Source organism: Herpailurus yagouaroundi, unplaced genomic scaffold (genome assembly GCF_014898765.1).
Source record: "Herpailurus yagouaroundi ecotype Mexico unplaced genomic scaffold, PumYag 162, whole genome shotgun sequence".
Classification (NCBI taxonomy): domain Eukaryota; kingdom Metazoa; phylum Chordata; class Mammalia; order Carnivora; family Felidae; genus Herpailurus; species Herpailurus yagouaroundi.
Genome location: NW_024412403.1, coordinates 47,147,860 through 47,204,098, shown reverse-complemented (window position 1 = coordinate 47,204,098; position 56,239 = coordinate 47,147,860). Strand labels below are relative to the sequence as shown.

The window sequence follows — 56,239 nt, the reverse complement described above, 5'->3', positions numbered from 1 at the left end:
AAAAGGAAAGCAGTCTTCTGTCAAATAGAGATCAAGATTCTTAAGTAGCTGCCTTTGAAACCTATTACAGTGGAACATTCACTGTCGCCTTCAGATGTTAAGCCTCTTTACCTGATGCTTCACCAGGTTTTTCAGGTGTGACCTCCTTCTCAGTCAGCCTGTCTAATTCCTTCTGATAGCTACGTTGGTATTCCAGATAGTTTATGTTCCTTTTCTGTTTAGCCAGGAACTTTTTCAGGAAGTTTAGGAGCTACAAAAATAAAACCGGGAAGGACTAATTGAAGACCTTTGTCTGCAATGGGAGATGATCTAAGATCTTGCTACCCAACTTATAGTGCGTGGACCAACAGTCCTGGGAGTTTGCCAGAAATGCAGAATCTCAAGCCTCACCCAGACCTAAGAGATCAGATTTTAAGAAGGAACTAGGCTATTCATATGCATATTGAAATCTAAAGAGCACTGGTTGAAGACATTCAAGACCGCTAGGGGAGTACAAATATCCACTTTTAATGAATATGAGTGTTAGAGCATCTCCTCAGAAGTACAGATTAATTTAAGTAATGAGCTCCTACTGCAATGGTTTTCTACCCTGTTTATCTGAATCACATGGAGGTTTTGAGTAGGCACCCAGGCCCCATTCCTAAAGTTTTAGATTTAAGTGGTCTAGCATAACACCCAGTCATTTGTAGCTTTTCAGAACTTGTCAGTGAGTCCAGTATCTTCTAAGGTTGATAACTTTTGTATTAGGACTTTTTTTTTTCCCACTGACTCTGAGAACCTAGGGAGTTGGCAACAAAGTTACCACTACAAGGTAGAGTGTTCACCATCAACCAAGAAGACTTCAGAAAAGTCTATAGGATAAGGGGTCATCATTAATATTCAGTTTTTCAGGGACACTCAAGGATAGTGGTTCTCAAAGTGTAGCCCCTGACCAGCAACATCACCTGGAAACTTGTTAGAAATGCAAATTCTTGGATACTACATAAAACAAATTGAATTAAAAACTCTGGGGGGGGGGGGGGGGAACAGGGCCCAGCAGTTTGTTTTAGTAAATCCTCCAGGTGATTCTGTTATGCATTAAAACGTAAGCACTTTTGGTCTAAGACATTTACAAGCCAGCAACATTATCTAGAGTGGATCATTCCCAGAAAGTCTTCTCCATCTTGTGTTGAGTTGCACTCCTCCTTGCCGGTACACCTACTCTTCCCACACCAACCTACTCCCAGAAATGAGTTCATGTATGTGCTTGAGGAAAATAAGCACATATGGGACGATCTATTTTTTTGGACCCATTTCTTAGAAGTCTTCACAGAAGTGAAAGATAACCTTGCTTTCAGAGTTAACTACTTACATCAGTTTCACTATTTTGAGAAGCCAAGTTCATCAGGTCTTGTAGGAGCTTGTTTAATGTGTTTTCCAACTGCAGAGCAGACTCTATAGCTTGAATGCCAGTTCCCCAGTTATCAATGTCAGGCCTCTGTTGAAGAGGAACAAGGAAGTCACTTTTCTACCTCAGAAACTTTATTACACTCTACACCCTGGGTTCCATTATGACTAGGTTTACATAGGCTAGTAGTTTCCAAACTTTGTGGCACAATGGAATCAGCAGCGAATCTTAAATACTCATGTCTGGCTCTCAAATGCAGAAATTCTGGCTTAATTGGTATGGGGTGTAACTGGGTATCGAGATTTTTAAAAGCCCCCCATGTAACTTTAATTTATTACAAAGCTTGACTACTACCAGTACAGTTACATGGGCTTTGGGATTCCATGATGGCGGTTCAGTTCTATTACTACTAGACATTTAGTTCTCTTTATAAAGCTGGAGTTAAAAGAACCTGTCAGATTAGTAGGACTGTTTCTACACATAATACCCCCAGTTAAGGTTTAGATGATCCTTTTGGAGTGTATGTCCCAGTGAAAAAGAATTTGTTTTACTACATTGAATATAGCCATATTAGATACCTGAGCGTGCATCTGAATTAGACTAAAGATCTAACATAAGATACTAACACATTTAGGAAGAAGTCATTAGAGGAGTGCTTCTCAAACTATGCAGAGCATTAGAATCACCTGGAAAGCTTGTTAAGATACCATTCCTTGGGCCCCACCCCTAGAGAATCTGAATCAGTTTGTCCCGTTTGGGTCCATAAATTTTCAGTTTTATTAAGTTCCTATGTGCTGCTGATGCTGTTGGTCCATTAAAACAAACAAACAAACAAGCAAACAAACAAACAAAGGGGCCCCTGCCTGGCTCAGTGGGAAGAACATGAGACTCTTGTTCTCAGGGTCATGAGTTTGAGCCCCACGTTGGCTGTAGAGATTACTTAAATAAATAAAAACCGAAAGAAAAAAAAAGAAAGAAAAACCAAACAAGCTTTTGGTGGCTAAGATTTACTCACAAAATATGAAGAGATTACAAATAAGACACATGCTTGCCCTCAAAGTCCATTGCTATGATCCCATCTAAGAACATGAGTAACCTTACAAGTTAGGTAGCAACTAATCATTTAGCTCTCTGGACCCGTGGAGTTGATCCTAACAAAGTAACAAAGTCACACAGTCACCTTAATCACCGGAAGGCAGATTTTACTCCGATGCTCTCTGAGATAGGTTATGAACTGCTTTGCATGTTCTTTCTTCACCTCAATTTGGTCTTCAAAGAAGGGGAGATAAAGAGGTGCTTCCGTCTCTTCATCGTAGTAATAGGACTGGAACAGGGGTGAGAATGGGGGCAGAATGGTGGTGAGAGAAACTGAATTTCAAGACTGAAAAATCCTACATAAGCTCACTTCATTATTTCCGTGTGGTTCAAAGGAGGCCTTCTTTGTTCTTTCCGTAGTTTGTCTTTTGATTTTCAGAAGGCCCAGGCTGTCTTTCTGAACCCAGGCTACCTCAAGGAGAAGCCACCCAGATTCTAATGTGCTGGTGCCTAATCTTTGGCCACTATGGCCTTTTTAGGGGTCAGATTGGTGAACCTGACATGCTGCCATTTATTTCCAGTTAAACATGTAGAAATGCTGGCAGAAGTCCAGCATAAGTTGACATTTTAAATGCCAATCTAGTTCATCAATCCTAATATATCTACATTAACTCTCTAAGACTATATGGGTGAAAAATTGCTTATTTCGTTTTTCCACATAGTTGATGCTCATATAGCATTGGGAAGCCACAAGAAAGCACTGTGATTCTCCCTATCACCTCCCATAGTTTGTAATCGCAGCTCTGAATCATTGGGCCTCAGTGCGGCAAAACCCTAGCCTCTAAGTTACTGTCTCATCTAGTATCAACCCACAAACATGCAATAGCTAGCATTACTAAAGATATAGACGATATGTCATCACCCCAACCAGAGCTAAAACCTCCCTCCCAGAGCCTCAAAAACTCATACTAACCATAGTTAAATAAGCATCACTGACATTCAGCTCATAAGATGCTAGATAATTAACAGCAACCCTACAGGCCTCAGAGAGGAGTTTTTGAGCCTGGGATCCCATCTCAGCTTTAGAGGAAACCAGGCATAAAAAGGGCTACCCGTTAAGGTAGGAGACTTCTTAAATACCAACAGGCATATAGCCAGCCCACTTCCATCCAGCTGAAAACTAGATGAAATTCCATCCAGCTGAGATTAACAGCTACTAATCTACCAATGAGGATGTTGTTTCTGCATGAAAACACCAGTCTGACCTAAGAAAAATGGGGGTGGGGGGCAGGAACCCTAATCCTCCTAACCCAGCAGCGTTCAGTTTTCTCCCTCACATTCACTCTGAATATGAGAAAGTTAATACATTTCCTGAACAGGGAAACATTAACAGAGTAGCTGCATTACATTTCATTTTCTTCTTTCTTCAAAAACTATTTATGGCACATCATGCTAGGTCCTGTGGGGAATCTAGGAAGACTGACTAAAATACATTCCTTGCCTAATAGATGACATATCCCCCACCCCGTAAGGTCTCAACACACACAACTGATCTAATGGCAGGATATGATGGGAGTTCTAAAGTGTCAAAAGCACATTTAGCTGAGAGGATTGGGGCAGATTTTATTCATAAACTGACATTTGAAATTGGCCTTGGAGGGTGGGTAAAATGTAGAGAAACGGAAATGGAAGCAGGGCGTCCACCTGGAGAACAGACACACAGAGGCTATAGGGACAAGATATACAGTGGTTTCTCCAAACTTCAGAAGACTGCTTGGTTGAGCAACCTTTTGGCTCCTTCCTCAAACTGTCCTCAAAAGTCCCTACCTGTCTCATCACACACCTTCTTTATTTGCCTCCTTGGAGGGCAGAGACTGTTTTACTTATTTTGGTATTCCCACAGCCCATAATGAAGTATTTTGTAAATAATAGGTACTAAGTCAACATTTACTAAATAAAAATATATTTTATATGTGCAGCCCTGTAAAATTTCTCATGGTCTGGTGGATTCTTAGTTTGAGCCTAAGCCATGTTTAGTTGAGCTGAAATAGACGTGACAGGTCATCAAAACTCTATGAGGCAGTAAGGAGTGAGAGCATCTCCCAAGGGAGAGGTCTTCCTAAGAGAAGGACCCAAGCATTCCAAGTTTGGCCCAATCACAAAGATAAGGTCATCAAAGGGAAGGAATCATTATAAAAAGTCCTATCATTTGTCACTTTTGTTCCCTGACCCAACATTGCCTTTGTCGCCACTTGAATTCATGCCTTTAATCCCAGAGAAGTACTTTAGGTGCTTCTCAAACTGTTATTTGAATATGAATCACCTGGGGTTCTTGTTAAAATGCGCATTCTGATTTTGGAGCCTGAGATTCTGCATTTCTTTTCTCCATTCCTTCCTTCCTTCCTTTCCTTCCTTCTTCCTTCCTTCCTTCCTTTTTCTTTCTTTCTACTTTTCTTTCTTTCTCTCTTTCTTTCTTTCTTTCTTTCTTTCTTTCTTTCTTTCTTTCTTTCTGTCTGTCTGTCTGTCTGTCTTTCAGGGAGAGAGTATACACCAGGAGGGGAGAAAGCAGAGGGAGAGAGAATCTTAGGAGCCCGACATGGAGCTCAATCCCACGACTCTGGGATCATGACCTGAGCAGAAAATGAGAGTTGGATGCTCAACTATCTGAGCCACCCAGACACCCTGAGATTCTGCATTTCTAAAAAGACTGCCAAATGCTACTGAGTAGCAAAGTCTGCCACATTTTGAATAGCTAAGGTGCCAAGACATGGAACACTTATGGCACTGCTGAGGAGCCCTCTACTAGGAGAGGAGAAGGGGGCCTTCCACGCTGCTTCTCCACACCCCTGCACTGCTCTGGCCTGTCAGGGCTTCCAGACCCTCCATGGCAGCAGACTGGGAATGTAGCAGTGCCAGGGCGCTCAGCAACATCTGGCCTGCAAAGGTTAGAGCTGGGGAAGAGGAAAGAAAATGACAGCTAACCACATGGTCAACTGGTGGTGCTCATAGTATGTGTAACATATTGCCAGAAATCCCAAAAGAATTTGGGGAAACTTCAGGAGATTAGGGTCCTGTGTGAACAGATGGGGAAAAGTGACAATAAAATCTGGGCTATTACTTTAATATGACCCCATTTCCAAAACAGTAAATTTGGAAGATAAAGATCTTATTTACACGGACATAATATGAGAGTTGGATAATTTCTAGGTTATCTATAACATCTTTTCATGTAAATATTCCATAATGCTGCCATTCCAAAACACAGAACTGGTATGTATGAACAAAATGTTCCTGCTCTTGTGGGTTAAACATTATTAAAAAACATTACCATCTGATCACTTAAAAACAAACTTGCCAATATATAGAAAAAAAAGGGAGGAAAGAAATACAACATCAACATCAGTAACAGTTGTGTGAATATGGGAGCTTTACAGGTGATTTTTTTCTTTTTTTTATTTTTCATATTTTCTCAAGCTTCTATAATCTCTCTCTATATTTTCATTTTTAAAAGTAACCTAATAAAACCTTTCTAGAGAATTAACACAATGCTTTTCCCTAATGGAAGCTCCACATACATATTTATGAACATATCATTTGTTTTCTAATTATAAATGTAGTGTATGATCATTATAAAGTATTCCAAAATTATAATATATAATGTAGAAGTGAAAGTCCATGGGTAACACTGTAGTTCCTATATGTATTTTTAAATATAATTTGATTATACCATCATTAAATTTGGGTAACCTAATGAATTGACTTTTGAATTATAGAAAGTGATCAGACTGGTCTATGTGCCCTTTCCCCTGGAATGTGCTGGAAATACAAAGACACTTTTTTTTTTAATTAGATAACTCCTCTTAAAGTTTTTTTAAACCTAATTCACACTTTCTGTCCTGTTAGTTCACCTTATCATCTTCCTGATGATTAAGAAAGAAGCAAGGCTAATCAAGAAATTTTTATCTTAAAAATAAAATATCTTTAGTGGAGCATTTATTGTGTTCTTTGTGCACATGTTGTCCCTATTCGTTTTCAGTCTCATGAGGAGAGAGCCTACATTTCAGTCATCTTTGTATCTCCCAGAGCATATAATAAAGTGCCGTGGCCCATAGAAAGCACTCAGTGAATTATAGTGACTGAACAATTTGAAAGTAAAAAGGAACCTAAAAGTTTAAAGTTGTTGCTTGTCAAGAAAGGAACAATGGACAGAACCGAATGAGTACTTTGCACTTTGGAAAAGCAGATTTCAAAAGTTCCCAAAAATCACGTGGGAGGGAGAAAGCAGGGAATTCCGTCATAGGTCTTTGAAAGAAAAGACAATATTTAACAATCCCAGACACTGAGTGGGTCTTTAAAAAGTGTTCATGGGTGAAAGAGTAAATGAGTGAGGTAATTTCTTGAAATAGCTCAATAGTAAGCCTTGACGCTAAGATTCACACATGAGTCTGGTGAGAAAGAAAGGGATGGTATCTACAGAAATCCTTGTGCCTGCACATATATCCTGCAGCCTCTACTTCCAGACTTAGCATGGCTGTCATATCCTCCAAAACATGTTTTCTGGCTTTTACAGTTTGGGTTTAGCATCCCCCGCTTTGCATACCTTGGTTATAGTAATTCTTTCCACACCTTTGCAACTGCTTGCTTACTTGTATGTCTTCTCTATTAGTGTATGAGCTCCTTGAAAGTAGTCGCTTGGGTCATGACTTGGCCATCATCTAGGAAAGACCAGGACATCGCAGGTTGCCAATAGCTATTCATTCACTATGAAACAGTAAGTAAATGGTCAAATGTTTAAAGGGCAAATACAAAAAGATGGAAGACAAATACATGACAGGAGTGAAAATGTAAAAAAGTATCAGGAAATATAAATTTTCGTGTGTGTTGAGGGTTAGGAATATATATATATATACATATATATATACACACACACACATATATATATACACACACACACACACATATATATATATATACACACACACATATATATATATATATTTAAAGCTAACACCAACAAATCTCAAATGTTAATAGAGAAATACAAGCAGCATAGTAGGGACATAAGAAGTAGGAGGGAAGTCTAAATAGTGTAGGAGGGAATAAAAGAGTACCTAAATAATTTAAGTCAGGGCACATGTCCAAGTCTAAGTGAACTTTACTCTTTGGGTGAAATAATGATTTCTGGAAGTAACTTAAGAAAAGCACTATTGGTAATATTTAAAGAATAATGGAGAGAAGTGCCAAAATACAACCAAAGGCGTTTATGTCTTGGTGGAAGGATGCAAGAATTTGCACTAGATGATGATATAATTACCCCCATCAGCATCTGAAAATCAGAGATGCTGTTTATTGGATTGGGAACCGCTTAGCATAAGGCTCTGGTGACAAATTACAAGGCATTATACTCCATCCTATCTTCTTTTCCTTTTATTTTTCTTAAGTCAACATTTTGGGTGAATAGAGTTGGACACTTTAATCACTTAGCATACATAATGACAGATTAGGGGCCAATAGAACTCAACAGGTAAAATCAAATTGGCTAAAGTTAATATGATAAACTGTAACTAAAGATGAATGTGAAATCCTATGTTTCAGTTCAGTAATTTAATAATCCATAAACAGAAAGAGGGAGAGCTTATTGAAAGACTCAGATTTTTTAATTGGTTGAATTAAAGAGTTGGCAGAAAAACAAATGCAGTTCACTTTTGACCCCTCAGACAGATAATGGCTTATTTTATTGGATAATGATGGAGCTACAGAATTGCTGAGGCCACATGTACAGACAAAACAGGGGGAGCTTCAGTTCTTGGTTTCAGTCTTGATCTCTTTACCTGGAGCTGTTCCTCACAGCACTGAGGTGCTTCCTATGAGCCTCAGCCTGGTCAGCCTTCAGCTTGTGGATGTGTCCCTTAAGAATCAGCTTGTTTTGGGGCACCTGGATGGCTTAGTCGGTTAAGCGTCTGACTCTTGATTTTGACTTGGGTCATGATCTCACAGTTTATGGCTTCAAGTCACGCACTGGGCTCTGCACTGACAGAGTGGAACCTGCTTGGGATTCTGTCACCTTCTCTCTCTGCCCCTCCTCTGCTCACTCTCTATCTCTTTCTCCAAATAAATAAATAAACATTAAAAAGAAAAAGAAAAAAAAAAAGAAAGCTTGTTTTTAAACACATTCCCCTTCTCTTTCAGGTACAGGCTGCGATACCTGTGGTGGGGAGTCTTATATTCACCATATCTTCTAAGCAGCCAGCTCTGAATTCTCACCCAGGCTGCATTCTCAGGCATTTGAGAGTGCCCTTTGCATACTCATGCCCGTTATACTTGCCTTTACAGCAGGGCAAGGTGTTTCTTCAGCACTGAGCATGGGAATGGGCAGTTACAGGCTTCTGAGTGATCAGCCCATCTTTGATTAGCTTCCAGATCCACTGATAGGAGTTGGCATTGGCAATTTCATTTGTCCCACTGGGTTCCAACCAAGACCTTCTTTTTGCCACAGTGAAGGATACTAGAAATGAGCATTTTCTGAATCCTCATGGCTGCTGTTCAGTTTTCAATAAGCAATTCTAGTAACCAGATCACTGAAGATAACCAGTCCTGCTCTTACTATGTACTGACTCATGTTCACAGAGTCTAGCCATCCAACACACACTTACCTAGCACCTCCCAGAAGTGCTAGCTGGCCAGTGCTGCATGGTAATAAAGACAATCGAGGACTTGAGGAGCTTATCGCCTAACATTTTATCATATTTTTGTTTAATTCTGGTGCCACACTTTTGAGATGTTGATGAACTATAGCATAACTAGATGCAAGAGAGTTTTATTTATTTCAATATTTGTTTTATAGGATAGTAGGATTTATAAATGCTTGAAACGTTGATGAAATTGATGGGTAAAAATTCTTCACAACAATCTTGCCAAGCAGGTGTTTTATTCCTTCTTATGAAAGTGAAAAACAGAGAGGTCAAGTCACCCACCTACAGTCGCACAGTTAACTAGTAGCAGAGTCTGGGTTTGACCTCATCTCTGTTTGACTCCAAAAACTCGGGCTTTTTCTAATGTGCTATTCATCTCATTGTATTCAAATAAATGCTTTCTTTTTCTGGTTTATTAATGTAAGAATATGAAAGACTCACAAACCCAGAACTAAAAATAAATATATGGTCAATTAATTTACAACAAAGGAGCCAAGAATATACAATGGAAAAAGGACAGTCTCTTCAACAAATAGTGTTGGGAAAACAGGACAGCCACATGAAAAAGAATAAAACTAGACCACTATCTGACACCATATACAACAAGGAACTCAAAATGGGTTAGACACTTGAATGTCAGATCTGAAACCATAAAACTCTTAGAAGAAAACAGGCAGTAAGTTCCTTGACATTGGTCTTAATGATGATTTTTTAATCTGACAGAGAAATTAATAGTAACAAAAGCAAAAAAAAGACAAGTGAACTACATTAACTAAAGACCTCCTGCACAGAAAAGGAAACTACAGCAAAATAAAAATGCAACCTACAAATGCAAGAAAATATTTGCAAATCATATATCTGACAAGGGGTTGATATGCAAAATATACAAAGGATGCATACAATTCAATAGAGAAAGAAAAATTGATTAAAAAATGAGCAGAGGATCTGAAACGAGCAGAGGATCTAAAGAAGACATACAGATTGTCAACAGGTACATGAAAAGATACTCAACATCACTAATTGTCAGGGAAATGCATCTGAAAACAACAATGAGATACCACTTCACACATGTCAGAATGGCTATTATCAGAGAGATAAGAAACAAGAAATGTTGGGAAGATGTGGAGAAAATGGAACTCTTGCGCACTGTTGGTGAGAATGTAAATTGGTGCAGCCACTGTGGAGAAGAGAATGGAGGTTCCTCAAAAACTTAAAAATAGAGCTTCCATATGACCCAGCGATTCCACTTCTGGGCATTTATTTGAAGAAAATGAAAACACTAATTTCAAAAGATACATGCAACCTTTATCTTCATTTCAACACCATTTACAATAGCCAAGATATGGAAACAACCTAAGCGTCCATCAAGAGACGATTGAATAAACAAGTTGTGATGTATACATACATTGAAATACTATTCAGCCATAAAAAAAAAAAGAAGGAAATTTTGCTATTTGTGACAACATGGATGAACCTTGAGGGAGTTAATGCTAAGTGAAAAAAGTCAGAGAAAGACAAATAGCATATGATCTCTCTTATACATGGAACCTTAAAAAAAAAAATCAAGCCCATAGATAAAGAGAACAGAGGGGTGGTTGCCAAAGGTAGGGGTTGGGGGATGGGAGAGATGGAGGAAAGGGTTAAAGGTGAAAAACAAACAAACAAAACATTTACATAGAAAGGTAAAGCAACTAGCATAGTCAAAATAGTTTTGCAGAGGAAAACAACCGATTTCAAGACCTGCTTTAAGGCTAAGGTAATCAGAACAGTGTGGTGTTGGCATAAAGATGGACATACAGATCAATAGAGCAGAATAGAGAGTTTCGAAATAAATCTATACATATGTGGTCAGTTTATTTTCAACAAGGTACCCAAGGTAGTTCATTACCAAGAAAACTTCTTAAAAGTACACCTCAAGAAGTTAGAAAAGTTTTCATATATGAAGTTCTGAGCATCATAATGAGAGATAAGAAACATGGAAAACTAAATAATGATGGAATTGTCTAAAGAATCCACCAAGTTTTTGGTAGCATTGGTTTCTAAAGTACTTACATATAATAAGGGTATAATTCCACACATTTGATTAAATCAAATATCGAGTCCTCTACTGTATGAATAATTTAAGTAATAACAGAAGAAGCTATATTTAAGAAAATTATTTTCTTTAATAATTTATTAATATATGACACTTCTGTTGCATATTTTTCATATTTATTTGTCCAAAAAATTGTGATCTCTCAGAAAAGACTTTAGTGTCTTTATTATATGAAATTGTACTGTAATCACTTTTCTTAAAATGAGAGCACACTATTGCATGAACTTTTCCACATAGATTTCATATTCATGCACGCACACACACACACACACACACACACACAATCACCAACACCAACATCCCACCATCACCACCAGCAATAAAAACTTCTAAACAGTGATCTGTAGTCTTGATCAACCTCCCTGAACTGCTAAGGCTCCTGGACTACTGGGGAAAAATGCTCAGTATTTACTGTGAAAGCCCCAGCTGTCTGCTTCTAGGAGGAACATGTGTTTGGTTTTGATGTCAGCTAACTATGACTTAGTGGCTGTAACACAACTGCTGAATCAACAGCCAACACTAATGTGTCTTTCAGCTGGGAGAGGGTCATGAAGGATTAGGCTGGGATGTTGAGACAAGGGTTATGAAGGTAAGTTTCTATAACCCGTGAAGTTCATTGGTAAGGACCAACATGGTGACTAGCAATGACAGGAACACGATCTTACACTGAGTGGTGTAAGAGAAGTGTTTTACAACATTGTTTAGGCCTTTGGTTTCTCTCATCTGCCTTTTCTCAAGACATCTAGATTAATGGATGAAATTTTTAAATTAATTTTCATTTTCCCATACTTTTATTATAATTCTCATAGCCTGGACCTGAATAGGGAATTGAAATTAATGAGAAATATCGTGAGTTGTATCATGACATGGTTAACAATACAATCGTCACCAGAGACAGGGTGGGTTTGAATCCTGTCTTTGCCACTTGAGTCAATTAAGAGACACTTTTCCAGGCACTGGGAATGTGGCAGTAAACAAGAGACAAAAATCCTCGCCTTCACAAGCAATATTTAGTAGCTTTAGGACATGAACTACTCTGTAACTCAACTTCCTCCTCAATGGGATCTATAAAGGAATCTACTTCTTGGGCGTGTTTTAAGCCTTAATTGAGTAATATACACAAAATGCTTAGACCAGAGTTTAGCACGTAGAAAGCATTTAATAAATGTTATCTATTACATCTAAGGCCTTTTTTGGGGGGATGTTGTTAACTTGTATTTTTGTAAAATGTCACACAAGCTTTTATACCCTGGTCCTCTTCTTAGGCTCTGCTTTCAGGAGAACCCAAACTTTGATACAACTCTTCATTGATGGTGTGTGTTCCCTGTATTTTCACCTACTCTGTCACTTGCAATTTACCTTTTTATAGAGTCTTTTAATGAAAAGTTCTTAATTTTAATATAAACCAATTTCTCAATCTTATGTTAAATGTTTTTTGTGTCCAGGTTATGAAATCATTTACCACCCTAATATCATAAAGATGTTCTATATTTTCCTCCAAAACTTTATTTTTAGAGTTACAGCTCATCGGGAATCAATTTTGTGTATGGTAAGAGGTAAAGGAAGTATTTCTTATTTTTTTACATAGGGATGCCTAGTTGACTGTTGTAGGCAGAGTGATGGCTTTACAAAGATGTTCATGTTCCAATCATGGACATTTTCATGGCAAAAGGGATTTTGTGGATGTGACTTTGAGATGGGGAGATTATCCTGGATTTTCTCAGTGGGCCCCATTTAACCAAATGAGTCCCTAAAACAAGATAACCTTTCCAGGCTATGGTCAGAAAGAGATGTGATTAGGGAAGAATTATCAGAGAAATGTAATATGACTGGGTTTGAAGATGGAGGAAAAGGGGCCATGAGTCAATGTGAAACAGTGAGTGGGGAACACAGGTGGCTTCTAGAAACTGGGCATGGAAAGGGAATGGATTTTCCTTTCGAGTCTCCAGAGAATAACATAGCCCTGCCAATACTTTGATTTATCTCAATGTGACTTGTGTTAGACATCTGACAGAAAGAGCCATAAAAAATAAATTTGTGCTGTTTTAAGATAAGTTTGTGGTTATCTGTTATGACAACTACAGAAGATTAATGCATTGACCCAGCACCATTTATTGAAAAGACCATCTTTTACCTACTTTTCCACAGCACTACTTTCGTCATAATTATGTAACCATCTAAGCATTATCTGTTTCTGCATTTTTTATTATGTTCCAGTTGTCTTTTTGTTCATTTTTGTGCCAGCACTCCTTTAACTTGTATAGCTTTTTAATATCTTGAAAATAATTTAAGGGGTGCCTGGGTAGCTCAGTTGGTTGGGAGACCAACTTGGGCTAAGGTCATGATCTCGCAGTTTGTGAGTTTGAGCCCCACGTCGGGCTCTGTGCTGACAGCTGGGAGCCTGGAGCTTGCTTCAGATTCTGTGTCTCCCTCTCTCTCTGTCCCTCCCCCACTTGTGCTCTCTCTCTCTCTCTCTCTGTCAAAAATAAATAAAACATGAAAAAAATATTTTTTTAAGAAGAATTTAATAATTCTCCTAACTAATTCTCAGTAGGGCAAAGTTTCCCTGGTGGGAAAACCTGGTGGTCTTTAGCAGTGTTTTGGCTCCCCTTACCTCTTTATATTTCAACATAAATTATATAATTGCCATGCCAATTTCAACAACAATAACAAAAACTTACTAGAATTTTGGTTGGTATTGCACTTGCTTCATAGATCAATTCAAGAAGTTGATGTCTCCAAAATACTGATTTTGAAAAATCCATTTATAGCACTTGCATTTATTTGATCTTCTTAATTTTTCTTAATGATGCTGTAGTGTTCTATGTAGAGGACTTGCACAATTTTGTTAGATTTATTCTTAAGCATTTAATCTTATTTTATTATAAACAAATAAATACAAATTTATTGTATTTTAGATTATTTCCATTTTTTGCTAATGCATATAATTTATTTTCGTATACGTATATATAGTTTTTATATATCGACTTTTCCAGTGTCTTTGCTAATAATATATTTATCAAAATTAATTATAAAAATTATATTATATTATATTATATAATTATATTATATAATTATAATTAATTATAAAAATTAATTATAGTCAGAGCAAACATCAGCGTTATGACACTCTAAGTCAGGATCATGCTACATACCAAGTGTGCTGTTACTTCTCCCACCTGTACTCATGGCTGACAATAAGGCAATTGTGATATTCTTCTTTGCTGAGTGTGATGTGGCCACACAACCCGTTAGTTGGAGTTGGCCCTAATCAACAAGAAGCCTCTTTACCATCTTGTTTAGAGGTAGTTTTTGTGACCTCTTGATCAGTTGGCACCATATAGAAATGATTAAGCCAATTGGCCAGTGGGGAAATAAGATCATTTGAATATGATAAGTGTGTGTGTAAAGATTGCTCAAACTTACCCTTTGCTACTCGTTTGGGTTTTCTTTTTTTGTATTCACATGGAAGCAAGTTAGTCACTTGGAAGATACTTCAACTGAATCTTTAGTGAACTTGAAGGTCTGCATAGTTTTTATTCTCTTCTTCCATTTGGCCATGGTTCTCATCCTCAAAGAGCTTGTTGCCTAGTAAGAGGGAACAAACTGTAAACAAATAACTATGGTGCAAGGTATATATGAAAAAATTCTATGAGAATGATTAGGATGTTCACAAAAAGGAGCACTTCTATTCAAGATGAACAGGTAAATCCCTCTTGCAATTCATTTTCTATTTCTCCAATTTGTTTTTGTTTCTCTATTCCTCCTTGTTTCCTTCTCTTGAATTAATAAAAAAATTTGGCATTCTATCTTAATTTTTCTACTGTATTTGTAGGTCTAACTCTTTTTTTTTAACTGGAATTCTAATAATCATATTATTCATCCTTCAATTATCACAATCAACTTGGAGTTAATATTGTAATACTTCAGGTAAAGTTAAGAACATTACAACAGCATAATCCAATATACTTCCTCCCTCATCCTTTGTGCTAATGTTGCCATACATTTTATATATACATATGTTAGAAACCAACAGTACAATGCTATTTTTGCTTTAAGCAATTAGTTCCTTTTTTAAATTAAGAAATAAAAGTAGTCTTTACGGGGCACCTGACTGGCTCAGGTCATGATCTCATGGTTCCTTAGTTCAAGCCCCACATCGGACTCTCTGCTGTCAACACAAAATCTGTTCTTCATTCCTCTGTCTCTTTCTCTGTCTCTCAGCCTTTCCCCCACCTCAACAATAAACATAAAAAAGTAGTCTTTGATCATCTAATAGTGATTAATTTTTTCAGTTTTTATTTATCTGAAAATTTATTTTCTCTTCATTTTTGAGGAAGATTTTCATTGGATATAGACCTTAGGTTTGATAGATATTTTTCTCTTGGAACTCTAGTATGTAATTTCATTGTTTGATGGTCTCCATTAGAAGTCAGCTATTTTTCATATTATTTTTCTTTTTGTATGAAATATGCCTTTTATCTTTGGTTTCTTTGGAGATATTCTCTTTATTTGGTGATCATTAGTTTGACTATAATTTCCAGGAGTGGTTTTCTTTGTATTTATCCTACTTAATGTTTGCTGAGCTTCTTGTATTTATGAACTGATATTTTTCATCAAATGTGGGGAAATTTGGGCCATTATCTCCTCAAATATTTTTTCTGCCCATTTCCTCCTTTCTCCCCCACCCATGCTTTCTCTCCCTTTGACTATAAAGATACATAGACTTCTTGATATTGTCTCACAAAATTGAGGCTCCCTGACGCTCTGTTCATCCTTATTTCAATCATTTTTTTCTGTTGTTCAGTTTCTATTGAATTTGAATTATAATTTCTATTGATTTGTCTTCAAGTTAACCAATTTCCTTTTTATAAAATCTGCAATCAGTTGTGAAGCCCATTCACTGAATTTTTCATTTCAAGTATTTAAATTTCCAGTTTTAGCATTTCCACTTCACTAACCTGGGTTAATTTCAGCTGGTCTGGATTGACCAAATGTTGATCTGCAGAGACACTTAACCTTAGTTAAGGCTATATAATTAATTATTTACAGATAAAAAATGTTCTCTAACCATCTAGAGTTGTAACAGTCATGAGAAACAAACACTTCTGCTGTGAATGTTTAAGGGAAAGCAATCTAAAAATTTTGTAACTAAAGGCAAATTACAGTACTGAATATTGGTGTTTGATTCATTCTCCACTTTGTTCTTAACAAATGAGTTAATTTCCACGTTAATGAAAATTTATCATAGTTATTCCAGAATAAAAAGGCAGAGGAGAAGGAAAGAAATAAAGACTAAGACAGCCCAGAATTAGAGTGGATTCTAAAAGAAAGGGGAAGATATCTATAGAAAAATTTAACCCCTTACAAATTTTTATTAAGTTGGTCTATCAGAGATCCATCCCAGGGAAGAAACTAATCGTTTTTAAATAACTGTTATCAGGCACTGTGCTAAACAGCTAGTATATCTTATTTCCTTTTATTCATATAACAACACTGAGAAATCTTTCTTATTATCTGCACTTTATAGGCAAAGAACAGAGGTTCAGTGAGGTAAGTTATGAATAGAAGTTGCTGGGGTGCCTGGGTGGCTCAGTCGGTTAAGCCTCCGACTCCGGCTCAGGTCATGATCTCGTGGTCGGTGAGTTGGAGCCCCGCGTCAGGCTCTGTGTTGACAGCTCAGAGCCTGGAGGCTGCTTCGGATTCTGTGTCTCCCTCTCTCTCTGCCCCTCCTTGGCTCATGCTCTGTCTCTCTCTCTCTCTCTCTCTCAAAATTAATAAAGATTTAAAAAATTTAAAAAAAAGAATAGAAGTTGCTCGGCAATAAAAAAAGAATGAAATCTTGCCATTTGCAGCAACATGGATGGAACTGGAGAGTATTTTGCTAAGCAAAATAAGTTAGTCAGAGAAAGACAGGTATCATACGATTTTACTCATATGTGGAATTTGAGAAACTTAACAGATAAACATAGGGGAAGGGAAGGAAGGATAAGATAAAAACAGAGAGGGAGGCAAACCATAAGAGACTCTTAAATACACAGAACAAACTGAGGGTTGATGGAGGGGGTAGGGTGTGGGAAATGGGTGATGGGCCTTAAGGAGGGCACTTGTTGGGATGAGTACTGGGTGTTATATGTATGTGGTGAATCACTGGATTCTACTCCTGAAGCCAAGATTACACTGTATGTTAATTAACTTGAGAAATAAATAAATAAATAAATAAATATAAGTAAATAAAACAGCACCTTGGAATTAAAAAAAAAAAAAAAAGAATAGAAGTTGCTAAAAACAATAATGAACTGAATCAGGTGGGTACACATTTCCTGGACCAGGTAAGTTTTGAGTTTGATTTTGAACATAGATAAAAAAGCGAGAAAGATTATGTGGTGTGCTTCACTTGGATGGGGGGGGGCACAAAATGTGGGGCATTCCAACTGGGTGTGGGCTAGTGGCATGAGCCAGTGAAAGAATTCGCCCAAGACAGAACAAAAGAGATAGAATTTTGTTGAATACACTTCAAGGGAATGGTGGGCAGGACAGCAAAGGAGAGACTGTCTGCCACAAGGCGGTGATGAGGGGCCATAGTTGAAGGATGGAGTGAAGGAGTATGAGGATGTATGGAATTCTCCTTTTTTTTGGTAATTTGAGGAACTGTGCCTCGTTGTCACTGGTCACTTAGGGCCTATGGCGATTTAGAGGTGTGTTGCTTAAGGAGCCTGTTTGCACTCAGCAGTGTGGTTGTCGTGGGCCCTTTTCCTTGCTCAAGTTTCCACTGCTCAAGCCTGTTGCCTAAAAGCAGCCTCTATAGGTTGGAACTAGGGAATGTTTCTCCCCTGAATTATCAGGAAATTGCCCTGTTGTTTTCTGTCTAAATTACTGACCTTCACAGTGTCGGGTGGGAAAAGCACCTTTGTATTTAACTGGTAAAGACCTTTAATGCATGTTTGATAATGCCAAGGACGATGCTGACTAATGGTTGGGAGAGCTGAAGGTCTCCACTTCAATGCAAGACTATAATTCATAGCTTGCTTTGATTCTCTCCAGACAGATAAGTAGCTTTGCTACATTAAACAAATTCTAGGCAGGAGACACCAAAGTTCCAAAGTTTATATCTCTTCCTATTGGAAATCCTCTTCTGGATCTAAGTCAAATCTTGCCCTCACTCCTCATACATTCCAATTTGTCTTGCTCTTCTTGACATACTGATCCAACTCCAAAGAAACCATTAAGAAAATCCTTTCCAAATTCTGTTCTCTACCATGAATTTGAATAGTAACTTCAGTTTTATTTCTATGCATGCCCCCAATTGCCTTTACACTCTACCCAAATAATCAGTATCTCTTTGGGCCCCTTTTTTGTCCTCTGTAAAATGGGAGAATTGGTTTAATCAGGACCTTTGCTTCTCTCCAGTTCCAAGGGATTTGAAGAATGAAGTCACATGATATGATGTGGGAAGTCTGACAACCAGGAGAGGCAACTGCCAGCCAGAAACCACCTTCAATAGAAACAGCTCTTTCTGTTCCCATCTTAATTGGACCTTTTCACACGATTTCATTTCAAGGAATCTGATACCAAAACAATTTGAAAGCCACTGGATTAGGTTCTAGCTCAGTCTAAGATAATGGCTTATGATTCTGCAATCTTCAGAACTGTAACAGAGGGAAGAGCTCTTTTAGCTAATTACATTTTGCATGTTTTCAGAGACTTAAAAACAGATACGTTTCTAAGAGACACGGAGACTGGATATGAAGCTTGGCTGAGTGCAGAAGCAGGAACTGATACAGCAGAGCAGCCCCCAGGGATAAATTCCTTCCTCATGAAGTCATACAGTCCCTCTTCAGGTAGCTATTTTCCCTGGCACTGTTGACCCAGCTAATTTGACGGTAGCAGAACCCTGCTGGGGAATTCCAGGCAGAGCCAAGGTGGAGACTGTGACCTTAGCTCTCCCATCCTCCCCTGTCCTCTCCTCCCCTGCGCAGCTCCTCCCACACTGGCTTGGGACGTGAGGGAGCAGAACTAAAGTTTATTCCTCTTAGGTCAGACGCTTCAAAGTTGCCATGGTTCCTGGAAATCTACCCCGCCATCTACAAGATCACCAAGCAGATGCAGAAGTACCATCTCCCTTCTGAGCTTCTGGTGCTGTGGTGAGCAGTCCGGTTTTTCCTTGGTGACTGCAGAGCTTCCATGAGTCCCATTTGCAGGATCTGCGGCTTCAAAACCTAGAGAGCATGCCTACTGGGTACTGTATACTATACAGTGCATGTAAGTCAGCGCGGGGGAGTGGAGAGAGAGTGTTTTATCACAAACTTGACTCTATTTTGAGCTCCTAAAAAGAAAGGACTTACGAGGTTCAAACTGTTATCATTAGAGTCACTTGTGTGAATAACCCCAATGCTTTCTAGAGACTCTCCCTTGGGAAGAAAAGGGAGCAGCCTTGCATTTTCCTGAGCTCTTCTATCCACCTGTCTCCAGCCTCCCCCTCACATTCCATCCTCCATTCTGCTTACAGAATGATCTAACCCAAATGTAAATCTGATCGTGCCACCCTCTGCCTCAGTGCCTTCACAGGATTTCCACTGACTCCTGAATACAGTACCAGTTCTTTGGCAGAACATGCGAATGAACGTCAGCCTTGTTTTGCCTCATGCATCCTGCTCCTTCGGTTCCTGCCGTTCCGTTATCGCTCAGCTGAGGGGCAGAACCTGAAGTCTTAGCCTGGCTGCACAGACTATCAAGAGTATATCTTTTTTCCTTTTAAAAGTGGTCATGTGTTTCTCAAATCTTTCCACAACAAAATCAGTGAATATCTTTACCAAAAATAACGCTTGTAAAATAGAGTGAATATTTATGGCCAGGCACTAGGTTGTATGTTTTAAGTTGGCTCATTTAATCATTACAACAACCCTAAGAGGTAAGTGCTATTTCTAACTTCATCTGATGGATGAGAAACTGAGCACAGAGGTTTGTTAAATAATGATTTACGCTCACAAGTAGCAAAACCAGGTTTCAAACCCTGGCAGTCAGGCTCCACAAGTCATGCTCTTTACCGTGCTGTCCTATAGCCTCTCATTAAAAATGCAGATTCTCAGGCCTCTCCACAGCCCAAAGGTATACATTTTAAACAAGATTCCAAGATGATTCTTCTACGCACTGATTTAAAAACCGTTACTGTAAATTTTGTTCAAACAGAAAATAGTAGATGAGTGCCCTCTAGTGTATACATATGAGCATTACACACTTGTTGGTGTTGGATCTGATCTTTTATCAATTTTGTACAAAAATAGCCAAATTTCATGATGTACAAATTTTAAGGACTGTATTAGGATAAATTATTTACATTTCAATTTCTTAACTTATTAATACTATCTTAAACTGATTTTTGTCACAGAAGTATTATATAAATATTGCCAGATAACTGTCTCTCTCATCATACCTCAGTAGCTCCTGGGAATTCAATTTAAATATTGGAAGGCTCCAATCCCACAAGTCTGGTTGTTAGGAATGGAGGCTCATATCCTTAGTGCACAGTAAGTGTTTATGGTAAACACCGAAACCTCTCTGTGCAAGAGGCAGATTTTGCTCATCTTATCTGTGGTGGTTTCATCACATCATTAATTGTCCATCAGTAGGTCCTACTCAATTTGTTATGTCAGAAGGGGATTGGACCAAGACCCATCTGTTTTTCTCTTGTCCCTTCTAACTACTTGCAGAAGTATCTCCCTTCTGAGTTTCTTAAAGTTAGAAGGGGGGAGAATCCATTAACTATTTAGTATGATGTGTACAAATCCCCTGTATTACTATGACAGACTATTACTTATTCCCAAAAAGGAAGCCATCCATGTGTTGCTTTTTTTTTTTTTTAGGTTAGAGTTAAATGTCTGTAACAAAAGACCCTACAATGTAATGGCTAAACAAAGTTGACATTTATTCTCTCTGATATAACTGTCCAGAAATAGTAGTCTATATAGGGGAGTTCTGACACCCCCACTCAACACACAGATTCAATTTCTGGGTTCAAAGTGTCTGTTCCACTTCCTGCTCTTGCCTCTGTATACCAGCCAGTGGAGAAAAGGCCAGGGAAGAGAACATCCATTCCTTTTAAGGACAAACCCAGAAGTGGCCTTCAACAGCTTTGCTCACAACCCACTGGCCAGAATCTGGTCAAAAGCTTTAAGAAGAGATGGGATTGTGGTCCTTAGTGAGGCAGCTACATCCCCACTAAACCTGGAGTACCATCATTAAAGGGAGAAAGGGAAAATACATTCTTAGTAGCTGTCTCTACCGCAAACCACTTCCTAGATTTGGACATTTCTTACGTGATTCTCTAAGCAGCCAGTTATTCACAGAAAATAGTAAAGAAAATAAGTATCAGGTATCTCAAGAATGCCAGTTAATAAAATGATAGAATTTTTATAGAGATGCTGCTGATTCAGTTGAGAACCTTGTTTTCTTTGCTTTACAGTCCTTAATGGTAAAGGTTGCTAAATTATAGATCTAGACAACTGGTTTAAAAGTAAATACAGGCAGTCCTTGCATTGCATGGTTTCAATATGCACAAATTACAGTCAGTTACTGTGGCTTAGTTAAATACCACCAGGTCTCCAACAACACAGTTCAAATTTCAGTTACCACATCATATAACTATGGGTACCTGCATGAAGTACACACTTTGTGCTACCTCTTCAGTCCACAAATAACAACATAAATAACAGGTGCACACAATGTTCACTGACCAATCACGTTATTTTTCTGCAAGTCTGTTAGTGATCGGTCACCAAATGTCTGTTATTCAGTTTATGCACAGAGAGCAAAGTGTGTAGCTATGTTGGTTCCTCGTTTCTTAGTGATAAGTCCACATGAGATTTTGCCAAAATGGATTAAGGAAAGTGGTAATTGGGCAACAAAGATGAAAGTGTAGTAAAGAAACAAAAAGTGGTAATGCTGGAAGTGAAATCCTAATTGAATGTACATGAAATTATAGAAGAAATAGCTGACCATGGAAATTTCATTCCTCCCACATTTTGAGACAGATATTCAGCCATAGGAACTGTATTAGTGAGGGTTCTCCAGAGAAACAGAGCCAATTAGGTGTGTGTGTGTGTGTGTGTGTGTGTGTGTGTGTGTGTGTGTGTAAAGAGACATTTACTTTAAGGAACTGGCTCATGATTATGAAGGCTGGCAAGTCAGAAATCTGCAGAGTGAGCCAGCATGCTGGACCCAGGGAAAAGCTGATGTTGACCAAATATCTGGCACCATGGCCCCAACCAAGTTGAGACATAAAGTTAAGTATCAGAGGAACTTGGTGAAGGAAAACATATTAATATAAAGGAATAAAGTGGTTATGGCAAGCCAGAAGTGATACTGATAAAATAACAACAATTTCACATTAAAGGAACTCTTGGGGGTGTGGGAGGGGCACCTGGCTGGCTCAATCAGGAGAGCCCGTGACTCTTGATCTCAAGGTTGTGAGCTCAAGCCCCGCATTGTCTATAGAGATTACTTAAATAAAAACTGAAAGGAACTCTTGGAATATTTCAAAACTTAAGGCGCAAGGGACAAAATGTTGGAAGGTAATTTAAACTTAGAAAGAGCATGACACTTCACTAAGGTATAGAAAAGATGCTCACTCTGGGTCAGAAATTACAGAATAAGAAGAGAAGCCCAGCACTTTTCAAACTATTCTTGATAAGTACAGAGAAATAAGACACTTGAATTCTGAATATTTCTAAGCCTTTAAATTGTAGTGTACCAAATAAATATGAATTTTGATATATTTTTTTCATTTCTGACCTACAGTAACTGAATTCTTAGTGTTTTGGCAGAAAGTTTTAAAGGTCACAGAACAATCATAATTGTTTCACACTGATTATTAAGATTGATTTGTTTGGCTTCTGTTTTCACAGTGATTTTTATGGTCCTGAAGTACCCGGCAAGGTGGGAACTGCCTGTATAGTATTTCACTGGAAGAGACTATCTGGTGGCTCAAATGAAATATCCATTTCTGGGAGGATAGGAAAAGGGAGGTAACTTTTTTGTGTACCCTGGTTACTGGTAAGGTGTAGGTGTAACAGTGGAATGATGTTAAAAGAGCATTAGAAACAAGGTCCACGTCAGAAACTTGGTCTATGCCTAAACATAAGCTTCAGTTTCCTGATCCAGCAGGTAAGGGCAATACCAGTGTTTCCATCCACTTGATGTGGTTGTTTTTAACATAGCACATGAAAGTGTTAAATAAATGTCTACAGGAAAAATGAATGATCCAGGACTTAGTTTGACCAAGAATAGTCACCCCTACAAAGTTCTCATAGCCCTTCTATTACAGTTGAGCCTAGAATAGTAAGGCTGCTGGTTAGGGTGAGAGTGAGGGTAGGGACAAACATTTGGAGTAAGAAGTCCAGATCCCTTGAAGGTACATATGTTAGGACCAGGAGCATTGAATCTTCTGGCCCAGCCCTCATTCCCATGCCCCCTAATCTTTGTGCTATCTGAATGGAGATTAAATGGTTCAGTTTGGGAAAAGTAGCAGAGAAAACAAAGCTTGGTTCTGGCCATAAGGTCTCCTAGTGGTGCATATTCTTGAATTTTTAGTCTTGCTCAGTTGCTTCACTCCTTTCAGCAAAAAACATGCTCAAGTTTTCCACCTCAAACCAAAGATCAATCTTATAACTACCCACTCTGAGTTACTATTGTTCTATATATCCTTTCAATTTAGCATCCACCTCATCCAGTTCTCTGAAGCTCTGTCTCAAAGGCAGCCAGTGACTTTATAATTTTCATAATCTGGTACTCAGCACTTGTGTTCTCTGAGCAGAGAGTGCAGATCTCTGCCCACGGACCACACTCTCCTCTTTGATGACTTCTCCCCTTCATACTTCTGTGACATGGCACCAAAGGCCCTACGACTTCTTGTTTCCCTTGTCCCTAAATGTGTCTTATGCGCTGTGTTCTGACTTTGAACCCTTTATCCTTTTCTTCTAAAGGTTCCTCTATGAACTTTCCATCATTCCAGCATGGTGGGTATCTCACAAATCTTTACCCTTCCAGCCTTCACTCCTCAGGATTCATATTTCCATTTGTAACCCACCAGCATCTCAGCATGTCTTGCAATAAAAGAAAATATTTCAAAAGTGCCTTTTTCTCCCTCTGTATTCATTCAACCTCTAGAAGCAGGTCGTGCTCTTTGCTAAACTGTTAGACGTGGAAGAAAATGTTTAGATAGACGTCGAGAACAAAGGGAACTAATTCTTGGCTCCTAAGTTTAAAAAGATGTTCATATGGGCTTAAGTTAAAAAGCCTTAGATGTGTGTTTTCCAAGGAAGCCTTCTAGTTCACCAGATGAGATGAATTTGCCATGACGTGAGTGAAAGCAGCTTTGCATCTCTTGAGCAAATAACATTAGTTGAAAGTGCCACGAAAACACCATGGAGGAAGATACACATGACATTGGTTAAATGTCTTTCTTACTGCTCTCTGATGTCTTTATTGCCCCATGCCCATTGTCCCTTGATTGCCTAAACAGAAGAGATACCTGCATATACCCAAACACGTTGTCCCCAACATCTTCCCAAACGACTCTCCCTTTCAGTTGACCCATAGTGTTCTAAAGCCTCCTAGAAGGGTTGCTGAGAGCATTATATGGTGAAGGGGCAGGGTGGTACCTAAGGCAAATGGAACAGCTGGATAGCTTTGGCTGAACCGGTAGAAATAACTTTTAATAACTGTCTAGGTTAAACCTATCACCTTCTGTCACACCTAACTTGTTAGTTCTTTCTGAATTCCATATTTGTGTTCATCTTAGATTCATAAGCTCAATACCCCGGAATTATCTTCAAAAATTCATCTCTATCCTGGGCATCAACTGTATTATCTGCTTACCATATTTCCCTTTTCTCTGGAAACGATATCCCATACTGACCATTCCCCTCAATTATACTGGGAGGTCATCATGTTCTTTTTTTTTTTTTTTAATGTTTATTTATTTTGAGAGAGAGAGAGAGAGAGAGAGCGCAGGGGAGGGGCAGAGAGAGGGAGACAGAATCCCAAGCAGGTTCCACCCTGCCAGCATGGATCCCCTCACAGGGCTCAAATCCACGAACCATGAAATTATGACCTGAGCCGAAATCAAGAGTTGGACACTTAACCGACTGAGCCACCCAGGCATCTCTGGAGGTCATCCTGTTGTAACATGATTCCATCCTCATGCCTCATGAGTTTGTACAAGGCTATTCAAAATCTTTTCGTTTTGCAGGATCATATAGAACATAAAGCAGTGCAGGAAACCAGGCTCAAAAAAGGATGAGAAGCCTTACATTTTATGTTTTGTACCTTATTATAAACTTATTATTTGTCCTCACTAGCTTTAAAAAGCTTGAAATTGCTTGAATAGGGGATGTTTTTTTTTTTTTTTTTTTATTCCATGCTGACAAATAGGTCTTAAATCTCTTGGAGACTATTTGTAGCCACAGGAAGGTAATTTACATTCACACTAACCAGGCTGTGGGAAAATGAATAAATGAAACCCAATTCAAAATCAGGTCAGGAAAAAATTAAGGGATGGTTCTCATTCAGTATCAGTTACATCTTACTTTGCATACCCCTTCAGGAAGGAGGAAGATTTACTCTTCACCCAGCAACAACCCAGCCAATGAGAAACTGTCACAACTCAGCCAATGGGAAGCCACCACAACTCTGAACTCTCTTTCTCCTCCTATGAAATTTCCTTCCAAACAACCCTTCCTAACTCTCTCCTCTATAAAAGGAAGCTCCTTTTCTTTGTTCCTCTGTATTGTTGTTCTTGCCTATGGTGTAGTGTAGTTTGTATGTCTGGAGTTACAATTCTTCCGCTATGCCCAGATAAACTCATTTTTGCTAATTAAATAACTAGCTATTTTATTTTTAAGCTTGAAAGTTATAAAGGCCTTTCTTTAGCATAGCATAATAAGGTAAGGGTATGGAAGTCTCTGGAAACCAGAGGAAAGGAGAGCAAGCTCTTTGCAAAGAGAGGCCAAGGATGGGGAGGGATGGAAACCTGCAAATTAGTACACAGTTGGCTCAAGACCAGACTATCTGACTGTGCATATGTTCAAAGCGGCCTGTGTCTGCTTATCTTTTCCTAGCTTTATGAGTATTCTCAGAATCAGAGCAAAAATGAATGGGGTTCTTATAGAAAAATGCGCTAGAGAGGTCCTTTCCATTAATGAGGTTCAATTGCTATCCCCAGGCCCAGCCAAACCCTATCACAGGCATCTAGGAGAGGCAAACAACTCTTACTGCAGTGATAGTTCTTATCTTCCCTTTCCTCCTGCAACTCAGCCTCCCAGCATGTTACACTATGGCTAAAATCCAATGGTATTCTTCCCCCGAAGTAGTCTATTCACTTCTCAATCCAAACCTTTACCTTTTTTTTTTTTTCCAACGTTTATTTATTTTTGGGACAGAGAGAGACAGAGCATGAACGGGGGAGGGGCAGAGAGAGAGGGAGACACAGAATCGGAAACAGGCTCCAGGCTCCGAGCCATCAGCCCAGAGCCCGACGCGGGGCTCGAACTCACGGACCACGAGATCGTGACCTGGCTGAAGTCGGACGCTTAACCGACTGCGCCACCCAGGCGCCCCATCAAACCTTTACCTTTTATTGAATCTGCTAGTGAGTCAAGCATACCTACCCAGCTAATGTTGTGTCCCACTTTGAGAGTTGCCAGATGCAATTGTGGATGGATAAGATACACTGGTTTGAACAGCTTGTCTGACCCATAGCCATGAAGTTCCATCACTGCATCTAGCCACTAAAAACTTGCAGAGACCACCACAAGTGGCTTAAATTATTATCTACTACTGGAAATTAAAATCATTCCATGACAGTCTTTCTAACACTTTCATGTTCAGACAACACAAAACTGTGGTATGTTACCGGAACAATAAGAACAAAAATCTGTCAAATCTATGTTAGCTTCTTACATCTTTTTTGAAGTGTGTGGGTGTGTGTGTGTGTGTGTGTGTGTGTGTGTGTGTGTGTGTGTTGGTAGTAGCAGGGAGAAAGCAGGGCAAATGTTTGCCCCGCCTAGCTTACATGAGTTGTTGAAAGTACTAAAAGGTGAGAAATACTTGGCAGCACGCCACGATTGTAGGATGATATGTATTTTTTTTTTAATTTTTTTTTCAATGTTTATTTATTTTTGGGACAGAGAGAGACAGAGCATGAACAGGGGAGGGGCAGAGAGAGAGGGAGACACAGAAGTGGAAACAGGCTCCAGGCTCCGAGCCATCAGCCCAGAGCCTGACCGCGAGATCGTGACCTGGCTGAAGTCAGACGCTTAACCGACTGCGCCACCCAGGCGCCCCAGGTGATATGTATTTTTAAGTCTAATGTTATTCCTTGATCACCCAAACACACCAGGTCATTACTTTTACGCGTGTTTAGTAAAATGATCACTTTGCTTTTCCTATTTCTATAAGAATCAACTGGTTAGTGCAGGATCATGAACTGGAAAGACTGCAATGATGAACTCTCCTAAAGTCTTTTACTAGGATTTTCTTAGCATCCCTTGACTACCTTGCGGACTCACTTTAAAAACTGTTGGTACGGAAGGAGTCTCTCAGGCTCCGCCCCAAGCCACTCCTGCAAATTCTAGAAGTTCTCCTGGACTGGAAACGGGGCACGAAGGGGCCTCCTATACACTCAGAGCCAGGATTTGCAACTCTGTTTGAAAATGTAACTTGTAAATTGTAAATGTAAATGGGGAAGGACTCTGGCCATATTTCTGCTCCATTGGTCCTCAGCGTCCTCAGTGTACTTTGTCTACACCCTGTGGTTGATTGGATAGCTGACCAGAGGTTGTACGTGACCAGAAAGCCTCTTATCTCATTACTTACACAGCCCTCTCGCACGTTCGGCATCCAGGTCCCTTGTCTTGGCACCCGCCCTTCTGGGGACTGGATTCTTTATCTCCCCGGCGCGCCCCTGCAGGCGGCGACAGGAGCCGGACTACAGCTCCCAGCATCCCCCGCCCCTCCGCCCGCCGCCCGAGAGCCGACCCGGTAGTAGCTCTTGCCCGCCAAGGTTTCCACTCCCAGAGCTGCTCCCCAGCTTGGGACATCCAGAAGCTCAGGGACCGATCTCCGGGACGTGGGCATTGCTAGAGGTGACAGCGCGGCAGTATGGCTTTGCACCTGGGCAGGCTGAGCGCGGGCTTCTGCTGGCAAGCTGCGCGGGGCGGCCGCGGAGCGCTGTGCGGCCGCGGAGCGCTGTGCGCCTGGCCCGGGCGCTGCTCCGCGGGACGCATCTGCCGGCCCCCGGGCTCCGCTGGCACCGAGCAGTGCCGCGGGCTGGGGCACGGCCGGACCGCGGGAGGAGCCTTCCGGTTAGGGACCGGGCTGACCACGGCGCTGGCGGGGCTGGCCGGGGTGGCGGGGCTGGCCGCCGCCGCCTTCGGGCACGTACAGCGGGCGGAGATGGTGCCCAAGATCTCGGGGGCACGGAGCTCTTCGTCTGGGAATCCTGAGGAGGAGGACGAGCTGGCCCGTCGCTGCAGCTGCTTCATGGCCTTGCCTGTGACCGACCTGCGCGAGCTGCGTGGGAGACCGAGCGACATGAAGACCAAGATGGAGCTGCTGATCCTGGAGACCCAGGCCCAGGTGTGCCAGGCTCTGGCACAGGTAGACGGGGGCGCCCGCTTCTCCGTGGACCGGTGGGAGAGGAAGGAAGGTGAGGAGGCCAGCGCCTAGCGGGAGGTGGAGACGGGGGTGGGGGGGCGGGGGGTGGTTAGAGATCGAGATTTAGGTTGCTGGCAGCAGATGACGGAGAATGGCAGAGATGACGGGGCTGGGAGTAGGAAAGTTGCGCAAGAAATATTTGGCTTGTCAGTAGTTCTACCAAAAGCACCCCTCAGACTTCCTGCTAGGACAATCTTCCCTTCCAGTGGCAAAACCCAGTTCTTCAGATTAGTAGTTAACAGATAGGAGGGGGTGAGGAGAATGGGCAAAATGGGTGAAGGTACAAACTTCCAGTTATAAAATAAATAAGTCATAAGGATGTAATGTACAGCATGGTGACTACAGCAAAAATATCGTATTGCATATATTGCTGAGAGAGTAGATCTTGAAAATTCTCATCATGAGAAAAAAAAAATCTGTAACTCTGTGTGGTGTTGGATGGTAACTAGACTTATTTTGCAATGTATACAAATATCGAATCATTGTGTTGTACACCCGAAACTAATATAATGTTATGTGTCAATTGTACTTCAGTAAAGAAAAATCCAGTTTTTATAGAATCATGTATTTATGACCTTGTTATTGCCTATGTAGGGAAAGCCCACATCTTGGTCATAAACTTGAAGAATTCCTGGCTTCTTAGCTAGGAATACTACAGCATCCTTCTCTTCAGCTTTTGAGCTGTGATGCTGCCTCATCTCTATTAAGTGAGGTTAAATCTGATCTTTTGTAGTGTTATCTATCTTATAATGTTTTCAAGTGAAGACCATTGAACAAGGACCCAACTACAAGTACTAGAGTAACTTTGTGGCCTTCAGAAGTTACTTAATTTTTGATGTGCCTCTGTGTCCTCTTCTCTGAAATGAGATTAGATACTATATGAGGGGATTGTAGGGATGATGATATATATGAAGTGCTTAAAATATTGTCTGATGCATAGAAAGCACTAAAACAAATTGGACCACTTGCCAGCTGTGTGATGTTGGATAAAGTGTTTTGTCTTTCTGGGCCTCATTTTCTCACTTGAAATGTACAGGGGTTGCACTGGATAGTCTTATGTCCCATCCAGCTCTAAAAATTCTTAGAAATAAAGACAAACAAGTACCTCTATGAACAGTTGCCTTTGTGAGAATTCTAGTGTCTTAAGAAAAAAAAACCTATTAGTAGTAAATCTCATCTACCTAAATATTAATGTGTATCTTATTCAGTTTAAAGGCCCAAATCCCTGAAGAGTTCAAATGTCTACTGTTTTTTAAGTGCCTATAAATAGAATTAAATGGTACACAGCACACTGAGAAAAAACAATTCATACAGAGCTCTTAAACTTGGTAATAACAGAACATTCCTCAAACATACCCATACCTGTTTTTAACTTTGGACTTCTCTCTTGTATCATAACCAATGGATGCCATTGTGAACAGTAGTTTTTGAAGGGAAAATATTCCAGTGATTTATTTTATTTTTAAAGTTTATTTATTTTGAGCGAGCAAACTTGGCCAGGGGAGGAGCAGATAGAAAGGGAGTGAGAGAGTCCCAAGCAGGTTCTGAGCTATTAGCACAGAGCCCTTTGGGTGGGGGCTCCATCTCACAAACCTTGAGATCATGACCTGAGCAGAAATCAAGAATGATGCTTAACTGACTGAGCCACCCAGGCGCCCGTCCAGTGATTTATTTTAGATGTAGAAGAAATACTCAGTTTAGTGCTGTGGGAAAGATAGAATATTTGCCCACTAGGCAGTCGCAGTGTCATCAAGCTACGCTAGTTATCTAATTTCATTGTACTTTAAAATGCTAAATATCCTGATGGTCTAGAGGAGGAAAGTCACTCCTAATCCCACCACCTTCATGCAAGGGTTGTTTTCGATTTTGCATACACCCTTACCTTCTCTCCTCATCTTGTATTTCTATAAACAGGAGGTGGTGGCATCAGCTGCGTACTTCAAGATGGGCATGTTTTTGAAAAGGCTGGGGTGAGCGTTTCTGTTGTTCATGGAAATCTTTCTGAGGAAGCAGCGAAACAAATGAGAAGCAGAGGGAAAATTCTGAAGACGAAAGATGGTAAATCAGGCAGTCTCGACAGCCTTTAAAAGTCCCTGCAAACCTTTATTCCCCATGAGTTCTATTTGTACAATAACTATTGCTTCTGTGGAAAAAAAAACACATTAGGGTGCACATGCCAAAGAAGCATGTTCACATTTACTTTTTAAAAATTGTATTTTAAGAGACAAAAAGGAGCTTTTGAAAATTGGTCCCGAAACCAAGTTGGAGTGATTTAAGCCCGATGAGTAAGTGGAGCTCACCACGTGTTTTGCCTTCCAGGTAAATTGCCGTTTTCTGCTATGGGCGTGAGCTCTGTTATCCACCCCAAGAATCCTCATGCTCCTACTATCCATTTCAACTACAGATACTTTGAAGTAGAAGAAGCTGATGGTAAGCATCCCTGGAGCTGTGGAAAATATTATTGTGCAAATATGAATTTTAAAACAAGCCAGGGGGCATAATTTAAGAACGTGAGAAAGAATATATAAATCTTAACGAGGTTTTCAGGAGGCGTATTAAGCCTTATTCCTTGGCAGGTGCATTGGATTATGCACGAGAGGTGAAAAGTGGAAATAGCATTGGCTGGGCTCTGAACTTCCCCATATTTCCTCCAACGCAGAAGGAATGATTTAATGAATCTCAGCTTCAAAGTGCACACAGGGTTCTTTGCACAGGAAAGAAAATCCAAAGGAAAACCTCATGTGTAAGGTTAAGTCGAAATGGAGAACTTGCTTTTGTGAAAATGTGAAAATATCTTCCAAATGTATTGCTCTGCTAGTCGCCAGCGTGTTATCAGTGGGTTTAAGACAGGGTGGAGTTGATCATGCCTCATTAAGGACGTGTAGTTCAGCCCATGTCTCCAAATTAGCCGGACCTACTGTTACCACCCTGTGGAGCGTCTGTGCAGTGCCGCTCTATGGCTGGTGGTCTCTCTGGAGGTGGTGGTATTTAAAGTCGATGTATTTAACTTTCATTTTGAAGACATTTAGTTTGGTTCAACCTTTTAATGTTAGAAGTTGGTAACTGGTACTGACAGCCTATAGACCCAAGTAAACACATGTAATAGTTATTCTCAAATGGTAAGTTGTGTCCCTCTGTAAGTGTTTTTGCCCTTTCTGGGCTTAAGGCGGGACGGGCAGTGGTTTTTAATACAGGGAACATCAGAATCTCCTGGGGAACTTTTATAAACTGCAGATACCTGGGCCAGAGATTTGCTTGTTGTTTGTTTCTTGTTTGCTTGTTTGTTTTTTAATTGTGACCCAGCAGAGGCATTTTATGCTCCTCGTGTGATTCTGATATGCAGCCAGAGTTGAGATCTACTTCCTGGTCCACCCATGTGGTGTTTCATCATTCTCTGCCATGCATATCATTTTCCTGCCTGGATCTACTCTGTCACTTTTTGATTTCATACTTTTACCTTTTCTTTCCTGCCTAGGCTTTACTGGCCATTCAGAGCTAAATTTAGTTAAATTATATATATATATGTATATATATATATATATACACACACACACATATATATATATTTATGTAATATATATATGTGTGTGTGTATATATATATATATATATATACACATATATATTAATGTTTATTTACGTTTGAGAGAGAGAGCAGGAGCAGGAGAGGGACAGAGGGAGGGAGATGCAGGCTCCAGGCTCTGAGCTGTCAGCACAGAGTCTGATGCGGGGCTTGAACCCATGAACCACGAGATCATGACCTGAGCCAAAGTTGGATGCTTAACCTACTGAGCCACCCAGATGCCCCTAAATATTTTTTGATTGTCACCCACTTCGTGTTAAATAAACTAAGCTGATAAATTAAGTTTGCTAATACAGTGAGTAGTGTGCTACATCTCAAAGTCTGAAGTCTTCATGAAAATCACATGTCTCGATTTTGTAGGTAACAAGCTGTGGTGGTTTGGTGGTGGATGTGACCTCACTCCAACATACTTGAACCAAGAGGATGCTGTCCATTTCCACAGAACTCTAAAGGAGGCTTGTGACCAGCATGGTCCTGATCTCTACCCTAAATTTAAAAAATGGTAGGTAAAGATGTCATAACACCTAAAATATATTCTGTTGCTTCCTCCTGTAGATCCTGAAGGCAATATTATGTCACTGAATATGTTTTTCAGCTTATGAAGATTGATCTGGGTTTTTTTTTGGTACCAGAAGTAGAATGCTAGTTTGAAGTGGTTTTATTATGTTGTTTATTTAGGAATATTTTAATAATTGGGTAGCAGTGTATTTTTTGATCCCAAATGATTTGGAATATAAATTTTAAGGTGATCTATGCCTGAGAATCAGAGGCTTTTTAATCCTGGGGTAGGCTTTTAACTTCTCATCCCAGATGAGAATGTTTGTTGCCATGGGAATATTCAGACATGGGAAGAGTCAGAGAACTGTTAGGGAAAGATACAGATACACCAGAGATTTGGACAAGAAGAAGACTGGGATTGGAAACTTTGGTTAAGGAAACTCTAATGGTAAAGAAAAGGGAAACAAATGAGTTGTGAGGAGATCCAAGATATTTGGCAGAAGTGAAATGGAGTATAAGCATAAATTGTTTGGAATAAGAATAACGTACTCAACTCTGCCTAGAGCTAATTGACATTCTTGAAAAAGGAAGAACAGGAAAGGTTTTGGTGTTTTTGTTGTTGTTGTTGTTTCGCATTGTTTTTAGAGCTGATAATTGTGGGATGTTGATATTATGTAAGGGCATGGAGTTCAGCTTTAAAATTCTCAGAAAAGATATATTCTCCTTTTGACTGATACTACCAATGAAAATTGCACAGCTATTGAAGCATGAATGTAAGATGGAGGGATTTTCCATCTCTCTCTCTCTCTCTCTCTCTCTCTCTCTCTCTCTCTGTCTCTCTCTCTCTCTCGCGCGCACACACACACACACACACACACACACACACACACACACTCACACAAATCAGCCTCCTTCCAGGAAGAGGACTGGTTTGGGTGACATTCTCTTTTTTTGGTTTCCTCTTATTGCCATTATTGAGATGACTTTATCTGAGTGATACTAGTTACTAAGACATCTAGGATGCAGGCTAGTTAAAAAAGAAGTTTTTAGTATAAGTATTTAGCAAACTTCTTAATTTTCTGGTGATTTTGAAATAGTGTGATTTGGTTAAAGCTGACTTCACAGCCTTGCCCAGGATGGTCTTCAACTATGTTAATAAAATGTGCCTGTAAAGGACAGCCAACAAGTCACAGTCAAGGTGAATTATACCACTGCATCAGTTCTAGGGATTTGCATCTGCTACTGGTTGTGTGTTTTGTTGTTTTGTTTTGCTGGTTTAAACTATTAAGGCTATTTTTAATGGAACCTTTTAAATAGCTTTTAGTTTTTGTTTGTACAGGTTTTTCTGTTTGTAGAGATCATCTAAAAAGTTGTTTCCACAATGTAAACTATTTTCCACAAATTGAGCATTTAGGAAATGACTTTTTAGGAAAGCTGTTCTAGTGGGCACAGAGGGGAAAGCCTCAGGAGCAGATGGATAGTTTCATGTGCTGGCTCACAGGGGTAAGCTTTCATACGTCCCTAGACGTTCTCTGAACGTCTCCTTCCACCAGCCCTTCCCTCAGTCATGCCCGCTATGGAGACTCCGCATTGTATTGCTGAAAGGAACCTTAGAGATTATTTGCTGTGCCTTCCTTTGGCGAATAAAGAACCTGACTTGAGAGCCGACGGGTTGGCACCCAGTCAGACCTGGTTGGTGTTGTTGGTTGGAGGATTCCTGTCCTGCCTCTTGCAAAAGCCCCAGTGCTGCTGAAGGCAGCAGCATCACTTGTTTTAAGAAATACACTGTTGGGGCGCCTGGGGGTGCTCAGTCAGTGAAGCATCCAACTCTTGATTCCAGCTCAGGTCGTGATCCCAGGGTTATGGGATCGAGCCCTGCATCCAGCTCCATGCTGAGCGTGGAGCCTGCTTAAGATTCTCTCTCCCTCTCGCTCTCTGCCCCTCCCCCACTCATGCTCCAGAGCACATGCACTCTCTCTCTCAAAATAAGTAAATAAAAAACACACTCTTAATACTGGACTCTGTTTCTTTTTCACTAAAGTTCTTAGAATTCCACATCCTTTAGATATGTGTTCTATTCCTTGCTTTGCAGATGAAAGCATAAGCATTTTCTACATGGTTGCTACTTACAGGAAATGTGTCTAAAGCCCTAGTTTCATTTTCATAGTTGGGCAGAAAAGTAAGGACATTGCTTTGGCATTAGTCAAGGATAAGCTGAAATGCTCACATTGACATTCATGCCTTTTGTTCCCCCTTTGATCCCTGACATGGCCTTGCTGTGTCTTCCAGGTGTGATGATTACTTTTTTATAGTCCATCGTGGGGAGCGGAGGGGCATCGGGGGCATCTTTTTTGATGACCTTGACTCTCCATCCAAGGAAGAAGTGTTTCGCTTCGTGCAGAGCTGCGCCCAGGCTGTGGTTCCTTCATACATTCCTCTTGTGAAAAAGCACTGTGATGACTCATTCACCCCCCAGGAGAAGCTGTGGCAGCAGCTGCGGAGAGGACGGTGAGTGAGCGGTGAGTGAGCCAGTGAGCGACAGGAGAATAGACCATCTCATTGCAAGCCTTGGGGCGGGGGAGGGTAGAGCCATTGTGGTGGGTGAATGAATGGAGGGTGATGTGTTGCCTTTGGCAGGTACTTTGTTAGAGTTGTATTAGTACTAACTGGAACTTCTTTTGGTAACTAGGTGAATATCAAATGAATATTAAGATTTGTCTGAAATAGCATAAAAACAGCAGAGGTTACCTCATTTGTCTGTATATGAGAGATTCGTAGGAGCCATGTATTAGTACTTGCTGAATTTAATTCAGCTGATTTATTTTAGTCTTCTAGCAGTTCCTTGCAGCCTTACGCCAAGATATGGGCATCACTTAATGTTTTTGCTGCTTTGTAGATTTGGAAGCCCACACTTTTCCATCCATTTTAAAGTTTCATGGAAGTTGTTAGAATGGAAATAACCATTTCAGAAATTATTTACACTTAATGTTAATACTTATTAATGATGGAGTCCTTACTGTGTGCCAGCCAGTGTTAGACAGATTGCATCTAGTTTTCTTTACAAACCTGTGAGATTGGTGTAATTATCATCATTTTACAGGTGATAAAACTTCCTCCCTGAAAAGTAAGTCTCTTGCCCAGGATTACAACTAGTAAATAAAAGATCCCAGATGTAGAAGCAAGTCACCGTGACCTCAAAACTGGTAGTCTTTCCCATACACAAAGGAAGTTAAGTAGTTGAAGCAGGTTTTGATTGCTTACTACTCAACCTCAGCCACCCTGTTCTGTGCATTGAGCTTAGAGCCCAGTTGGGTGACCACATTGAGGTCGTCTTCACCCGAGGTATATTTGCAGATCAGCTCCAATGATCCACCCTGCCAGCTCACATCAATTTCTCACTGCTGTCTTAATTTCATTTGTAGTACTGGTCCATGGCTGTAACATGGATTTTCTCGTTCATGTCAATTCTATCTCAGGCAAATAAAACTTTCAGTATTTGAGGAGGTAAAGTTAGTCCCTGAAGAGGTCAACTTAAATAATGTTTCAAGTTTAAAGAGAAATATCTGTGTTTATTCTTTCTTATAGCTGCCTGTGTTATCTGGTCCTTTAATTTAGAATTTTGGGAAAATGGAAGTTGATTAAGTTTTCTTGTTAGAAGTTTCTTAGTGCATCTGTTTTGGGACTCTTTCTTTGGTCCCATGATTTCTCAAATAATACTTTTACTATTCCTTCCTTTTTTCATTTCCTTGATATTTATTATGCAACCCTTATGGCTAGGCACTGTCCTGGCTACAGCGGTGAGTATAACGTGCATCTGTGAAAAGAAGCTCATGGTTTAGTGGGGAAGGTATACCCAAGAGGTTAATTTAAAACTCCATGCTGTTTTATTTCTTAAATTCCACGTTTGAGTGAAATCATATGGTATTTGTCCTTCTCTGACTGACTTAACTCATTGAGTTTGATACCCACCAGCTCCATCCATGTGGTTGCATGTGGCAAGACACGTTCTTTTTTTATGGCCGAATAACATGTACAATTTAAGAAACAAAACAAACGAACAAAGTCAAAAAGAAACAAACAAGAAAAACACATACGGAGAACGAACTAGGGGTTACTGTAAGGGAGGTGATGGGGGCATGGCTGAAATAGGGGAAGGGGATTAAGAGCACACTTGTGGTGGTGAGCACTGAGTAATGTATAGAATCGTTAAATCACTATATTGTACACCTGAAACCAACATAGCACTGTTGATTATACATTAAATAGCCAACGAAAATTTGCAAAAAACCCTCTGGAAAGTACAATATTATAGTTTTGCCCAGGATTTGATGTGCAAAGCTGGCAGATTTTGTGAATACTAATGAGGTGAAGCCTTAAAACTTCTTAGACATAGGAACAATGTTTGGCGTTCTTTTGTTTTCTGCTTTTTCATTATGTAATGACAAGACATTTTGAAAATTCCATTTGTGTGAATCCTTGCACATCAGGTATTTTTTTGAGTTACGTATAAGTGTGGGGTGTTAGATGAATTTTCTGTGATGCGACATGGGAGTGTTTCTCACTGAGAACCTCCTACCCCCTGTATCTCTGGGCCTTAAGATGGCAGTAAACTCTGAGCCTTCAGATAACCCCAGGTCCTGACTACGGTTGTCAGCATTGTCTTCCCCTTTTTACACACTGCACTCACAGCCCTATCTGCATCCTTCACACGTTATACCTTGCTCCTTTCCTTCCCCTCCAAGTAGGAGTTTCCCTTGCTCTGGTCAGGCTGCTTCCTTTTCGACTTGAGTCCCTTACTTGGGAATTTCCTTTAGTCTCTTACCCACTTCTACTATTCTCTCCCCAGACCTTGAACTTCACTCTTGCAGTCTTCTTTTTCACAGGAGAACAGAAACTAAAGATCTTTTTTTTTTTATTAGAATTTTTTTAAAAAAAGTTTATGTATGTATGTATTAATCTCTACACCCAACATGGGACTCAAACTCTCAACCCCAAGGTCAACAGTCACATGCTCTTCCGACTGAGCCAACTAGGTGCCCAGGAAACAAAAGATCTTTAACTTACTGTTGTTTTGCTGTATTTTAGGGAAGGGAAGCAAGATAAAATTTAGGCATCTGTTAAATTGAAGGGAATGGCTAAAGTTCATTCATGGTTTACAGGCACTTCAGAGAGGATAAATGTATGGGAAGGATCAGAAAGATCAGAACTAAGTGAAACCTTATAGGAGTCAGCCTAATGTCAGGAAAGGGGCATCCTTCACTCAAAAAAGGAAAGCAGTTCAAGGATCCTTACAACAAATTCATATAGGGAGTTCCATATAGGAGTCTTTGAAAGAGACATTAGTACAAACTAGAGAATCCCAGCCATCCCTTAAATACCATGTTTTAGAAAGTCAGCATTGGGGTGAAAAAGGTGGCTGAGAGACAAATTCTTTTCCGTGCTCTTAGCGAGGAAGAAATTAAGAAGTTTCACTTACATTATCGTTTGAAACAGGCTTATAAGAAGGTGTTAAATAGTTATTAATGCATAAAATTCAATCCATGATAAATAAATGCTGAGGACTAAAAAGGGATTCATGGATATATTTAAATTTTTTCAAGGCCTTTGGCAAGTTTGCACACAGAAGGGTGTTTTCTAAAAATTGGTGTACTGTGGAATTCTAGAGAATATCTTCCTCCAGGTGTGATTAAAGACTAACCAGTGGGTAAACAAATGAGCAGGCTTCAGGCTCTGAGCTGTCAGCACAGAGCCCAACACGGGGCTTGAACTCACATACCATGAGATCATGACCTGAGCCGAAGTCAGACGCTTAACCGACTGAGCCACCCAGGTGCCCCCTGAGGGAAGTTTAGACTAAGAAAGTAGTTTCTGAATGAGTTGAGAAATGATCTGAAAGGGTGTCTATTCATTGAATTTTCAGCTTTATGGACCGTTATAAATTCTTAGGCGTAGTAAAAATTATCTTTGAAGTTTAAATGACCTTTTACAAGAGATCCCATGATGTTAAAGCCAATCACAGATTTTTTCAGCTAGACAGAGTTTAGATCTGACACCCTGTGGCAGTTAGTGGAAAACAAATTTACCAAACCAAATTTCAGTTGATGCTAAGGATAGTCTTCTTAGAAACATAAAATTTAGCCCTGCAACCCAACCAATGCTTTTTATTTTGATTGTCATTAATCTTCAGGAAGACTGGATTATATGACTGTGTTTCAGTGCTATCAACTACTTTAAGAAAAGGGAATATCTAAGATATATTAGTAATTATTAATAGACTGCTGTTAGCTGTGCCTGGCCTTTCAATTACGAACGTTTTGCACTATCTTAGTAAATGGAAGTTAGGTAGTGAAATGAGGTCTTCTGAAACATCTCAGTTCATGGGGGAATACCAGAAAGAGCTGTTCTATCCTAATAAAGGATGTCGTTCCTTTTTCTTGTTTTTGTGCCTTAAAGTTCTCATCTTTGTGTCCATTCTGTTTTCTTATTGGAAAACATAATCTTCTTGTTTTGTAACTGTGCCATATTGGGGCCGAATCTATATCCTGTTGTTTGTTGGGTAGGATACCCTTTTATTTATGCCTGTCCGGATGGGCAAGACTGAACTGACTGTAGATTGGTATTCCCTGTGCCAGTTCAGCTGATTGGGAGGGAGAGGGGCAATGGGCAGGAAGAGGCCCCTCCCCGCCCCAAGCCCTTGAGGTACTTGTTATGGGCCAAGAAAGATTTTACTCAACTGGCCGTTAATGTTATTTGTTGTCTTTACGTCAGGTATGTAGAATTTAACCTTGTGTATGATCGAGGTACAAAGTTTGGCCTCTTCACTCCAGGATCCAGGATTGAAAGCATCTTGATGTCTTTACCTCTAACTGCTCGGTAAGAATAACTCATTATAGTAATTATTCCTCCACTCCCAATCTGCTAACCCGTACAAAACATGAAAATATGAACACTCCAGTGTCTTACCTAACGACTTCAATGGTTTTGATATTGCTGATTTTATAATAAAATCACAGTCAAATAATTAAGGAAAATTAATTTTATTAAATTTCTTTTTCATGTTTGTTTATGTATTTTGAGAGAGAGAGAGAGAGCGAGCGAGCGAGCTGGGGAGTAGCAGAAAGAGAAAGGGAAGAGAGAATCCCAAGCAGGCTCTGTGCTGCTAGTGCAGAGCCCGACATGGGGCTCAATCTCACGAACCATAAGTTCATGATCTGAGCCTAGATCAAGAGTTGGACACTTAACTGACTGAGCCATGCAGGCGCCCCGGAAAATTATTTTTTTTTTAACGAATGAATGGCAGGATGAATGATATGGCTCTGTGGGGGAGGGGTGAGAAAGTATAGAGGGAATAAGAAGATAAGGTGGATGATGGTGTGTAGGGGCCCACAATGACCTTGCCCACTCGGTGATTTTCTAGGAAGAGCTGTGGGCGAAGCAAATTTGTTAGTGTATGTCAGGTTTTTCAACTTAATTTTGTTAGTAATTTTTACACCTGTGAGGAAGTCTTACTCTCCACTATGAAATATCAAACGTGTGAAAGTATGAGGGATTGTTGCACATGCTCCACGTTTTCTCTGTGCTTTACATGATGCTGTGGTGAGCTTCCAGAAAGGTTACTTGAAAATGGGGGGGAGGGGGATTTTAAAGACAGATATATTAAGAAAGGAAGGAAGGAAGGAAGGAAGGAAGGAAGGAAGAAAGGAAGGAAGGAAGGAAGGAAGAAATTTATGTTGGTGCTATTAGGTTAATAAAGATCTACAATTGACTTTTTGTGTATAAGAAAGTGAGAATGATGTGTGTCCAGACTAAATAGAAAATATTAAAAAAAAATTACCATTGCTTGTTTTATAAGCACTAGAATCTTTATTTCTCCATGAGGGTAGATGTCCAAATAAGAATGGACTGCCAACTTTGGCTCAGGTTGTGATCTCACAGTCTGTGAGTTTGAGCCCTCCGTCGGGCTCTGTGCTGACAGCTCAGAGCCTGGAGCCTGTTTCAGATTCTGTGCCTCCCTCTCTCTCTGACCCTCCCCCATTCATGCTCTCTCTCTCTCTCTGTCTCAAAAATACATAAACATTAAAAAAAAAAAATGGACTGCTGGATGGCACTAAAGGTCTGCCTTGCCTCATTCTGCCATCCAGATCTAGCCTGGTGAGATTAGTAGCCCATATAGTTGTCACTGTCTTTAAAATGGCATTGTCTCTGTCCTTGTATAACTGTTGTTCTTGAGATCTCATGTCTGTAGCAAAAGCTCATATATGTCACTGTTAGGTGTTCCTGACACCCTAGAGGTGAGACGTGAATAAGATGTAGAGATAAGTTCTTTTTTTTTTTTTTAACTTATTTTTGAGAAAGCCTATGCAAGCATGCGCATGAGTAGGGGCGGGGCAGAGAGAATCTCAAACAGGCTCTGCACTGTCAGTGTGGAGCCTGACGCGGGGCTTGAACTCATGAACGGTGAGATCATGACCTGAGCCAAAATCAAGAGTCAGGAGCTGAACCAACTGAACTGCCCAGGTGCCCCAAAACTAGAGATAAGTTAAGGGCTTCAGGTAGTCCTCCTGATTACTGCTGGCCCCTGATTTATATGGTACATTGTAAGCTGCAGATATGGGTGGGTTATAAATCAATCCCTTGCTCATTTGCATAGTTCACATGACAGGTCACTTTTAGCTTCTTCTAGTCTATACCAAGCGCGTGCAAACTTGAGGCTGCAAGATGAATCCAAGTCCGCCTGTGATGTGTTTTTGTACAGCCCTTGAGCTAAGAATGAACTTTACATTTTTAAAGGATTATTAAAAACAAAAAAGAATGTTGTATTCTTTTTTTTATTGTATGTGGCCCCACAAAGCCTAAATTAAAGTATTTATATGGGACACCTGGGTGGCTCAGTCAGTTAAGCATCCAACTTCAGCTCAGGTGATGATCTTGCAATTTGTGAGTTCAAGCCCCACATCGGGCTCTGTGCTGACAGCTCAGAGCCTGGAGCCTGCTTCGAATCCAGTGTCTTCCTCTCCCTCTGCCCCTCCCCTGCTTGCACTGTCTCTCTCTCTCTCTCTCTCAAAAATAAATAAACATTAAAAGAATTTTTTTTAATAAAAAAAGTAAAAATAGAGTATTTATTAATGTGATCCTTTGTAGGAAAGGTTTGCTAACCCCTGGTCTAAACGAGGTTTTGCCAGACTTCATACTACAGCTTAACCATTTTGACTATATTTGTATATTATCTGAGGTATTCACTTACATTTTATACTCTTATTTTTTCTGAGAGAGAATTTGTTTAAAAAGGCAAACCGATATTATTGCTGTAAATAGAAAGTAACACATTAAAATAAATGCATAAATGCCAAGCTAAAAAAAGTTTGCCTGTGGATCCTCTGTGGTTCTACATTTTATGAAACCTGGTTTCTAGTAAAAGTGTATTTTAGCTCTGAGATATTAATATTAGCCAAAGGATGCTCAGAAATTATTAAAATATTTTATTTCTTTAGCAGCAAATATTTTTTAAAAGCCTAGTGGGTAAAAGGCATATTAAGTACATTGGAGACAAGGAGATACAAGAAATTTTTTACTCCTAGAATTTTAATTTTCACTTATTTTAAGTAAAGAGGTATGTGTGTTGTTTATTATTATTTTTATTATTATTACATGTTTTGCTTTTGTTTTGGACCTGTATAGATGGGAGTACATGCATTCACCCCCAGAGAACTCCAAAGAAGCGGAAATTCTGGAAGTTCTGCGCCATCCGAGAGACTGGGTGCATTAATGCAGGCGGAGTGGCCTGCCTGGGGCTTGGGGGACACAGAATGAGTGCCCCATTCCACCGGCCCGCAGCGTTGCCACTGTGTGGCAGTGAATAACCTGTGTGTTAAGCTCCAGTCTTCTCCACTCTGCAGTCTGCTTCCTTGGCAGACGCTGAGTGTGTTTTAAGTACTACAAGTTTCCATAGGATGCTGCCAGTGACAGGTGGTGATATGGCAGCTTGTCAGAGTCAATTGGTTGATAAAAACCTCATTTATACTTTCAGAATCATTTTATATGACTAGTTTACAAAATACAAAATTGAGTTTCCAAGTGTTGAGTTAAGGGAATCTAAATATAACTTGTGTCAGGAAACTTTTCATGCTATTTTTGTTTTATGTATTTTTTAAAGTTTTAGTTTCTGCCACCAAAAATCTGTGGTGGGATAAATTTTATTTTCATTAATTCAGTGAGGTTGCAACTTCATAACAATTTCAGAAAGCAATTTGAAATGAAGGTAAAACATTTACTTTGTCATGACAGAAGTTTCATTGATCGTAACCTTTATATATCTTTCTCTAGAGATAATAATATTGTAAAATGTTCATTTTTATAATGATATTTAGGAACACTTGAAATTTCCTAAGTATCCGCATGTGTTACAATTCAATAATTCCCTGTAGTTGTTAACTCTAAAGTGACATCACTGTTATTTAAATAAGGGACATCTGAGATGTAATTCTGATTTTTGTAGAACTATAATTTGTTAATGTTGGATTCTCTGCACTTTTGAATGTGAAAGCTTATAACCCTGGAGTCTGATATTTAAAATTTTCTATTCCAGACATTTCTATATGCAAATTTAGACTAAGAACAATCCTGGGCATGTTTGAGTTAGGAAATGTTTCTCATTTGGGAAATGAGAAATATTTTCCTTCCTTAATTAAAGTCAACATAACTAGTGTGAAAAGCATGTAGGCATTTTATAAATATATTTCTTTGTAAGATGGACTAAAGTTGCCCTCTTTTTAAATTAGAGATTGTGTAGTAAATTACAATAGAATAGCGTGTCGTCTTTGTTCATATAATAATGTGAGTGTATTTTATTTTACTTATAATATGTTAAAGTTTGTAAGGAATAGTATCTTCATATTATTAAGCATTATCTTGGAATATGTTAAATGTATGTGATTGTGTATGTGACTCTTTCGGGCTGGGAAATGTATGGACTCTTCAACTATCTTGCAACAGATCTGCTGATAAATTTTATGAAATATGACTAAGAGATGTTTCTATTTTTCATTTTTTTAGGGGTAATTGATATAGGGAAGATAAATATTTTTTAGCACTAAAGCCATCATTCCTCAGCCCTAGGCATTTTACCCAAGAAAAATAGAAGTTTTGCACTCAGATTTCCATAGCAGCTTTTTTCGCAATAGCCCAAACTTAGAAACAACACCGATACCCATCAACAGATGACTGGATAAACAAAGGATGATTTACCAGTATGTGAAAATACTACTCATCAGTGAAAACGAACAACCATTCTGGTGAATAGCAGAACAGCATTATGCCAAGGGAATGAAGCCAGACACAGAAGAAGACTCACTATATGACTACAGTATGTGAAAACCGAGAAAAGCCAAAATTTGAACAAGGGAAAGCACATCAGTAGTTGCTGGGGCTAGAGCTGGGGAATTGATTGTGGAAGGGAACCAAGGAGTATTTTGAGGGGATGGAAATGGTCTATCTATTGATGGTGGCAGTGATTACCAGACTGTTTACATTTATCAAAACTTATTGACTGGGGCACTGAAAAACATGGACTTTTATTGTGTATATGATTTATACTTCAATAAAGCTGATTCAATGAAAAAAATAGGAACAAATGTTCAAATAAACCTCAGTTTACCTTGTACGATAAAAATTGCCTTATAAAGATCTGCTAGTCTGTTTAGTTGTGTTTAGGGCTGTTGGGGTCTGGGCATTCGACTAAGATGAAATTTCAAAATTTCAGGGTATCAGTTCTTCATACTCTTCAATAAGCATGTATTCCTCTTACAGATGAGACTATGGGAGAGAAGACAGAATTGCATAACTATTGGAAAATAGATCATTCTGCTGTTCCTCAAAATGAATTTCTCTTAAATCCATATTGATGTCTATTCTGAGTCTACTAGAGGCCCAGAGTGTACCTCCAAATGGCCAGAACACCTAACTGCTGGTGTCTTATACATGTATATTAGTGGTCATAAGGGGTGGACATTTGAGGAAAGGCATGTAAATGCTTTGGAGCAAATTTCTAACCACTATTTTATATCCATCACTAAACTCTGCTTACCCACATATTCAACTGAATGTTTAATGAGAGAAAAACTTCTGCATGCTAAAGAGCATCACGTTAGAAGGTCAAACACTGTTCCCTTACAATCTGTCCTTCCATGTGTCCATTGCTGTTACAGTTCATCCAGACAAGAATCATCTGACACCTGTATGCCTAGGCTGGGACAACTTCAAAGACTAGGTTCAGCTCGGTCTGTAACGTACAGGTGGTTGAGAACAGGTATTCCACCAAACAAGGCAGAGGCAGCGTGGTTTCTTCTTTCTCATCTAGCCCCAGAGGTTATGTAGTATCATGTCCTCTAAAGTGCACTGGTTACCAGTGTATCATTAAGGCCAGCTTCAGATTCAAGGGGGAAGGGCATTAGATCCCAAAACCACAAAGCAGATTTGACTTTCCCTCTTTTATTGCCCTAATTAAATCCTGTTGAGTATCCCTTTGAAATAGTTCTTGGTTTCCTAGTCTTCTGTCTGCTGTCAGCACTCTACTGTTCCCTTTCACTTGAACTTTTTCCAACGCCCTACCTGTCTCTGGACACTTGGACCTCCATTCTTTCCCTTCACAATAACTTCCCCAAATCCCATGACTACTGCTTTCCTCAAATATTCTAGTCATCCTCCACTTCTACAGAAAAGATGCGAAAAACCTGATATTCAAGGCTATTCATTTGACCCCAGTCCTTCCTTTCTGCCTTTTCCTCTACAGTTCTCCCCTGCCCTTTGGCCTCAGCCTTCATGCACCCTACTCATTATTCTGAAGTTTCTAAATCTCTCCCATCTGGCCTTTAGTCAGGCTGCTACAACCCCTGCTTGCAATCTCTTATGCTCTGTCCATCCTTCCATAGCCAGTTCAGACTTCCAAGAACTTTCCTTGGAATCAATCTCCACCCCTTCAGCACATTTTATCTTTAGTATTGCTTTCACCACAGTGTGTATTCACAGTCATTTAATGTACACTACACTAGAAAATATTTAAGGTGGCTCTTCCCTTATTTATAATGCCTGCCTACTACGTTGTGGGTGACTTGTTAACCCTTCCAACGCTGTTTTGCAACATATTGTGTAATCAGGCTTGGTATTGCTTGGCTTTCTATGTAATTGTCTTATTCCTAGTCTGTGAAGACAGAAGTTCCCTGTATGCATCTCTTAGAACCCATTTAGAAATGGTTCTCAGGTGAGGATTGATGGGGGGGGGAGGGAGGGGAGGGTGGGTGATGGGCATGGGGGACGGCACCCTTTGGGATGAGCACTGGGTGTTGTATGGGAACAAATGTGACAATAAATTTCATATTTAAAAAAAATGGTTCTCAGGGATGTGTTCTATTATCCCTGCCACAAATACTATGTATTTGAAATCCCATATTTAAAAAAATTGATCCTTCTTCCTAAACAAACACTCGTGTAAAATTCCAATTTCATAATAAACCTAAATTAGCACATTTAAGTAGAGAAGCTTAGATATTTACAAATAGCTGAGTAGATTTGGTATTGTTGCCTGAAACCAAGTCAGGCCGTACAGCATAAAACCTCACAGACCTGTTTCTACAGGTCGTTAATACCAGATACACACTGGCATACCAGCTGAGTAAGGTAATTAAACTGCCTTTCACCTTCCAATCAACGTACTTGGTTTTGATTCTAGAAGTTAAACTCATTCATCAGTAATCAGTATTATAAAGAATGCTTCACCTATTCAGTTCGTACTTCAAAACATGCTTGCACAGAAGTTGGCACAGTTCAATCCACGTTGGTTTCAATGAGCTGACACAAATAGGGTCATTTAGGAAAGTCATTTAGGCTTTGCAGTTGTTTAGAGTTGCAACATTGACTCCGTCATGGACACGTTTGCTTATGAAATGGTTAGGGAGGTATCAAATTCAAGTTTATAAATAAATTTGCACCAGTTGGATGCCTGTATTTAACAACAAGGGAATAATGCATCTGTAGATAAAATGCAGGTTTGGTCAAAGTTGCTTCCCTTTTGCTGATTTGGTGAGGCAGCCTGAGACTTTCAGAATGTTCCATGCCTGCTGTTTGACATCCTTCTAATAAGTTTAATATACACAATTTCAACCCAGCTTATCAATTTCTTGCAGTTAAAGTTGCAGTTTATTTAAAAATTTCAGTAGTCTCAAAGAACGTTTTAAGTTATATCATTACAAATTAACTTTTGCTGGGAGTAGTTTTTATTCTTTATTATGAACTTGATCTTCTATGCCATTTAACAGTGTAGTACTTAAATAATGTGAATATTTCGAGGAAACAAAGAATAAGGACCCACTTTTCATCATTACCTCTCTCTCTCCTTTGTAGTAATGTGAAGGAAATACGGTATCTTCCTTGTAAGGGCTAGACAGTCTTCTCAGAGAATGCCCAGGCATGTGGAGCAGAGACATGCTGCTTCAGAACTCTTGACTCACGGAATCTGTGAACATATACAATGGTTGCTGTTTTATGTCATTAAATTTGGGGTGGCTTCTTCAAGTGCAGTGGACACTGGAATGGGTTAGATGCCATTAACAAAAGAGGAGAGCAGTTTTGATGGTCTTGACGTGCCTGCAAGCCAGTATTTAGAGATGCAGGTCTAAGGCTCAGTAGAGAAGTCCAGTCTAGAAATAAATATTTACCAATTATTTGTATTGATAATTGAAAAAGTGGAAGAAGGGGAGTCATCCAAGGAAGTGCATGCAGTGTCATAAGAAAGCAAAGTCAGAGACTGAACTGGGGACAGAGAAATGAGCTTGAGAAGAGGGGTCAGGGAAGGAGGAAGAGAAGCAGCTCCTGGAGCAAATGGAACAGGGAAGAAGGAAACCAAAAGGGACAAGTTGGATGTGATTGTAATGAGGTTTAAAACATTATACAGTGACTGTGTTTCCACATATGAGAAGACATTAAAATAATACATGTTCTACGTAAATAAGTTTGATAAATCACATATTAAGTTTAGATTTTTAAAAATGATCTTAGACCCTAAATTACCAAGATCTTCTGAGGTACTAAAATTTAGGTGATAAAATAATTTCCATTAAGTGTCAGTGTTTCCAGTTTCCCAAATTGTATTTTTTTTTAATTTTTTTAACGTTTATTTATTTTTGAGACAGAGAGAGACAGAGCATGAACGGGGGAGGGGCAGAGAGAGAGGGAGACACAGAATCCGAAGCAGGCTGCAGGCTCCAGGCTCTGAGCCATGAGCCCAGAGCCTGACGCGGGGCTCGAATCCACGGACCACGAGATCGTGACCTGAGTGGAAGTCTGACGCTCAACCGACTGAGCCAACCAGGCGCCCCCAAATTGTATTTAAATACGAAATTCTTTAAAGTACCAGTAGGTGGAGCACATTTGTTGAAGAAAATCTAATCCTGGGTTTTGGAGGGTTTATTTTGGGGTGGGAGGAGAAGGAAGAAAAAGTAAAGGGAAGTAAACAAGGAGGGAGAGAGAAGGAGAGAGGGAGAGGAGGAAGGTGAGAGAGGGAGAACAGGAAAGAAAAGGAGAGGGAGACAGGAGAGAAGATAAGAGAACTGTGAGATCTCTCCTTCATTCAACTATGGGACTATTGGAGAGATTATCTTAAACAAGTTGTATTACATATTTAATCACAGAGGGTTAGTTTAACTAAGATGCTTGTGTCTTGTCAAATGGCTCCACTATGTTTCATTTTTCTCTTTATTACAGATTCTGGAGTCGGCAATGTCTATAAACCCAGCAAGGTTGAATTCTTAGGGAGCTCCTGAGTTGTGTTTGCTTGAAACCATGTGAAATGTGTGCATTTTTCTGAGAGTCCATAATGCTAATTTGATGTTCAAAAGGATACATGATCCTGAAAAGACTGAGGACAGTTCATCTAAATCAGGAAAGCACCTACACCCCAGGGGAAGTGTATGATACTCAGTGAAGAAAGGTAAGAAAACATTTTTTTATCCCTTCAAAAGTTCTATTTTTGTGTGTGACTTAATGATTTGTCCACAATAAATTAGTACATTAATGAATATATTTAATTTATAAATAAGCAAGAATATTTTAGGGGTATAAAATTAGTGGCACATAATTAAAACATTTCAAAATTCGCTTATGCATATAAATGGTGTGCATTTTTACATTTTTAAGGACTAAACATGAAAGTGGAGAAATCAGCAGAATATATTGATAAATCAAAGAAAGAAAACAATAACAATGCATCTTGACTTCCGGTTGGAGTTACAGGGGAGAAAATGTAAATATGATAATTTCTTATTGATTTTAGAGGGAACTAATGGATACTGTGCAAAGAAATGAAGGGGCACCTGAGTGGCTCGGTCAATTAAGTGTCTGATTCTGGATTTCAGCTCAGGTCATGATCTCACAGTTCGTGAGTGCGAGCCCCCACATCGGGCCCTGTGCTGGCAGTGCAGATTCTCTCTCTCTCCTCTCTCTCTGCCCCTCCCCTGCTCACTCATTCTCTCTAAATAAATAAAGAAAGAAATGGAGAGCTAAGATGTTCAATAAAGATGTGATAATGGAGGTATTCACTAGAATAGAAATATAAATACCACGATTATTCACAAAACTCACAAACATGGAACGAAAAATATCCCTGTAGAATAAGGCATACAGTATGATTTCATTTGTATAAAATTCAAAAGATACAAAGCTAGACCACAGACTTTTTTTCTTACTATTGAAGTTTAGTTGACATACAGTGTTAGTTTCAAGTGTAAAACATAGCAATTCGATTGAACGATTCTATATGTTACTCATTGCCCACCACAGTAAATGTGGTCATCATCTGCCATCATATAACATTATTACAATACTACAGACTATATGCCCCAGGCTGTAATTTTCACATAGACTGTTTTTAAATGATAAAACTAATGAAAAACCAATGATAAACACAAATTCAGGTGAAGGATTGAGTCAGGGTTTATGCAGGGCTTCCAAGTTCTCAAGTGGCCATTTTAATATATCAGCATATCGATAGGAAATTTCTTAGCATCTTACTCATATTCTTAATGTTAATATACATTAAATATTTACTTGTAAATCTTTTAAGCTAGGAGCCGAGAAACTTTTTTTCTCTGATATGAACATACACCTCTGTAGGTTTTCTTGTTGACATCTTGATAGGTGTTCTTTAAAAACCAAATTTTTGGGGCTCCTGGGTGGCGCAGTCAGTTAAGCGTCCGACTTCAGCCAGGTCACGATCTCGTGGTCCGGGAGTTCGAGCCCCGCGTCGGGCTCTGGGCTGATGGCTCAGAGCCTGGAGCCTGTTTCCGATTCTGTGTCTCCCTCTCTCTCTGCCCCTCCCCCGTTCATGCTCTGTCTCTCTCTGTCCCAAAAATAAATAAACGTTTAAAAAAAAAAAAAACAAAAAACAAAAAACCAAATTTTTTCCCTAATATTTAAATGAATGCCAATGCTTTGTAGAAAAATTTTGTAAAATAAGCAAAAATATCAAGAAGGGAATAGCCATCACATTTTATAGCACTCCTCAGAAAGTCATAACCACTCAATATTCTGGTGTATTTCTTTTTAGCTATCTCATGCACATTTGAATATAGTTAAATCATAATGTGTATATAATTTTGTATCCTGATTTTTCCCCTTATGTCTTAAGTATTTCCCACTGTTATTTTAGACTTTCAAGGGCAGAGGATAGGCTGAGATGAAAATGGGTTTCTTGAAAGTGAGCTATTTGCAGGGGGCTCAAAGCCATGGCTCACTCTCTTTCTCCCAGAGAATTTGGCTTCCAGCTGGGCAGAAGATTCAAGGACTGTTTTATAGAAAACTATTTTCTAGTGCAGTTCTAAGGAAAAAAATAATACTTCACCACTGGGAGCATTGGTGTTTTCATCACAAAATGATTAGCTCTATCCTTTGTGTCTCCCCCCCTCGCCCCCCACCGCCAACTCTCTACTCCCAGAGCTTCCAATCCAGTTTTAGTGCTCTTTAAAGGAAGGGATCATCAGATATTTGGGGGAAATCTCCAAATATGAGAAAGAGAGAGAGAAAAATAAGCAGAAACAATAGACAAACATACCTGTAGTGCAAATATCCTCAGATAGATAAGAGCTTAAATTTATTATTTAGAAATGTGGAGGCAAACAGAAAATACACATAAGAGATTTAAAAGTGGTTACTTTGGGGGGCACCTGGGTGGTTCAGTCGGTTAAGCGTCCAACTTTGGCTTGGGTCATGATCTTGCAGTTCATGGGTTCAAGCCCCGTGTTGGGCTCTGTGCTGAGGGCTCAGAGCCTGGAGCATGCTTCAAATTCTGTGTCTCCCTTTCTCTCTGACCCTCCAGCACTCATGCTTTCTCTCTTTTCTTTCTTTTCTCTCTTCTCTCATGGTTTAAAAAACATTTTTTAATAAAAAAAAATAAAAATAAAAGTGGTTGCTTTTGGAGAGCAGGACCAGGGGTGGATAGAAATGGAATAGAAAAAGGCTGTTTTTCATTATAAGCCTTTATTTATATTTAATTTTTTAAATGGCAGACATTTGTTTATTAGATTAATACAAATATTAAACAGTAAAAGCCATGGATTTTTTAATGTCTCAAACCATCATTTCTTTATGCATATTTTTCCATCATGTAGGTTTTTCTTATCAGAAAGAACTTTCCATTCTGATACATTAATTTTTTTGTCATTATCGGTGCTTTTGAAAGACCTCTTCCTGTTTTTAACCTCACTGTTAAGATTAATTAAATGCATGTTCTGTTCTAACTATTTCTAACTTTAAGAGATCAGATATGGTTAGAAAAAAAAAGAATTATTTAACAGGTTCTAATAATTCTTCAGGATTCATAGAACTTTCTGTCTGGCACCCAAGTATCTTTTCTATATATGCTAATATGATTTAAGTAAAATTATTGTTCATAAAATTCAAACTGTATAGTCACAGATTCATACACAATTCATACACATCAAGGTATGTGGGGGAGGTATTTCAGAGGTTGAGTGCTGGACAATGCCCCAGATATGTGACCTCTTTAAAGTTTAAGCTTGGGAGATTAGAAGTTACATTGAAATCAATGACCATCTAACAACTTGACCACAGTTTCTGGGTTATGTTTTCTTAATGCAGTAGCCTTCAGGCTCAACCACAAAGTCATGTCATGGGTTATAGAGGAACTTGAGCATATTTGTGTTTGTAAAGAAAGAAACCTAAAAAACCCCCGCATATTCAGTTTTTATAGCTTTACTTTATGTTTTCTTCAAACTATATTTTAATGACACTTGAAGGGCCGGCTACCAATGGTTGAAAAACCTCCACATGGTTTCCTTGGCAATCACTAGAATGGGGAAATGAAGGGAAAGTTACCCAATTAAAGAACAAAAACCCACAACTCCTCATGCTCCCCCTTGATTCCCACCAAATCAGAGGAAGCTGTGTGGAGGAAATGAGCCAACCCAAGGTCTTAGAGAAAATATCTGGCTTCCTCCCTGGACTGTCACACAATCCATGTGCAGCCACCATAATGCCATTGTTTCATGGTCGGATTGGTATGAGATTCAACACAAGTGAGCAAAGAGATGAGATTGAAGGGCACTTTCTGTTTAGGAGAAATGAGTTATAAGCTGAAGAATGCTTCTTTCTGAAACCTTTGGGCTTTCCTGCAATGCTGTTACAGGGTTGGGTTTGCATGCTGGCCAGGTTCTCATGTGGACAGGTGGGCTGGAGACCTCACTCTTATCTTATTACCCTTTTGTGGTGGGACAATCTCTCACAGTTGCTTGCTCTTCAGAATTTTTCAGTGCCTTGCTATAATCTTACATAAAGTCATGAATGCCTCAGACTCCTCTTGATGGCATAGCATGAAATTGTACCTGAATTATTATTAACTTAGAAAAATATTTTATAGTTAGAAGTATACACATTTGAAAAACAGATGTACAGAGACAATATAGCACAATGTTTCATTACTCATATATATGTCTTTTCCTTGAACCTTTTAATTTTCTCCCACCATAAAATATTTTTAATTCCATAAATATCATAAAAATTTAGGCAGATAAACTCACACAAACTCATTTTCCCCTTTTTGTAAACTGTCCTTTATTTTTTTTAATGTGGAGTTTTTGGTTCTTTAACCCATCTCTGTAGCTTGATGTTTTGTCCTCTGGATTAATTTCAATACTTTCTTTTTTGGAGAGCACCTGAGTGACTCAATCAGTTAAGCATCCAATTCTTGATTTTGGCTCAGGTCATGATCTCCGGTTTGTGAGTTTGAGCCCTGCGTTGGGCTCATGCTGCTGACAGTGCGGAGCCTGCTTGGGATTCTCTGTGTCCCTCTCTCTCTGCCCCTCCCCTGCTTGTGAGGGTGTGCGCCCTCTCTCTCTCTCTCTCTCTGTCTCTCTCTGTTTCTCTCTCAAAAATAAATAAACTTAAAAAAACACTTTCTTTTCTATTACTAAGATATTTTTCCTTGCACACACACTAGGACTTCATTGAACATCTTTTTAAATTCTGGGAATTTATCAGCTATATCTCATCATTTCTTCTTCGATTTAGATAGTTCATATGTTCTTTCCTTATATGTAGAAATACAAATCTAGCCTTACATAATGACTTCAAATGATGAAATCTACTTATTTATTTATACTTCTAACTTATCCTAAAAAAGAATTAAGGTGATTTATAATAACACATAAGATATGATGGGATCAATTCAATTAAAAATAAGAAAGGTTAGCAAAGAGAAACTGATGTTGAGAAATTAAGAAGCCAAGAGTGTAGTCAGTATCTATATGCTTGCCAAACAGAGCCACAGTTTGGCTTCTGGGTGCTGTATCCCTGGTTTTTGTTCACCGGCTGCACTTTTCTTTCCTGTAGCCTGAAGATTACAACTCACTTGCATTAGTCAGGGTTCTCCAGAGAAGTCAAACCAACAGGATGTATATATATTGTGGGACCCAAGAAATTTAACAAAAATCCTGTACCCCTGGACAAGCAGAGCAAGACTAACTCCATTTTGTGCTACACCCACCATCTCATGTATAACCCCCGCATGACCTACTTATTGCTTAAGACACTCCCCCACCCTAGTCAAGCCGCTGAGCACACCCTTACTGGAAACCGGCTCATATAGGAATCCGGAACCCCTAACCGCCAAAGAATGTAAACCCCGCCTTTTGCCCGCCAAACTTGTGCGTCAATTCTGACCAGAGTGATAGGCTAGTTCAAACAGTTACTATAGGGTAAATTGTAATTCAATTGGCCACCTGCGTGTGGGCTGACATGACTATGCAACTTTCTGTGTGTGTTACAATCTCATTGGCCACTGGCCCCCATCAAACTGCTACGCCTCTTAACCTAGGGGTCCAAGTCCCTGCTCCGCTGTGTCGGGTATACTTGGGCCCAAGCTCAAGCTTGTAAATAAACCCTCGGGCCTTTGCATCGGTATTGGCTCCTTGGTGGTCTCTCAGATTCGAAATCGGGGGCATTACATACATATATTAAAGAGATCTAGAAATATATAGATGTATATATGTATTAAAGAGATCTATTTAAAAAAAATTGTTTTAATGTTTATTATTTGAGAAAGAGACAGAGAGCAAGCAGGGGAGGGGCAGAGAGAGGGAGACATGGAATCGGAAGCTGGCTCCAGGCTCTGAGCTGCCAGAACAGGGCCCGACCTGGGGCTCAAACCCACAGACCGCGAGATCATGACCTGAGCCAAAGTCAGCCACCTAACCAACTGAGCCACCTAGGTGCCCCTTAAAGAGACCTATTTTGAAGAATTGCATTATGCTGTTATGGAGGCTGACAAGTCCAAAACCTGCAGTTCACCTCTTAAGGCCCACAGACTGGAGACCTAAGAAAGAGTGGATGCCTCAGTTCAAGTCCAAATGAAGGCCAAGTACTGCAGAATTTCTTCTTGCTCCGGGGAGGTGGGTTGGGTGTTTTGTTCTATTCAAGCGTTCAGAGTGATCAGGTTTTGACTGGTGGGTGTCTGGAGCCAACAGCCAAGAAAGAATTCTTGAAATATCTTTGGTGCAAAAAGGTGATTTTATTAAAGCACAGAGACAGGACCTGTGGGCAGAAAGAGCTGCACTAGGGTTGTGAGGAGTGACTGGTTATATACTATGGAGTTGGAGGCAGTAAAGACAAAAGGGAGGCCTCCAGAAGGACTTTCATAAGCTAAAGAGGACTGATAAGATGCCAGGGGGCTTGCTATTGTCAGGTTAAGGTTGGTTTCCCTCCTTTAATGTTTTCCCTCCATTAACATGATGACAGTAGGGGGGTGATACTCTGTATTTGCCTCAAGTATTTGTCAATGGGCTGCAAGTTATAAAGAAAGTTAATTTTACCTGTCATTTCCATCTTGCCTTTGTTCTCCACATCACTCTGGGGGGTGGGGAGGGTGATATTAGGGGTTCCAGGAAACTGAGTCTATAGGTTTCTAGAGATTAGGCTATTGATAAGATTGCCTTTTTCTTGTAATTTACTAAGACATTTGTAAACTAGTGAAGACTCCTGTCCTGCATGACAGTGATCTCTATCAGTTAACCATCTGTTTTCTTCCCTTTCCTTTGTTCTTGGGCATCCAGGAGTGCCTGAGGAATAGCATACACATCCCATCTGGGGGAGGGCGAGTTGTGCTAGCTTGTGCTTTGCCCTCAGCTTGCCTTATGGTCCCTCCTCAAGAGGACTGCAGGAGGCCCACCCACCTTATGGAGGGCAATCTGCTTTGCTCAAAGTTCACTGATTTAAATGTCAATCTCACTGAAAACACCCTCACAGAAACATCCAGAATAATTTTTGGCCACCTATGTGGGCACTGTGGCACAGCCAAGTAGACACATAAAATTAACCATCATACCACTAATGCCTGCTCCTTGCCTTTACCCTCCACCTACCTTTGTTTTCCTCTGTACATGCCCCCTTTCCATTTTCCCTAATCCCTGAAGCTTCTCTCAATCCTTATTTTCTGACATTTTACACTAAAGAGACTCAATTCCAAGGGTGCCATCAGGCCACAAGTTCATATTTCCAGGATTGGGTAAAGCTCCTCACCTTTTTGGTGGCCAAGGACTGCTTATGAATAGGCTCCTGGGGTACCTTGGGCTTCCTGCCAACCTCTCCTCCAATGTCCCTCCGGGGGCCCCCCCACCCCCCAGGCTCTTGTAAAAATCCTTACATGGTTACAGGCCTGTCTTGAACCACCACTTCTGCCAA

The 56,239-nt window shown here is 39.7% G+C and overlaps 2 protein-coding genes and 1 long non-coding RNA gene across 3 annotated transcripts; 2 read left to right on the top strand and 1 right to left on the bottom strand.

Moving 5' to 3' along the window:
* Nucleotides 1–1,284: 1,284 nt before the first annotated feature.
* Nucleotides 1,285–5,353, bottom strand: LOC121036502 (soma ferritin-like). Its single transcript, XM_040485020.1, has 3 exons — nt 5,267–5,353; nt 2,568–2,711; nt 1,285–1,477 (listed from the first exon to the last, which is right to left on the bottom strand). The coding sequence occupies exons 1-3, from the start codon at nt 5,351–5,353 to the stop codon at nt 1,340–1,342; spliced, it is 369 nt and encodes a 122-aa protein (XP_040340954.1). The 3' UTR covers nt 1,285–1,339.
* Nucleotides 5,354–19,075: 13,722 nt separating this feature from the next.
* Nucleotides 19,076–24,339, top strand: LOC121036145 (uncharacterized). The gene is made up of 2 exons (XR_005793257.1): nt 19,076–20,736; nt 23,113–24,339. It is a non-coding gene; the product is annotated as an uncharacterized LOC121036145 (long non-coding RNA).
* Nucleotides 24,340–27,567: 3,228 nt separating this feature from the next.
* On the top strand, nt 27,568–44,669 carry CPOX (coproporphyrinogen oxidase). Its single transcript, XM_040484283.1, has 7 exons — nt 27,568–28,913; nt 30,836–30,979; nt 31,241–31,351; nt 32,864–33,005; nt 35,291–35,509; nt 39,770–39,874; nt 42,680–44,669. The coding sequence occupies exons 1-7, from the start codon at nt 28,367–28,369 to the stop codon at nt 42,765–42,767; spliced, it is 1,356 nt and encodes a 451-aa protein (XP_040340217.1). The 5' UTR covers nt 27,568–28,366; the 3' UTR covers nt 42,768–44,669.
* The last annotated feature ends 11,570 nt before the right edge of the window (nt 44,670–56,239 follow it).

Excerpts from the sequence above, each read along its gene's own strand:
- LOC121036502 (XM_040485020.1), bottom strand. The coding sequence starts at position 5,353 with ATGTTGCTGAGCGCCCTGGCACTGCTACATTCCCAGTCTGCTGCCATG. Across the intron at positions 2,712-5,266 it reads CAGGCCAGAGCAGTGCAGGG|TCCTATTACTACGATGAAGA; the intron begins GTGTGGAGAAGC and ends CCCCTGTTCCAG. Across the intron at positions 1,478-2,567 it reads TCTGCCTTCCGGTGATTAAG|AGGCCTGACATTGATAACTG; the intron begins GTGACTGTGTGA and ends CCTCTTCAACAG.
- CPOX (XM_040484283.1), top strand. The coding sequence starts at position 28,367 with ATGGCTTTGCACCTGGGCAGGCTGAGCGCGGGCTTCTGCTGGCAAGCT. Across the intron at positions 33,006-35,290 it reads TACCCTAAATTTAAAAAATG|GTGTGATGATTACTTTTTTA; the intron begins GTAGGTAAAGAT and ends TGTGTCTTCCAG. Across the intron at positions 35,510-39,769 it reads CAGCAGCTGCGGAGAGGACG|GTATGTAGAATTTAACCTTG; the intron begins GTGAGTGAGCGG and ends TCTTTACGTCAG.